Consider the following 72,089-nt stretch of genomic DNA (forward strand, 5'->3'; position numbering starts at 1 on the left):
AATTTTAAATTGGAGTGTGTCCTTTTCCTTCCCTCCTCCCCCACCCATCCCGGGCTACCTTTCCAATTATCCCCCTAGTTGTGTGCTGAATTAATAAAGAATGCATGAATGTGAAGCAACAATGACTTTATTGCCTCTGCAAGTGGTGCTCGAAGGGGGGAGGGTAGTAGGGGAGGGTGGGGTGGTTGGTTTGCAGGGAAGTAGAGTTAACAGGGTGGTGGGGGAGGGGCAGAGGGTTCATCAAGGAGCAACAAACAGAAGTTTCACTCCGTAGCCTGGCCAGTCACAAAACTGGTTTTCAACGCTTCTCTGATGCGCACCGCGCCCTGCTGTGCTCCTCTAACCGCCCTGGTGTCTGGCTGCGCGTAATCAGCGGCCAGGCGATTTGCCTCAACCTCCCACCCCGCCATAAATGTCTCCCCCTTACTTTCACAGATATTGTGGAGTGCACAGCAAGCAGCAATAACAATGGGGATATTCTTTTCGCTAAGGTCTGAGCGAGTCAGTAAGCTGCGCCAGTGCGCTTTTAAACGCCCAAATGCACATTCTACCACCATTCGGCACTTGCTCAGCCTGTAGTTGAACAGGTCCTGACTCCTGTCCAGGCTGCCTGTGTACGGCTTCATGAGCCATGGCATTAAGGGGTAGGCTGGGTCCCCAAGGATCACGATAGGCATTTCAACATCCCCAATGGTTATTTTCTGGTCCGGGAAGAAAGTCCCTTCCTCCAGCTTTCGAAACAGAAGAGAGTGCCTGAAGACGCGAGCATCATGTACCCTTCCCGGCCAGCCCACGTTGATGTCGGTGAAACGTCCCTTGTGATCCACCAGGGCTTGCAGCAGCATTGAAAAGTACCCCTTGCGGTTTATGTAGTCGGTGGCTTGGTGCGCCGGTGCCAAGATAGGGATATGGGTTCCGTCTATCGCCCCACCACAGTTTGGGAATCCCATTGCAGCAAAGCCATCCACTATGTCCTGCACGTTTCCCAGAGTCACTACCCTTGATATCACCAGGTCTCTCATTGCCCTGGCAACTTGGATCACAGCAGCCCCCACAGTAGATTTGCCCACTCCAAATTGATTCCTGACTGACCGGTAGCTGTCTGGCGTTGCAAGCTTCCACAGGGCTATCGCCACTCGCTTCTCAACTGTGAGGGCTGCTCTCATCCTGGTATTCTGGCGCTTCAGGGCAGGGGAAAGCAAGTCACAAAGTTCCATGAAAGTGCCCTTACGCATGCAAAAGTTTCGCAGCCACTGGGCATCGTCCCAGACCTGCAACACGATGCGGTCCCACAAGTCTGTGCTTGTTTCCCGGGCCCAGAATCGGCGGTCCACGGCATGAACCTGCCCCAGTAACACCATGATTTCCACATTGCTGGGGCCTGTGCCTTGTGAGAGGTCCATGTCAATTTCCTCATCACTATCGTCGCCGCGCTGCAATCGCCTCCTCCTCAGCTGGTCCTGGTTTTGCTTTGGCATGTCCAGGAGGCTCTGCATATACTCCAGGACAATGCGCGTGGTGTTCATAGTGCTCATAATTGCCGCGGTGATCTGAGCGGGATCCATGATCCCAGTGATAGCTATGGCGTCTGGTCTGAAAAAAGGCGCGAAACTAGTATCTAAAGACCAGGGGAAGAAGGGAGGGAGGGAGGGGCTTGTGACGACATGGCGTACAGGTACAGGGAATTAAAATCAAGAAAGGTGGCTGTGCATCAGGGAGAAATACAAACAACTGTCACACAGAATGCCCCCCCCCCAGAGATTGAACTCCTAAGCCTGGGTTTAGCGGGCCGTTGATTTGACGGAGGGAGGGGGGAAGGAAATGAATACAGAACAAATCTATTTTTTACATCTTAAGACGACAGTGCAGCATGACTGATAGCCCTCGGCATTGTCTGGGTGCTTGGTAGCAATGTAACCCTACGTGTGCCAGCCACATGTCTGCCAGCACTCAGATCGCCCTCGGCCTTTTCTGGGTGCTTAGCAGACAATACTTGGCAGAAAATAGTATACTACGACTGGTAGCCATCATCGTCCAACGAGGACGGTTAAAGGCAAGGGGTTGCTGCTGTGTAGCAATATATGCTGTACAGTAGCCAGAAGGATCGGTAAAGGCGCTCAGGCTACAATAATCTATGAGCATTTCAGGCAACATGTAAATTTGTCCGACGAGGACGGTTACCAGTCGTAATAAACCATCTACTGCCAAAAGGCAAGGGGCTGGTGCAATGCAGCCCTACGGCTGCCAGCCCCACAGCTACCAGCATCCCGATCGCCGATGAAGGCTACCAGTCATGCTGCACCGTCTACCGCCAAAAGGCAGTAAGCTGCTGCTGCTGTTTAGCAATGCAGTCCCACGTTTGCCGGCACCCGGAAGAGATATGGTGACGGTGAGCTGAGCTGAGCGGGCTCAATGCTTGGCGTGGTATGTTGTCTGCACAGGTAACCCAGGTAAAAAGGCGCGAATCTATTGTCTGCCGTTGCTGTGACGGCGGGGGAGGGGCCTGACGCAATGTACCCAGAACCCCTCGCGGCACTGCTTTGCATCATCCGGGCATTGCGATCTCAACCCATAATTCCAATGGGCGCCGGAGACTCCGGGAACTGTGGGATAGGTACCATAGTGCAATGCGCCGGAAGTCGAAGCTAGCCTCGGTACTGTGGACGCGGTCCGCCGACTTCATGCACTTAGAGCATTTTAGGTGGGGACACACACAATCGGCTGCATACAACCGGTTTCTATAAAACCGGCTTCTATAAATCCGACCTAATTTTGTAGTGTAGACATAGCCTATGAAGGACTTCAATATCCAGTGGAGTGAGAAAAACTGCTTCATCTAGTTGCTGCCCATTCTAATAGGGTTGAGAGTTTAGACTGCGTGCTTATATTTTATTTCTTTTGGTAACTAACTCTGACTTTTTGCCTATCACTTAATATCACTTAAAATCTACCTTTTATAATTAATATATTTGTTTAATTGTTTATCTTTACCAGTGAGTTTGTCTGAAGTGTGGGGCAAATCTGCTCAGGTTTGACAAAGGCTGGGTGTATGTCCACTTTCCATTGATGAAGTGGTGAACCTATTAATACATTTGCATTGCCCATCTGGAGCAATGCAAGACGATATATTCCTGGGGTACAGTGCTGGGAGCTGGGGGGATTTGGCTCTGATGCCTTTCTCTGTGTGATTCATGAGTGGCTCTGGGAGCATTCCTGCAGTCCAGCTGTGTGTGGGGGCTCCATATGCAGTTGTGCTGAGTGATCACAGCACCTGGAGGGGCTTGCTGCTGGCAAGGCATTGTGAGAGACAGCCCAGACTGGAGACAGTTAAGGGGGCACAGCAGTCCCACAGTCTCAGGCTGCACCCTGGGGATCCCATTACACACAGGCCATAGAATTTCACCCAGTTACTCCTGTATTGAGCCCAATATCTTGTGTTTGACTAAAGCATCTTCCAGAAAGGCATTCAGTCTTGATCTGAAGACATCAAGAGATGGATTATCCCCAACCGAATACCCATTGCTTAATCCAGGCACGTTAGGTCCCACATGTTATGTTCAAGGCATACACACAGTTAGATAAAACATCAAATACTCTTGTTGGAAGGTTACATCACACTACTTTATTTCTTAGAATCCAGAACTTTAACACACAAGAAATCAAAAACAGAGAGAGACAAAGCAGAGTGCTCCCTAAAACAGGAAAGGCACAACTCACCCAACCTATCTCTAAGCTAGCTGGCTGCTGATTCATCCTGCTAGGCTCAATTCATAGGCTTCCCTACAAAACCCCACTAGCCTGCAAGCAGGAACAGGAAAACACCTTGAGCTTTTAAAATGACCGCCTAAAATTTCAATACAGTTTTCAATACACCACACCACTTCTGTGTAGGATTGTTCCCTATAGTCCATTCTCCAAGGCTTAGTCTAGTGTGGTTTGAAATGTCTCAAGCAATTGAGTCTCCACCTCTGTCCTTGAGGGTCATTTTCCTAATAGTCACCCTTCCTAGATTCATAGATACTTAAGGTGAGAAATGACCTTTATGATCATTTAAGCTGACCTCCTGCATAACCTAGGCTATAGAATTTTGGCTAGCTACTCTTGTATTGATCCCAGTAACTTGTGTTTAACTAAAACATAGCCTTGATCTCTACAGGCTTCCAGGGGTAATTTAAGGTGCTGGTTTCTAACCTACATGCCCTAAATGTTTGGGGTCCCTTCATGTGATGATACGCCAGCTGGTGATATCTCCATAGATAGGAGGTGCTTAGACCAACACATCCTAAGCCCTGGTTTTGGAATGAATGGGGAACAGAGACTGGCTTACCCTCTTGTGCCTAAAAGGATTCCTGTACATCAGGGCAAGAAATACATTAGCTGAGGAGGGCAGTGTGCATCTGGGGACACTTGCTTCGCTGCTACCTTTGCTATACCTTTTCTGAGGTTAACAGAGACCTGCGGTGCCCAGGCAATCTGGGAGCTTTTGCCAGCATGCAGTTCATTATAAGAAATTTCTTTTTAAAGGAAGCATCACTTAATTACCTAAATGAAAAATGTGCATCTTATTTCCAGTCTGAATTTGCCTAGCTTCAGTTTCCAGCCATTGGATCTGGTTCTACCTTTGCCTGCCTGATTAAACAGCTTCCTGCTATCAGATCTCTCTTCCCTAGGTAGGTACTTACTGGCCACAAAAGCTCGATATAGACTGAGAAACTCTCATAAAAACAGATATTTGTCTTTGCAATTAGATTGTGGCTGGGATGGAGAGAGAGAAACATATTTGGTTCTCTTGATTTGCCTTCTGGCTTTTGTACCTTTAGCGGGCGCGTTTTCCTGGTTTTTTTTATTTTTATTTTTTTCCTGCAACCAGTAAGGCTAGAAACTTTTTTTTTTTCCCGAATCAAAGCTGAGATTCTCATGGAATCAGCTGATTCCAGGAGCTGGGGCTTTAAGAAAAACACCAAATAACACCAAACACATGCTGAAATCACAAGAGCTGGCAACCCTGTACAGAATTGTGGTTCTTAGCAAGCATCAATCAGGGATTGGGACAATGGGAGTGTCTGTGTCCCAAAGAGCTTCTGATCTTGCTTTCCCTCATCTACAGACAGCTCTAAGTCTTCCAGATTCCAGGTCTCCCTCTCCCCCCTCAGCCTCTGCCAGTGAACCAAATCTATTCAAATGCAACATGAGGAGGAAGAAAAGGGAAGGAGCAAAATGCAGGCAGGAGCGCTGAGGGGATGGATGATCCTAGTCAGCTTGACATTGTGCTGAACACATGAAGGTTTGTTCATGATTTGGTCAAGGCATCAATTGTGTGTGAGTCACAGGCCTAGATTCTCATCTCTGCCCACTTTACCCTTTGTATAGCTGAGGAGAGCAGGGGACGGGGAGGTGAAGAAAAATGATTCTAAACCACCTTTCCACTCCCCCAATCTGGGTGAGCCAGAGGCCATTTTGTCCAATTGTGTAACTTAGAGCAGCCTCAAGGCTGCTTTAAATGACGTCGGCTGCCATGGGCCAACTGTGCCAGCCAAAGATCAGGCACAACACTGGGCACTCTGGGCCCCATCCGAGCATGCCCCCTATGTGGCAGAGAGCTGGCTTAGAGCTTTGCACTGCACCGAGATTCCCCTCTGTCAGGAGCAGCCCTCAGCCACCACTCTATGCTGGCCTTTTAACTGCTGCCACGTCACAAAGCAGCCTGAACCAGGGCTAAGGATGCGGCTCAGACTTTTTCCGTCTGCCTCCAGCTGGCTTTTCCAGTTGAGTCCAGGAAGGGATGGACACTGCGGCACTTATGCTCACTTGCACCTTACGCCGTCAAGCTCTTCTCAGGGTGAGTAAGGGGGGCAGAATCTGGCTCTAAACTACACAGAATGGGCAGGAGAGACTGAGAACGGGAAGGAAAATATGAACTGGAAACATGGGTTTACGGCCCCTTTGCACCATTGAAATCCTGCTGCAAACACCTGGCAAACTTTTGCCCCCTTGAGGAGAGCGCCCAGCTGGTGCATCTTGGCCCCGTGCATGCTCAACTCCCATTGTCATCAATAAGAAAGGAAATGCTGCCTAGTGATTAAGGCACTAATTTCAGACTGTGTTCAATTCCCTCCTCTGCAGCAGTTGGGCAAGGGACTTAAGGCCAGATTTTCCAAGTATGTTAGGTGCCTAACTCCCATTGAAATCCGTGGGATTTAGGTGCCTAACTCTGGTGCTTTTGAAAATCCCACTAGGCGCCTATCTGCATCGTTAGGAGCCCCAATACCTTTGATATCTGGCCCTTAGTCTCTCAGGCCAGATCCTCCAAGATATTTAGGTTCCTAACTCCCATTGCTTTCAATGGGAGTTAAGCACCTAAATACCTTGGACTCCGCTCTGGGCCTTGGTGCCTCACTCTCTTATTTAACTTGACACAATCCACCCACTCCCAGGCATGGGGACAGATTCAACGGTACTCTCCTCCTGTGATGCAAGGCTCCTGCAAACCTGCCGTAGCCAGTTAAACCAGCTTTGCAGCTGCTTTGCATCACCCAAGCTTGGCAACCAATCTCACCCATCAAGCTCAGGTGGTACATAGCTCCCTGGTTTAATATGGGACAGATTGCATCTCTTGGCATAGCTCTAAGGAACGGTGTGACATGTCGGTGCACCGTCCTTGCGGGAGCACCATAAGGCCTGCACCGTAGACATCCATCTGTGGCACATGGTTCCCAGTGCTCTCTTTGTTGTGCTGGGGGGGTTGGTTGCTACAGCCCCTACAGGGGTGTAGCATGCTTACTTACATGCATCAGGGAAACAGAGATCTGGCTCCATCCCTCCCCACCCACGGAGCCTCTGAGCACAGACTGCATTCTACCCACTGCACCCAAATCCACGATCCAGGCAACACTAATGCACGGGGTGGTGGTATATGCTGGGAGACTCATCCTCCCTTCTTCTCCCCTGTATGGACATGTTAGACAGGGTCCCAATCAAAGCCTTTCCTGACATGCATGTGCATGTATGTATATATGTGTGTGTGCAGGGTGGGGCAGGGAAACTGCAGTTTCTTTTGGCCCAGATCCTCAAAGGCATTTAAGTGCCTAACTCCCCTTGGAACCAGTGTGAGTTAGGTGCCTAACTACCTTGGAGAATCTACCTTTGTCCTTACGGGGTGGTTCACAGTAAAATTTTGGTGCTGTTTTTAAATGACAGTTGGCTCATAGTTTCTTTTCCTAAAATAAAGTTTCCAGGAAGAAACAAAAACTAGAGTCAGAGATGTTTAAGGCCAGAAGGGACTGTTAATGTCATCTAGTCTGACCTGCATAACACGGGCCATAAAACCTCCCCCCCTGCCCCAGTGATTCCTGAAGCAAGCCCGCTAACCTCTGGCTGAGCTAGAGCATATCTTTCACGAAAGACCCTCCCTGTCTTGATTTAAAGACTGCAAGAGAAGGCGAATCCACCACATCCCTCGGCAGGGTGTTTCAATAGTTAATTGCTTAGTTAAAAATGCGCCACTTGTTTCCAGTCTGAATTTGTCTAGCTTCAGCTTCCAGCCATTGCATCTGGTTCTGCCTCTGTCTTCCTGATTAAAGAGCTCTCTGCTATCAGATCGCTTCTCGCCATGTAGCCACAAAAGCTAACTATAGACCGACGAACTCTCATAAACCCAGATATTTGTCTCTGCAATTAGATTAGACGGAAAGAAGCGCTTTAATGTATAGGGCTGTGTCACTCATCTGAGCCCTGGAGCCAAACAGCAGAACGTTCGTTCCATTCCTGTCTAACGTCTATAAGGCACCACAAAAAGTCATATGTATTTAAAACGTGGCTCTGTAAAGGAGTGCGGATTAATTGCACAGATGAAAAGGGAAGGGTAGCTACAAGGATTATTAACAACGAGGGTTAGATTAAAGGGTAAACTGTACGAAAAACCCATTTAAAAATCGCCCCATGGACCATTCAAAACTGATTCTTATTGGGCAGGAGTTTTTATCCAAGTCACACAGGTGTGATTCCATCCGAAATACGTCGCTGTCCCGCAGAACTGTAGTATCTGAGCACCTCATGTGTAGGCCTCACCCTCCCCACCCCCCATGGGGAAGTATGGAAGTGCTGTTATTCCCATTTTACCGATGAGGATCTTAGGCACAGAGAGACATGGGGCTATATCCACAAAGAGGGTGTAGGCATAGGCGCCGACTTCCCCTCTTTCCCGTGGGTGCTCGACCCTCTCTCTGCCCCCGGCCCTGCCCCACCCCTTCCATGAGGTCCCGCCCCTGCCCCACCTCTTCCCACCCCTGCCCTGCCCCCATTCCAACCCCTTCCCCAAAGTCCCCGCCCCAACTCCGCCCCCTCCCTGCCCCTATTCCAACTCCTTCAACAAATCCCCGGCCCAGCCCCGCCTCTTCCCCGCCTCCTCCCCTGAGCGCTCCACGTTCCCGCTCCTCCCCCATCCCTCCCAGAGCGTGCTGACTCTGCCAAACAGCTGTTTGGCGGCAGCCGGGCAGGAAATGCTTGGGAGGTAGGTGGAGGAGCGGGGACACGGCGCACTCAGGGGAGGGGGAGGAGGAGGTGGGGTGGGGAGAGAGGGGAGCTTTGCTGCTGGTGGGTGCAGAGCACCCACAGAGTCAGCGCCTATGGATGTAGGCTCAGTGTTGTAACACTGAACTTTAGGCGCATACTGGAATCCACAGCCCCAAGTTAGGCTCCCGATACAATACTTACATAATCATTGGGCCGGAGAAAGACCCTACTGCCTAGTGGTTAGCGCACTTACCTAGGCGACGCAGGCTCCAGTCCTTGCGCCAATGACTATTTATATCATACAAAATGGAACATCTTCAACGGGGGAGACTAAGGGCATGCTAGCCCAGAATACCCAATGGCCCCCCAGTTAGGAGATGGGAGAACTGTGTTTCAGTTCCTGCTCTCGGTTAGGAAGAGTAGGGATCGGAACGTGGCTCTTCCAAATGACTGGGTATAAAGTGGGTGCCCTCCTCAGCTGTGTTTTGTGCAGGTTAGGCGTGCTCTGAGAACACCTACCTGGTCTGAGAATCCCGCTCAGCAGCAGCATGATCTAGGTGGCTGCCCACATGCCCAGTGGCAGGAGTTTAGGAGCCCTGGGGACTTTAGGTGCCTACGGGCAGAGGGAGCAGCTTAGCAGGGATTTTGAGGATCTATATTTTGGATTTAGGCACCTAAATTCTTTTGTGGCTCTCGCCCCAAGTGATCTACCCAAGGTCCCACAGTGAATCTGTGGCACAGCAGGGAAGGCAGGCTAGGTCTCCCCCGTCCCATGCCAGTACTCTAACCACTGGGCCATCCTTCCTCTGGAAGCACTGTTTACTGGCACAGGGAAGCATAGGCCCAGCTCCTATTGGCTGCCTTATTCCAACTCTTTGCATCGCATAATAGGTACCTCTCACCCACGTCTCAGCTGCGTGCTCCGGTGATGGGGCAGTTTGCCCATGCACTGGGCCAAATGCTCAGCAGTGTAAATGGGTGTCGCTCCACCCAAGTCTAATAAGCTACATCCATTTTCAACAACTGAGGCCTCTGGCCCATTTGGCCTTTCAGGAGCCATAAGTGAGAGAGGCTGTGGGTAAACTTCACCTTTTCTTTATTATCTCCCCATCTGCCCTCCATGAAATCTCACGAGCTGGGCTCATTCTGGACATTCCCACAGACTGGAGGGGCTAACAGGGAACAGGTTCTACTGTGAAGCTATTTGGAGAGTCATTTTCCCCCTCCCCCATCATCCCCCTTTGTTGTTCTGGCCCACACAGATTTCTCTGCAATAGTCTATGACAGGTATGATGGGCACATGGAAGATCCAAAGACAGTGGTTTCAACTTCATCAGTGTTGTATGTACCTTTATGGGATAAGGACTGTATTCTGGCTCCATGGGGCAATTATAAGATTCCTGCAGGAGCTAGAATCAGTCATGCAGGAGACAAGTCTGGGGAAGTCAATGTGCAGCAGCAGTTAAAAAAGCTAACAGAGTTTTAGGAACCTCCAGAAAAGGGATAGATAATACGACAGAAAATATCATAATGCCACTACAGATGCTCCCCGGGTTACGCAAGACCCGACTTACGCAAATTCGCACTTACGGAAAAACTTCCATAAGCCAGAAATAGGATTTTCGAGTTGTGGAAATTTTTGCATCACGTATGGGTAAACGTTTCCGACTAACGCAAAATTCGAGTTACGCAAGGCTTTGCGGAACTGAACGATTGCGTAAGTCGGGGGGCGTCTGTATATAAATGCATGGTATGTCCACTCCTTGAATTAATGCACAAATACAGAAAGGGGGAAAACTGCTCAGAAGGATCTGGGAGTTGTGGTGAATCACAACCTCAGCATGAGCCAGCAATGCGATGCTGTTGCAAAAAAAAGCAAATGCAATTTTCGGTTGCATTAAGAGAGAGGCATAGAATGCATGTCACGGGAGGTGCTAATACTGCTCTACTCGGCGCTGTTTAGGCCTTAGCTGGAGTACTGTGTCCAATTTTGGTCACCAATGTATAGACAGGATGTAGAGAAACTGGAAAGGATCCAGAGACGAGCAACAAAGATGATCAAAGGGATGGAAAGCAAGCCATATGAGCAGAGGCGGAAGGAACTGGGTATGTTTAGTTTGCAAAAGAGGAGATTAAGGAGGGACATGATAGTGGTCTTCAGATACTTGAAAGGCTGCCATCAAAAAGATGGAGAAAAGTTGTTCTCTTTTGCCACAGACGGCAATACAAGAGGCAGTGGGTTCAAACTACAGCAAAGCAGATGTAGGTTAAATCTCAGGAAAAACTGTAAGAACAGTAGGACAGCGGTTCTCAATCTTTCCAGACGACTGTACCCCTTTCAGGAGTCCGATTTGTCTTGCATACTCCAAGTTTCACCTCGCTTAAAAAACACTTGCTTACAAAATCAGACATAAAAATACAAAAGTGTCCCAGCCACCCTAGTACTGAAAAATTGCTTCCTTTCTCATTTTTACCATATAATTATAAAATAAATCAATTGGAATATAAATATTGTACATCCATTTCAGTGCATAATATATAGAGCAGTATAAACAAGTCATTGTCTGTATTAAATTTTAGTTTGTACTGATTTCGCTAGTGCTTTTTATGTAGCCTGTTGTAAAACTAGGCAAATATCTAGATGAGTTGACGGAAGACCTCCGCGTACCCCCGGAAGTACGCGTACCCCCAGTTGAGAATCACTGCAGTAGGACAATGGAATAGACTGCCTCAGGAGTCTTTAAAATGTGGTTGTGATTCTCCATTACAGGCAAGGTTTAAATCAAGGTGGATTTGTTTGGTCCAGAAGATCTGCTTTAGTTCAAGCAGGAACTAATTTGGGGAAGTTCTATTGCCTGTGTTATACCAAAGACTAGATGGTCCCTTCTGACCTTGGAATCTATGGGACTGTGATCAGAGAGTCAGGCCCTATGAGACTATTGCCAGAGTCACCATGTGGAAGATGGGTGATACATGGGAACCTAGGTATACATCTGAGCTCTTTCTTGGTTCAAGATCTGCTTTCTCTAGAATGCTTTTGTTCTGAATAAATAGTACTTTGCTTTAGGAAGGCTGGCTGCTCACTGGTTAGCCCTGTCATTGCCCCTGAGAGAACAGACAAGCAGTTGCTGAATAAAGTCAGACCCGCTGAGATGATCAGTGAATTGCAGCCTAAATCTCCAGGCTAGAGGGAGCATTGCCTGACTCTGCCCTGAGAAAGGTGAGACCTGAGTAGGGTGACCAGACGAGAGGAAGAAAATATCGGGACACATGGGGGGGGGGGGGGCGCCAGCGGAGAAAAAAAAAAGCGCCGAGGGCTGCAAAAAAAAAAAAAAAGGAGTACCGCGAAATATCGGGACAAACGCCTAAATATCGGGACGGTCCTGATTTTAGCGGGACATCTGGTCACCCTAGACCTGAGACCTAAATAAGGGGCTCTGAAGAAGGCCACAGAGGGGACAGAGATTCAGTTTACTTTGGGAACTGTGACACAGCCCACCGTCCTTCTCAATACTATTACCGTATAGTGTCCAGCCAGATCTCTTTACAGGCACGGGGTGTCATGGGTGGTACCTTATAGAATTATAGAAATGTAGGCCTGGTAGGGACCTTGAGAAGTCATCTAGTCCAGTCCCCTGCACTAAGGCAGCACTAAGTATTATCTAGACCATCCCTGACAGGTGTTTGTCTAACCTGCTCTTAAAAACCTCCAATGATGGACATTCCACAACCTCCCTAGGCAATTTATTCCAGTGTTTAACCACCCTGACAGTTAGGAAGTTTTTCCTAATGTCTAACTTAGACCTCCCTTGCTGCAATTTAAGCCCATTGCTTCTTGTCCTATCCTCAGCGGTTAAGGAGAACAATTTATAACCCTCCTCTTATTAACAACCTTTTACATACCTGAAGATTGTTATCATGTCCCTCCTCGGTATTCTCTTCTCCACATTAAATCAGCCCTGTTTTTTCAATCTTTCCCCATGGGTCATGCTTTCTAGACCTTTAATCATTTTTTGTTGCTCTCCTCTGGACTTTCTCCAATTTGTCCACATCTTCCCCAAAGTGTGGTGCCCGGCACTGGACACAATACTCCAGCTGAGGCCTTATCAGTGCTGAGTAGAGTGAAAGAATGACTCCTTGTGTCTTGCTTACAATACTCCTACTAATACATAGCAGAATGATGTTTGCTTTTCTTGCAAGTGTTACATTGTTGATTCATATTTAGTTTGCGATCCACTATCACCCCCAGATCCTTTTCTGCAATATTCCTTCCTAAGCAGTCATTTCTCATTTTGCATTTGTGCAATTCATTATTGCTTCCTTAGTGTAGTCATTTGTATTTGTCCTTACTGAATTTCATCCTATTTATTACAGACCATTGTTTCAGCTTGTGAAGATCATTTTGAATTCTAATCCGGTCCTACAAAGTGCTTGCAACTCCTCCCAGCTTGGTATCATCCACCAACTTTATAAGTGCACTCTCTCTGCCATTAGCCTAATCATTTATGAAGATATTAAATAGAACCGCACCCAGGATGGATCTCTACAGGACCCCATGCAAAATGTCCTTCCAACTTGATTGTGAGCCATTGATAACTACTCTCTGAGTATGCTTTCCCAATCAGTTGTGCACCCACCTTGTAGTAGTTGATCTAGGCTATATTTCTCTAGTTTGTTTATGAGAAGTGTGATTGGGTTTCCACCCGACACAAGGCTTGAAGGAGTTAAGGTGGCCAGGTTGGTCAATTAACTCCCCAGGCTACATCTGGTGGAGGATCCAGGGAGCAGTACGTAATTAGATGAGGCTCATTTGGATAGGAACAAAAGGGGCCTGTATAAAGCCAGGAGCTGAGAGCAGAAAGGGGCTGCAAGGGAAGTAGTCTGCAGTCACTCCCTGGGAGAAGGGAGGTGTGTTTGGGGCTAGAGATAGTCTTCAGTTGCTCCCTATCTGGGAGGAGGGAGCTTGGGCTGGCAAACCCAGAGGAGGAGAGACAAAAAGGTAGGGAAGGTTTAGGAGAAAAGCAACACGGTGAGGGTAGGGCAGATCTTGGCTGCTGATCAAAGTGACCCCGAGCTGGACCCTGGAGTAGGGGGCAGGCCCCGATTCCCCTCCCAGCCGCTAGGGAAGTGGAGCAGATCAGATGGCAGAGAGCAGACTGCCTAGGACAGTTTGCCTTAGAAGACACAGTGAGCTGTCCGGAGGCCCCAGTCACAAAGAGGAAGCTGCAGCTGCTGGAGCAAGAGGGGCCACAGGGCAAGAGAGGACACATGAAAAGGCCACTAGAGGAGGGTGCAGCACCTGGAAGGAGCTAATCCCAGAGTCGCCAGGAGGAGATGCCCTTGCGGTGAGTGGACCCCATGACAAGCAGGTGATGTGAGACAGTATCAAAAGTAGGGCTGTCAAATGATTAAAAAATAATCGCCATTAATCACGACATTACAAAAATAGTTGCAATTACTCCGTTTTAATCACACCATTAACCAATAATAGAATACCAATTTAAATTCATCAGAAATATTTTGGATGTTTTTCTACCTTTTCAAATATATTGATTTCGATTACAACACAGAATACAAAAAAGTGCACAGTGCTGACTTTATATTATTATTATTGATTACAAATGTTTGCACGGTAAAAAAGATAAAAGAAATAGTATTTTTTCAGTTCACCTCATACAAGTACTGTAGTGCAATCTCTTTAGCATGAAAATGCAAGATATATCCCATCTGCTGCTTTCCCCCTATCCACAAGTCTTCCTGCCCTGTCAAAGAAAGACATTAGGTTGATTTGACAGGATTTGTTCTTGACAAATCCATGTTGACTGTTAACTTATCACCTCATTTTCTTCTGGGTGCTTACAGATTGATTGTCTGATTATTTCCTCTGTAATTCCCTGGGTTGTCCTTATTCCCCTTTTTATAGAGAGATACCACAGTAGAACCTCTGAGTTACGAACACCAGAGTTACGAACTGACCAGTCAACCACACACCTCCTTTGGAATAGGAATTACACACTCAGGCAGCAGCAGAGACCAAAAAACCCCCACAAATACAGTACTGTGTTAAATGTAAACTACTAAAAAAAATAAAGGGAAAGCAGCATTTTTCTTCTGCATAGTAAAGTTTCAAAGCTGCATTAAGTCAATGTTCAGTTGTAAACTTTTGAAAGAACAACCATAATGTTTTGTTCAGCATTAGGAACATTTCAGAGTTATGAACAACCTGCATTCCCCCTGCTTGTAACTCTGAAGTTCTAGTGTATATTTGCCCTTTTCAGTCCTCCCATCCTCCATGAGTTCTCAAAGATAATTGCTAATGACTCAGATCACTTCACCCAGTTCCTTAAGTTTCCTATTTCACCAGGCCTTGCCAACTTGAAGACATCTAACTTGTCTAAGTAATTCTTAACGTCCTATTTTAGCCTCAGATGCTACCCCATTGACATGGATTTTCACTATGCTAGTCGGCTGATCACGGCTAAATTTTTTGGTGAAAATGGAAACAAAAAAGGCATTTAACACTTCGGCCATTGCTACAGTTTTCTGTTATTGCTTTCCCCCCTCGTTGAGTAATGGGCCTACCCTGTCCTTGGTCTCTCCTCTCTACTCCCTGTGGCTCACCTCAGTTTAGCATCCTGAGGATAAAATGCTGGAGTCTCCCTGAAGTCTCTGGGCTCAATAGTGGGGTATCTGAGTGAAATATAATGGCCTGTGCTAGACAGGAGGTCAAACTAGATGAGACCCTTCTGGCTTTGAAACTAAGCAGACTGAATTTTAGCCCTCTTCATGGTGTTTGCCTGATTTATTCTTTCTCCGTGGGACTCAATCATACGCGCAGACTTTTAGTTTTCCCTGGAGAGGCTCCACCCCCAATCCGCCCTGAGGCCCCGCCCTTGCTCCACCCCTTCCTCTGAGGCCCTGTCCTTGCTGAGCCTTTTCCAGCCGCCGCTCCATCCCCTCCTCGAGGCCCCCGCCCATACGTTGCTCTCCGCCCTCCCTCAAGCCTCTTCCCGAGCTGCCAAACAGCTGTACCTCATTGGCTGAGCACCCACTTTTTTTTTTCCATGGGTTCTCCAGCCCCAGAACACCCACGTAGTCGGCACCTATGGACTCAGCGGCCAGAGTGGAAGACTGATTTAGTGATTATGACCCTTTTCTGGGTTTTGGGAGGCCTGGGTTAAAGTTTTCCCTCTACCACAGACCCAAGATCACACAATGAGAAAGTCACTTAGTCTCCTTTGAAAATCTAGGCCTTCATTATTGTCACTTTGTTCTGTGTTTACACTGCACCTATCATGATGGGGCAATGATCCACCCCAGGGGCCCTTAGTCACCCCTGCCATACAAATAAATAATTATTGAATATTTTCAGAGGATGAAATTCTCAAGAGCCACATCAAGCTGTTACGTCACGCAGTGACGAGGCTTTTCTGAGGACCCACCCAGTCACCAGGTGTTGGAATCCTGCAAACACCTGATGCCGTTTTGCTGACTCATCGGAGCAGGTCTGGCTCATTGACTCCACCCTGGGTGTGGGAAAGGCGGGCATGGCTCTCTAGGGACAGAAGGGCCTGGACAGTAGCCCTAAGAATAAGCAAACTCAGGCTGTGATTTATGTTGTTGGTTTTTGAATTATCAATAAAGCCAAAACTCAGGAAAGAGGTCTGGGTAAAGAATAATGGCTCTTATGTAGTGCTTTTCATCAGTAGATCACGAAGCCCTTTATAAAGTAGGTCAGTGTCATTATCCCCTTTTTACAGATGAGGAGACTGAGGCACAGGTGAAGCACCAGTCACCCAACAGGCCAGTATCCTGTCTTCCAACAGTGGCCAATGCCAAATGCTTCAGAGGGAAAGAACAGACTGGGGAAATTATCAAATGATCCATCCCCAGTCGCTCAGTCACAGCTTCTGTCAGAGGTTTAGGGACAATCAGAGCATGGGGCTGCATCCCTGACCATCCTGGCTAATAGCCATTGATGGACCTATCCTCTGTGAACTTATCTTCTTTTTTGAACAATTCAGCATGTTCCTTATTGAAATAGTCTTGCTTGAAATTAGAGCTGGTTGAAATATGTGGGGGGGGGGGTAGGTTTTGTTTCCCCCCCTCCCCCCTGCAGAACTATAATTTTTTTTAAATCCAGAGTTTGTTTGCTTGCTTGTTTGGCAAACAAAAACTGCATTTTCGGTTTGTTTCTGGATGAAATTTGTCAGTTTCCAGAATTCCAACAAAAATTGAAAAATTTTGAGCTAAGCAGACACTTCCTGCAAACAAATCCATTTGCTCAGAGACCAAGTTTTCCAGGCATAAAGAGTTCACCAGAAATTTTTTAGCCAGACCTAATTAAAACACACTATCTCTGCAAACAATCCTGTCTGTAACTGAATTTGCTAACATATTCCCTGAGGGCAAAGTTCATGTCTTTGTCGAGAAGCAGCACAAGTTCCAGGCAAGTACTGCCAATTCTCATGATCCCTTGTATTTTTCTTAAAGCCCTGGCTTCTGGAGTCATGTGCTTATGTGAAAATTTTCAGCTTTCCTTTTTTCCTTAAAAATGAAAAGGTTAATATACCTCATGCTTGCCAAGAAAAGCATGAAAACATGACGACCAAGCCCAAAAAACAAGTAAAAAGAATCCAAAATGCATTTTGGGGGCAAAAATCACACAACTTTGTTAGCCATTTGCATGATTTTTGAATGCTTGGGGTTGGTAAGACTTTGCCTGTGAGCACTGCTTATTGCACTTATAATTTCATGCTCTCCCAGCTGGTATATTCACCTATTGTCTCTTGCCATATGATTGTAACCTCTTTGAGGCATGGGCCATCTTTGCCTTAGGTGTGTATGCAGTAGCTTACACAATGGTCCCTGAGCTGGATTTCTGTCACTAGAACACCTCTACCTCGATATAACGCTGTCCTCGGGAGCCAAAAAATCTTACCGCGTTATAGGTGAAACCGCGTTATATCGAACTTGCTTTGATCCACCGGAGTGCGCAGCCCCGCCCCCCCCGGAGCGCTGCTTTACCGCGTTATATCCGAATTCGTGTTATATCGGGTCGCATTATATCGGGGTAGAGGTGTACCTGTCTGCCCTAAAATAAGGCAGAAGTAGGGCCTGAGTGATGCAGAGATACTGTGCTGGTCCTGTGCAAAGTGGTGACTTTCACCCCCTAAAACAGAGCAAAAGGAAGCATGGTCCAGTGATTAGGGCACTAGTCTATGAACTGAAAGACCCACATTAAATGGCCTGCTCTACCACAGAGTTTACATGTGACCTTGGACAAGTCATTTAATCTCACCGTGCCTCAGTTTCCCCACCTTTGGGGGCAGGGGAAGTTATGAGGCTCAATAGATTGAAGATTATGAAGCTCTTTAAAATGTACTGATGAAAATGTGCTGTTTAAGACCTAGGGGCACAAAATACCAAGCAAATCCCGTCATTTATTTGCACAAATATCAAGGGAATCATTTTTGAGGCATGCTCTGCAGCGCTCCAGTCTCCTTTGAAGTTGTGTCAAATCCAGCCCCTTCCTGAGCTTTGTCCCATACAAGAATTCCCCGCTCCTCTCCTCCTGTGTGCATCGTACCATTATAAACGCTTTTAATTAAAAAAGCACATAAGCTGTTCCTATTATTAAGGCGAGGTGGATTCAAACCACCTCGATTGCAGAAGCCAAAAGAGTTGCTCAAACCACTTAGCAAAGTTTGGAAGGAGACCATCAAAATAGGAGTCATGAGCTCATTCTCGGCAGAGCTGAATTTCGCTATGTTAGGGGCGGGATATGTGCTGAAATTTGAGCCTGCAGTTGAGATTAGAGAGGTGCAGCAGGATCGGAACCCTGCACTATGCAGCCCTCCTTGCTCCCCCAGAGACATGGGGTGACATGGTTCTTATACATTACATCTAAGAACTGTGCCCTTCATTACACAAATGAGCTGCCGGAGGCACCAATAGCTCAGTGGTGCTTTTTTATTTGCATACCAATGGGATGCCTTACATTATGGATCAGAGTTAACTGAAAAATGTACAGTAAAGATCTGTTTACTCATTTCAAAAGGCACCTCGGGAAAGGAAACTATAAATTGTAGGGGTTGTTTATACTTTGCAGTTCATTTTTCTGTTGCAACCCAGTGTGACCCACAGGGGATCAGTGTAAGAACTAGAACTGGCTGGCAGTTTTCAGTTAAATAGTAAACTTGCTGAAAAATTCAGCTTGGGACAACCAAAACTACTTGCGAATTTGGGTCTAATTCAGCAAATAGTTTCAGCTGAATGAAAAAATGAAGAAAAAAAATCAAAAGTACATGATTTTTGGTGTGCCATTTTCTAAATGAAATATTTCAACTCTTTGTTTTGAAATGTTTTCTTTTGAAATGTAGTTAGATCTGTTTTTGTTTTTTTGTTTTTTTAATAATATGCAGTAAAAAACTCAGACAGAACAAAATAAAAAACTGAAAAAATTCATTTCAGGTCAAATAAAATATTTTGTTCAACCCAAAACAAGGACATTGTTTTTACCAAAATGAAAAAAACAGCCCTTCCTTCCCCCACCAAAACAAATAAAGAAAAATCAGTTTGGGTTTGAAATTAACCGATTTTTTTTTTCATGGATTTTTTTTTTTTTTTGGTTCAGCCACAGAACCAAAAAAATCAATTATTTGCTCAGCTCTACTAAAAAGTGCCTACCTCAATGCAATGAATCCACACTATGGGCTGGTCTACACTGGGGAGGGATCGATCCAAGATACGCAACTTCAGCTACGTGAATAGCGTAGCTGAAGTCGAAGTATCTTGGATCGAATTACCTGGGGTCCACACGGCGCGGGATCGACGGCCGCAGCTCCCCCGTCGACCGTGCTACCGCCGCTCGCTCTGGTGGAGTTCCGGAGTCGACAGTGAGCGCGTTCGGGGATCGATATATCGCGTCTTAACGAGACGCGATATATCGATCCCGGATAAATCGATTGCTACCTGCCGATACGTACCCTAGGAGTTACCATAAGAACGCTATACTGGAGCAAACCATTGGTCCATCTAGCCCAGTATGCTGTCTCTGACAGTAGCCAATGCCAGTTGCTTCAGCAGGAAGGAACAGAACAGGGTAATAGCAAGTGAGCTATCCAAATTCCAGCAGTGAGAGATTTAGGAACACCCGGAGCATGGGGTTGCATCCCTGACCATCTTGGCTAATAGCCAACAATGGACCTTTCCTCCAGGAACTTATCTAGTTCTTTTTTGAACCCAGTTATACTTTTCACCTTCATAACATTCCCTGGCAATGAGTTCCACAAGTTGATACTGCATTGTGTGAAGTAGTACTTCCTTTTGTTTGTTTTAAACCTGCTGCCTATTAAGTTCATCAGGTGACCCCTGGTTCTTGCATTATGGGAAGGGGTAAATAACATTCCTTATTCACTTTCTCCACACCAGTCATGATTTTATGGAGCCCCATCACATCCCTCCCTTACTTGTCTCTTTTCCAAGCTGAACTGTCCCGGTCTTTTTAATCTCTCCTCGTTCCATACCCCTGATCATTTTTGTTGTCCTTCTCTGTATCTTTTCCAATTCTAATATATCTTTTTGAGATGGGGTGCCCAGAACTGCCCGCAGTATTCAATGTGTGGGCATACCATGGATTTATATAGGGCATTATGATATTTGTTGTTTATTATCTATCCCTTTCCTAATGCTTCCTAACATCCTGTTAGCTTTTGTGACTGCCTCTGCACACTGAGCAGATGTTTTCAGAGAAGTATCCATAATGACTCCAAGATCTCTTTCTTCAGTGGTAACAGCTAATTTAGTATGTATAGTTTGGGATTATTTTTGCCAGTGTGCATTACTTTGCACGTACCAACACTGAATTTCATCTGTCATTTTGTTGCCCCGTCACCCAGTTCTGTGAGATTCCTTCGTAACTCTTCACAGTCAGCTTTGGACTTGAGTATCTATCTTGAGTAATTTCGTATCGCCTGCAAATGTTGCCACCTCACTGTTCACCCCCTTTTCCAGATCATTTATGAATATGTTGAACAGCAGTGGTCCCAGTGTAGATCCTTGGGGGACTCTCCTATTTACCTCTCTCAATTGTGAAAACTGATTTCAGAGTAGCAGCCGTGTTAGTCTGTATCCGCAAAAAGAACAGGAGTACTTGTGGCACCTTAGAGACTAACAAATTTATTTGAGCATAAGCTTTCGTGGGCTACAGCCCACTTCTTCGGATGCATAGAATGGAACATATATTGAGGAGATATATATACACATACAGAGAGCATGAAAAGGTGGGAGTTGTATTACCTACTCTGAGAGGTCAATTAAGTAAGAGGAAAAAAAACTTTTGAAGTGATAATCAAGATAACCCAGTACAGACAGTTTGATAAGAAGTGTGAGAATACTTACATGGGGAGATAGATTCAATGTTTGTGATGGCTCAGCCATTCCTCCCCATTGTTTCCTATCTTTTAACTATTTCTGATCCATGAAAGGACCTTCCCTCTTTGGTCTGGGATCCTGTCAAAGGCTTTCTGAAAGTCCAAGTACACTATGTCCACTGGATCCCCCTTGTCCACATGCTTGTTGACACCCTCTAAGAATTCCAATAGATCGGTGAGGCATGATTTCCCTTTGAAAAAGCCATGTTGATTCTCCCTCAACATATTGTGTTTGCGTCTGATAAATCTGTTCTTTGCTAAAGTTTCAACCAGTTTGCCTGGTATTGAAGTCAGGCTTACTGGCCTGTAATTGCCGGGATCACCTCTGGAGCCTTTTTAAAAAATCGGTGTTAAGTTAGTTGCCCTCCACTCCATCTGGTACGGAGGCTGATTTAAGCAATAGGTTACATAACACAATAGTTCTGCAATTTCATATTTGAGTTCCTTCAGAACTCTTGGGTGAATCCCATCTGGTCCTGGTGACTTATTACTGGTACTGTCCAGTACGCCGTACCTGTAAGATACTCATAGCTGGTACCACGTACCGGAAAGTCACAGGAGGAACCTGCCCCCAGCCCTTCCATGCAGCTGCGTCTCCTGACTCCTCCTGCCTGGGGTCTGTGCAGAAGCCCCGGTGGAGGACAGGGCTGGGAGTGGGGTTGGAAGCGGTCCCATGTTCTGCTCCTTTCACCGCTGCAGTTCCTGGGCAGCAGGAGAAGGACAGAGCCCCCTGCCCCAGGTAACGTGGGATGGATATGGATCATGGGATGGGGATGGGGAGAGCACGGGGGGCCCAGGCTGGGGAGGAGTCACGTGGGGAGCTCACGTGCCCCCCTCTTTGTGTCCCTCCCATAAGTGCAGCGTACTGGCAAGAAATAATTTCGACTTGCTTATTACTGCTTATTTCTATTGCTTATTACTGTTTAATTAGTCAGTTTATTCCAAAACCTCCTCTACTGACACCTCAGTCTGGGACAGCTCCTCAGACCTGTCACCTGAAAAAAAATCTCCAGTGTGAGGATTCCCCCCACATCCTCTACAGTGAAGATCGATGCCAAGAATTCATTTCGCTTCTCCACAAGGGCCTTGTTTTCCTTGAGTGCTCCTTTAGCACTAGTGTAACCATACCAATGTCCAAAAATCACCCTAATGTAGATGACCCCTTGCACTACACATGAGTCCAGTTTTGTAACCGGTAAATGGGATTCAGTTAGGTCTCCTCTATACTACAACTTTTAACGGTCTTGTAACCAAGTCAGGGGACAACAGGGATGTAAACAGTTCCGTGGACTCAGTCATAGTGTGAATGGGTCCCATGGCTGTCGCAAATTTCAAGGCTCCATCAGCAATGTCCTGGCAACTGTACGATTTAAATCCAGCTTAAATTGACTGCAATGGGCAGTTTTGCTTCAAAACTGATGACTACAGCTTGCTTGGGAATTTCCAATAAAATAGTGTTTCATGGGATAATGCCGAGGTGTCCAAACCAAAATTTTTATGCATGAAAGAGTTGGTTTTGACTAAACTTTTGTCGGTCCAGGATTGCATTTCTGATCAAAACCTGAGCAAGGGAGACCCTCCCCACCATAGGTTGGTGCAGGGGGTGAAAAACCCAGTTCAGGGCTCTGCTCTTCCTGGTTTAGAACTGGGACTTCTTGCTTGAGTGCCTTCATCATCATGCTATTCCAGAGGTTCTCTAAGGAGATTTTTTTTCTTTTGTCCCAAAGCAGAATGGGACATTTTTTTGAAATCTTGAACATTTTCACAAGACTTGAAAACCATTTCCAGCTCAGCTCTATAGAAGACAGTGTGACGCATTAATTGGTCCCACCCTCGTTAGAACTGAGACCCTCGTCAGAACTCCTCATCACTAAAAATTCCATGACCCCGTGCAGAAAAGTTGAGTATTAAGCTGCCCAGATCCCAATCTGGGATTCCTAACTTCCTATTCTGTTCTGTTCTATTCTCTTTCAGCCTGTCTAAGTTTTTATAGGCATCTCTATGGTGCTCATTACAGTGATATCTGTTCTTTTGGAGAATTTAAACTTTTTTATTATTTTATTTTATTATTCGTTCCCAGGTAACACCAAAAATCACATCCCACAATCATTTTGCCTGGAGGGATATAATATAAAATACAGAACAATTTTATCGTTTACAGCATGAAATAAAAATGAGATATTAAAGGGACACTGCCAATTTAACCCCCCTCCACTCCTGTCTGGAAATTTTTCACCTACTAGTGTTACAGAAAACACCTAAGATGACTATTAGAGAACGAGATTAGGGAAAAGATTCTTTTTTCTCTTTTTTTTTTCTTTCGTTCAGTTTGTTTACGTTGTGAATTTGACGGCATTTTGACAGGGATGTTTAAAAGTGAGGGATGCAAGTCCCGCCGACTTTCAAACAGATTTGTGCTCCTACAATATTCCCACACTTTTGAGAATCTTACTCTGTATATAGTCAGTTTCACTGTTCCCTCTTCTATAGAGAGCCAAGGTGGGTGTTTCCCCCTCAGTTGGGGTCTGCCTCACTGCAGTTAGCCTGGGCTCTCACCCAGGAGTATTACCCCAACCCCACACCCATCCGTACACAAAAACGTCTCACCTGGGTTCAGTACTAGGCAGCCCGGTGAGGGACGTGGGTTAAACCACAGATGCCATTTTCACCTAAGCTGGTAACCCACCCACTATATAGCCTAAATCATTCAAAGGCTGCTAATCCTCCAGCGCCTTCTCACAATTCTCCTATTGTGATACTCTGTACCTCAAAGCAGCACCCTGGAACCCCCATATTCATCACGGTCAGATAATTATGATATGTTTTGTACAAAGTCTGCCTTGTGAGGTATTGTGAGGGGTGGACTAGGCCCAGAAGTCCCCTGCTGGAGGACTCAGGGTTCTGCCACACTCATCCCAGGTAAGGAGCAGCAGAGAAGTCCTCCAAGTAGGCTAGAGTGGCAGCCAATAAAAAGGAGCTACAGAGTCAGAGGCTATGTCTACACTACAAAATTAGGTCGGATTTATAGAAGCCGGTTTTATAGAAACCGGTTGTATGCAGCCGATTGTGTGTGTCCCCACATAAAATGCTCTAAGTGCATGAAGTCGGCGGACCGCGTCCACAGTACCGAGGCTAGCGTCGACTTCCGGCGCATTGCACTATGGGTACCTATCCCACAGTTCCCGGAGTCTCCGGCGCCCATTGGAATTATGGGTTGAGATCCCAATGCCCGAATGATGCAAAGCAGTGCCGCGGGGGGTTCTGGGTACATTGCGTCAGGCCCCTCCCCCGCCGTCACAGCAACGGCAGACAATAGATTCGCGCCTTTTTACCTGGGTTACCTGTGCAGACAACATACCACGGCAAGCATGGAGCCCGCTCAGCTCAGCTCACCGTCACCATATGTCTTCCGGGTGCCGGCAAACGTGGGACTGCATTGCTAAACAGCAGCAGCAGCTTACTGCCTTTTGGCGGTAGACGGTGCAGCATGACTGGTAGCCTTCATCGGCGATCGGGATGCTGGTAGCTGTGGGGCTGGCAGCCGTAGGGCTGCATTGCACCAGCCCCTTGCCTTTTGGCAGTAGATGGTTTATTACGACTGGTAACCGTCCTCGTCGGACAAATTTACATGTTGCCTGAAATGCTCATAGATTATTGTAGCCTGAGCGCCTTTACCGATCCTTCTGGCTACTGTACAGCATATATTGCTACACAGCAGCAACCCCTTGCCTTTAACCGTCCTCGTTGGACGATGATGGCTACCAGTCGTAGTATACTATTTTCTGCCAAGTATTGTCTGCTAAGCACCCAGAAAAGGCCGAGGGCGATCTGAGTGCTGGCAGACATGTGGCTGGCACACGTAGGGTTACATTGCTACCAAGCACCCAGACAATGCCGAGGGCTATCAGTCATGCTGCACTGTCGTCTTAAGATGTAAAAAATAGATTTGTTCTGTATTCATTTCCTTCCCCCCTCCCTCCGTCAAATCAACGGCCCGCTAAACCCAGGCTTAGGAGTTCAATCTCTGGGGGGGGGGCATTCTGTGTGACAGTTGTTTGTATTTCTCCCTGATGCACAGCCACCTTTCTTGATTTTAATTCCCTGTACCTGTACGCCATGTCGTCACAAGCCCCTCCCTCCCTCCCTTCTTCCCCTGGTCTTTAGATACTAGTTTCGCGCCTTTTTTCAGACCAGACGCCATAGCTATCACTGGGATCATGGATCCCGCTCAGATCACCGCGGCAATTATGAGCACTATGAACACCACGCGCATTGTCCTGGAGTATATGCAGAGCCTCCTGGACATGCCAAAGCAAAACCAGGACCAGCTGAGGAGGAGGCGATTGCAGCGCGGCGACGATAGTGATGAGGAAATTGACATGGACCTCTCACAAGGCACAGGCCCCAGCAATGTGGAAATCATGGTGTTACTGGGGCAGGTTCATGCCGTGGACCGCCGATTCTGGGCCCGGGAAACAAGCACAGACTTGTGGGACCGCATCGTGTTGCAGGTCTGGGACGATGCCCAGTGGCTGCGAAACTTTTGCATGCGTAAGGGCACTTTCATGGAACTTTGTGACTTGCTTTCCCCTGCCCTGAAGCGCCAGAATACCAGGATGAGAGCAGCCCTCACAGTTGAGAAGCGAGTGGCGATAGCCCTGTGGAAGCTTGCAACGCCAGACAGCTACCGGTCAGTCAGGAATCAATTTGGAGTGGGCAAATCTACTGTGGGGGCTGCTGTGATCCAAGTTGCCAGGGCAATGAGAGACCTGGTGATATCAAGGGTAGTGACTCTGGGAAACGTGCAGGACATAGTGGATGGCTTTGCTGCAATGGGATTCCCAAACTGTGGTGGGGCGATAGACGGAACCCATATCCCTATCTTGGCACCGGCGCACCAAGCCACCGACTACATAAACCGCAAGGGGTACTTTTCAATGCTGCTGCAAGCCCTGGTGGATCACAAGGGACGTTTCACCGACATCAACGTGGGCTGGCCGGGAAGGGTACATGATGCTCGCGTCTTCAGGCACTCTCTTCTGTTTCGAAAGCTGGAGGAAGGGACTTTCTTCCCGGACCAGAAAATAACCATTGGGGATGTTGAAATGCCTATCGTTATCCTTGGGGACCCAGCCTACCCCTTAATGCCATGGCTCATGAAGCCGTACACAGGCAGCCTGGACAGGAGTCAGGACCTGTTCAACTACAGGCTGAGCAAGTGCCGAATGGTGGTAGAATGTGCATTTGGGCGTTTAAAAGCGCACTGGCGCAGCTTACTGACTCGCTCAGACCTTAGCGAAAAGAATATCCCCATTGTTATTGCTGCTTGCTGTGCACTCCACAATATCTGTGAAAGTAAGGGGGAGACATTTATGGCGGGGTGGGAGGTTGAGGCAAATCGCCTGGCCGCTGATTACGCGCAGCCAGACACCAGGGCGGTTAGAGGAGCACAGCAGGGCGCGGTGCGCATCAGAGAAGCGTTGAAAACCAGTTTTGTGACTGGCCAGGCTACGGAGTGAAACTTCTGTTTGTTTCTCCTTGATGAACCCTCCGCCCCTACACCCCCCCCACCTGGTTAACTCTATACTTCCCTGTAAACCAACAACCCCACCCTCCCCTACTACCCTCCCCCCTTCGAGCACCACTTGCAGAGGCAATAAAGTCATTGTTACTTCACATTCATGCATTCTTTATTAATTCAGCACACAACTAGGGGGATAATTGCAAAGGTAGGCCTGGATGGGTGGGGGAGGAGGGAAGGAAAAGGACACAGTGCACTTTAAAACTTTAAAACTTATTGCACTGGAAATCATCTAGGCTGGAGTGATTGGGTGGCCAGAGGCCCCCCCACCGTGTTCTTGGGCGTCTGGGTGAGGAGGCAATGGGACTTGGGGAGGAGGGCTGTTGGTTACAGAGGGGCTGTAGCGGCGGTCTCTGCTCCTGCTGCCTTTCCTGCAGCTCAACCATACGCAGGAGCATATCACTTTGATGCTCCAGCAGCTGGAGCATCGACTCTTGCTTTCTGAGTACAAGTTGACGCCACTTCTCCTCTTCAGCCCGCGTTTCAGCACGCAACTTCTCCTCTTCAGCCCGCGATTCAGCACGCCACCTCTCCTCTCGCTCATATTGGGCTTTTTTAAAATCAGTCATTGACTGCCTCCACGCATTCTGCTCTGTCAGCGTGGGAGGCAGTCTGTAGTTCAGTGAACATTTCATCACGCGTCCTTCGCTTCCTTCTTCGAATATTCACTAGCCTCTGTGAAGGTGCAACATTTGCAGCTGGTGGAGGAGAAGGGAGAGTTGTTTAAAAAAAATACATTTTAGAGAACAATGGGTACACTCTTTCACGTTAGATTTTGCTGTTCACATCACACAGCACATGTGCTTTTGTTACAAGGTCGCATTTTTCCTCTTATATTGAGGGCCTGCCGGTTTGGTGTGAGAGATCACTCACGCAGTGCCAGGCCGCAGATTTCAGCTTGCAGGCAGCCATGGTAAGACACAGTCTTTTGGCTTTTTTAACCTTGTTAACAAGTGGGGATGCTTTAAAACAGTACTGCTCTCATTAACCATACCAAGCACCCGTTGGGTTGGCCATTTAAAATGGGTTTGCAATGTAAAAGGAGGGGCTGCGGTTTCAGGTTTAACATGCAGCACAAACCCAACTAACTCCCCTCCCCCACACACCCAATTCTCTGGGATGGTCACTTCACCCCTCCCCCCCACCGCGTGGTTAACAGCGGGGAATATTTCTGTTCAGCAGAGCAGGAAGGGGCACCTCTGAATGTCCCCTTAATAAAATTGCGCCATTTCAACCAGGTGACCGTGAATGATATCACTCTCCTGAGGATAACAAAGAGCGATAAGGAATGGATGTTGTCTGCATGCCAGCAAACACCGGGACCATACACTGCCATGCTTTGTTATGCAGTGATTCCAGACTACATGCTACTGGCCTGGCGTGGTAAAGTGTCCTACCATGGCGGACGGGATAAGGCAGCCCTCCCCAGAAACCTTTTGCAAAGGCTTTGGGAGTACATGAAGGAGAGCTTTCTGGAGATGTCCCTGGAGGATTTCCGCTCCATCCCCATACACGTTAACAGACTTTTCCAGTAGCTGTACTGGCCGCGATTGCCAGGGCAAATTAATCATTAATCATTAAACACGCTTGTTTTTAAACCATGTGTAATATTTACAAAGGTACACTCACCAGAGGTCCCCTGTGTGCCCCCAGGGTCTTGGGTGAGTTCGGGGGTTACTGGTTCCAGGTGCAGGGTGACAAACATATCCTGGCTGTTGGGGTAACTGGTTTCTCCGCTTCCTTGCTGCTGTGAGCTATCTATGTTCTCTCCATCCTCATCTTCCTCGTCCGCCGAACCCGCTTCCCTGTTTCCAGCGAGGGACTCATAGCACACGCTTGGGCTAGTGGTGGCTGCACCCCCTAGAATGGCATGCAGCTCCGCGTAGTAGCGGCATGTTTGCGGCTCAGCCCCGGACCTTCCGTTTGCGTCTCTGGCTTTGTGGTAGGCTTGCCTTAGCTCCTTAATTTTCACGCGGCACTGCTGTGCGTCCCTGTTATGGCCTCTGTTCTTCATGGCCTTGGAGATCTTTTCTAATGTTTTGCCATTTCTTTTACTGCTTCGGAGTTCGGCGAGCACTGATTCATCTCCCCAGATGGCGATCAGATCCCGTACCTCCCGTTCGGTCCAGGCTGGAGCTCTTCTGCGATCCTGGGACTGGGACTGGGACTCCATCACGGTTACCTGTGCTGATGAGCTCTGCATGGTCACCTGTGCTCTCCACGCTGAGCAAACAGGAAATGAAATTCAAACGTTCGCGGGGCTTTTCCTGTCTACCTGGCCAGTGCATCTGAGATGAGAGTGCTGTCCAGAGCGGTCACAATGAAGCACTGTGGGATAGCTCCCGGAGGTCAATAATGTCGAATTCCGTCCACACTAACCCAATTCCGACCCCCTAAGGCCGATTTTATCGCTAATCCCCTCGTCGAGGTGGTGTAAAGAAACCGGTTTAAAGGGCCCTTTAAGTCGAAAGAAAGGGCTTCGTAGTGTAAACGTGTCCAGGCTTAAGTCGATTTAATGCGGCTAAAGTCGACCTAACCTCGTAGTGTAGACCAGGCCAGAGAGAGTTCAGTTCCTCTCTAGAGCTGGAGGAGCGTAGATGGTGCGGTTGGCTGAGGGAACTGCAGCACAATGGACAGCCCAGTGCTAGTAGGGATCGGGGGGGCAAGGAAGATCTCCTGGCTGGCTACTGGGCTTGAGCTTGGAAGAGCCCTGAGCTAAGGGTAAGGCATCGGTGAAGGCGGGGCCACGGGGAAGTGGCCCAGGGAACTGAAGATAGGTTTACTAAAGGTACATGGCAGTTTGCGGCTGCTATTCTTAGGGTTCCTGGGCTGGGACCCGGAGTAGTGGGTGGCCCTGGGCCCCAATTGTAGGCCCTTCCCCCCATAGGCCACTGGGGAAGGGCCTACAATTGAACATCAGTAAACCCCCAGAAGTGGACTGAACTGTGAGGAGGCCCAGTTGAAGACTGGGGTCAAAACAGACGAAGAGGGCAAAACCATTGCCTCAAAGGAGGAAGCCCTGGGAATACAGCCCGATGGCAAGTCTGGGACTGGTTTAAAGACTGCGGACACACCAACCAGAGGAGATGCTCATGAGAGGTGGGTGCCAACCCTGTTACAGTTATCATTTTAAAAGTCTTGATCTGTTGAATATTAATAGTCTGTTGGATTGTATGTGCTAGCATTGTATGGGAAGTTATGAATTTTTGCTATGTGTGCGTTACTGAAATACGTTGTGAGGTTTGGAACACCCACAACCAGCCTTTCAGGTACAACAGCCAGACGTCCTGATGGCCCATTAAAGGGAATCCACTTTCCCAATGGCCGTCCCAGAAGACTTCTCAGAGAGGGCATGTAGACAATGGAGACTGCTTGACCAATGGATGTGGATCCCTACGTCACAGCAAAAAGATCTTTCCAGCAAGCTGGGAAAAGCTATAAAAGAGGGGAAATGACATCATCACTTGGCTTCACTGCCCCCACAACTCAACACCTGGAAGAAATGTCTAGAGGACAAAGACTTTGAACTGGGGAGGGTGGTCCCAGCCTGTGTATTGAGGAACTATACCATCTGTCAGGGTGTGACACACTGCTTGATTCAAATCCTGTTCAGTTTAGAGAACTTGGATTGCAAATTTATTCTTGTTTCTTAGGTAACCAACTTTGATCTCTACATTTGCTACTTATAATCACTTCAAATCTGTCTTTCTGGAGTTAATAAACCGGTTTTATATTTTACCTAAAACAGTGTGCTTTGGCTGAAGTGCTTGGGAAAGCTCAGCTCAGTTTACAAAGGCTAGTGTGCGTCCTCTCCACATCGAGGGAAGGGCGGACTGGGCAATGAACTTACCCTGGTCAGGCTTCTGACCAGGGCAAGACAGTACAGTTCTGGGGTGTGTAGCGGGGTGAACACCCGCTCCAGCCCTGAAAGGGTTGGAAAAGCCCCGCAGAGGGCTGGGGCTGCGAAAGAGAGCAAAACCCTGGCTGATTGGGGGAAGTGGCTGCAGCAGGGGCCACGCCCCAAACTAAGGAACTGGGCCTTATAAGAAGGCCTGGGAAGCTAGAAGAAGCAGTAGTCTCCCTCTGACTGGAGAGAGAGACAGGCCTGGCTGCAGGGAGCGCACCTGGGGACCTAGCGTGAGGCAGGGCTGGGGAAAGGCTTTAGGGGCAGGGAAGCTCTAGGCCAGCAACTCTCCAGGCTGCAGGGCCTGGGCCTAGGCCCACATAGGTATTGGGGTTTCAGAGGGACAGCCTGAGGGTGGGTAAAGGCAGCCAGTCCAAACCCCTTGTTGCCTGTGATGATTGGCTGATAGACTGCAGTCTGCCCCAGGGCACGGGGGCTAGATGGTGACTGGCAGTAGCCATGACTGAGGTGAGGTGGGGATAGGGGGTGGGGGTTCCCCTGGGTGGGGAGACCCAGAGAGAGAGTGGGGTACTGCTGGGGGGCGCAGCACCCAAGCCAAGAGCACCAGAGTCCGGGAGGGACACGGGGGCCAACGACTGGCGGGACACCTGGCCTGCAGAAGGTGCTCCGATGACTGGTGAGTTAATTCCTGAGACGACCAGCAGGAGGTGCCGCAGGGGTGAGTCTGCCCTGTTACAGGTGTAAGACTGGGGAGGAACCTGGGGGAAATTGGATGGAGCCTCTCTATTGTTGGTTCATGAGTGGCTGGGAGAAGCATTCATGTAACTCAGTTAGGCACGTCCCTGCCTGTGGATGTCTGTGTAAGAGCAGGACCTGCCAGAGGTTTGCAGCTTGCCAAAAGCATCACAGTGTGAGAGGCAGCCCAGGTTGGTGGACAAGGGGGGCTCGGCAGTCCCACAGTCTAGGTTGCACCCTGGGTACCCCATCAAATCCATGTCCCCAAAAGGACAGGCAAGTTCCCCCACACTTCACTGGGAAAGAATGATAGAATGGCTCAGCTTAGAGCAGCACAAAGACGCATGAGAGATGCCCACAAACATCCTAGCAACACACCCAGGGATAGGGGAGGGGTGCACACTAGTGAGGGACCAGTAACTCGAGTTTGCAATGTGGCTCCTCATACGTGAACTAGGCTAACCTGGCTGTTCAGACCTCAGTGCAGATCACGTGACCCAGGCTAACTCTGCATTGAAGACATAGCCTTAGTATGTTTGTGTGGGTCTTTCACACAGCAACAAGAGAGACAAAATGTTTTAAAGTAGAAAGCCGTGGTTATGAAACCACAAAAACTGACAGGCTCACAGGGGCTAATGTAGACCATGTGATGAGCTGGTCAGAATCTATTTCCCCCCCCACACACACACATATTCATAAACAACATATTGACCAAAATATCTTTTTCATGTACATCACAACGTTCAACAGAAAATTTTGACTTTTCGTCAAAAAATGAAAAAGTGAAACTTGAGAGGTGAGGACTTTGTTTTTGGCAACGAAAAACCTCAGAAAATTTTGGCTGGGCACTTTTTGGGCTTTGGCCAAAAATGATCAGTTTTCAGGTTGGGGGAGTTTGAATGAAAACTGGACTTTTTTTTTTTTTTTTTTATAGGAAAGCAGAGATTTTCAGTGAAAATTTTCCTTTTCCCCCAAAACCCAATTTTCTTCTAAAACAGATTTCAATGGGAAAATGTTGACCCACCCTCCTTTGATCTCTGTACTATTATAATTATTTTTTTGAATTAACTAGAGCTGTAGCTGACCACATGTCTTTGAAGGTAAAAATACAATCAAATGTTCACACGCAGAAACTGCAAAAGAAATGACATCAGGGAGCCATTTTACAACAGCGGTGCGTCAAGCAGAGTAACTAAGGCAAGGGATTATAGGATGTTTTTCATCTTCTTGTCGTCTCTATCTCTGAAGCGGCGTGGCAGAGCCCTGGGAAGTTCGCCATGTTTTGTCAGATGGGGACCTCTTGTTTGTAGAAGCTAGATGTCATTTCTTGCTGCCTACTGTCAACTGAAATAAATCATCCCAGTTAGAGAGGGCAGGTGGATTTACTCCCACTGGAGAAAGGTGCATCTTCTGGTTAAGGCTAAACATGCGGAAAGAGCCACTGTTGTTAACCGCTGGATTTGTTGGGTCTTTCGCAACAGGCATGTAAGGTTTGATCTAGACACCATGCAAAGCACATTATGCCAAATCTCCCACGGGTCACAGCTTGGAGACAGCCCCTCTCGATTCCCAGGCACAACTTTGGAACAGCCAAAGAATCTGCCCTAAGGAAATCCAGCCTGAGCCCGCTGGTAAGGAACTTGGAGAGTTCAGCTATAGCTTGTGAATGCCCGTGCAGTGCAGATAGGAGGAGATGAAGTCATAAGGGCATATGTGGCCCACAATGTGTTACCTGGGCCGCAGGTTGAGAACCACAGCCCCCCCCGAATCCTCTCCACAGACCCCTATGCCCAGCGTTTCCCTCCCAGAGACCCCTCCACAGATTGGGGCCAGGAGCGGTGCCCTGGGCGGGGGGTTGGGCAGCCCTGGACCCCCACCGTGCGGGGCTGGATGGCGGTCCCGGACCCCTGCCACACAGCCGACTGGGGGTTCACGGCCCTGCTGGACGGCCCAGAGGCCTTTAGCACACAACTGGGCCACAGCTGTGTGCTAATTGGGCCGTGGGTTGAGAACAGTGCTCTAGCACTAACATCATAAGCTGCTACCGCTTGATCTAAAGAGCCTCACCTTTTTAACTGGGGCTATAACTGATTCTTATCCACCATTGATCAGGCACAGAAGAGGACCTGTAACACACACTCACCAGTAGGTTACACAGACATGAGGCAATGTTTTCAAAGTGCCTAAGTGATTTAGGAACCTAGATCCCATTTTCCAAAGAGACTTAGACAGTGTGGTGCATAAAACATATGTTCTAGCTCCAACAGATGTTATGGCTTCCTGCAGAAATTACTGGGTGAGGTTCCATGCCCTGGGTTATGCAGGTGGTCAGACAAGATAATCATAATGGTCCCTTCTGGTCTTAATATCTATAAATCTGAGTCACTTAGGCACTTCGGAAAATTTCACCCATGAGCAATAAAGCTCGGCAGCATCTATGCACCTCACTGCTGCAGCTCTGTTTTAAGGACTTTTTGGGACAGACAAGCAAACTTCCTGCAGTAACGCCGGGCTGGGGTTAGTAAGCCTCATCATGTTAGTGGGTAATGGAGACAACACTCCATTGAGTTCACACCTCTTGGAGCTGTTGTTTCAGGTTGTCTGCAGACTCAGGCAGGCAGTGGTTACACTTGGTTCATGTTCTCAAGCTTCTCTTTGCAGTCGTGAGGGTTAGAAATTTATTTTTTCTCCCCAGCTGAGATTCTGATGTAATCAGGAATCGACCTTCAGTCTAGCCCTAAACCTTGACCATCCCTTCTGCATGTGGCCTCACGAAGTCGTCTTACCTCTGAATTTGGCAGAGGCTTGACCCCTGCTGGGGTACTCTGTGTCCAGTTCTGGTGTTCACAATTCAAGAAGGATATTGATAAATCGGAGCGGGTTCAGAGAAAAACCACGGGAATGATTAAAGGATTAAAAAACATGCCTTATAGTGATGGACTCAAAGAGCTCAATCCATTTAGCTCAACAAAGAGAAGGTTGGGGGGTACAAAGCTGTATAATAATGTTGCCACCACCATAGCCCTGGCTCTGGCTAGCCAGATGCATGTAGACTGTACTAAAAATACTACAAATTAATTGCTTCCAGGTCAAACTGAATCTGCTTCAGTGATTGGGTTAGAGCGGTTCTCAAACTGTGGATCCAGACTCCATAGTGGGTTAATAGGGTCGCCAGGGCTGGCTTACCCTGGCTCTGGGGCTAGGGTGACCAGATCACCCAGGTCAAATATCGGGCCACGGGGGGGCGGAGCAAAAAAAACACGGCGGCAGAGTAGGGGGGCGGCCCGCGGGGCCAGGCAGCGGCTGTTCTTCCCACCTGGGCAGCAGGACTCGGGAGCAGCCGCTGCTGCAGCTCCCACTGCCGCGGGGGGAGGAAGCGGCTATGGCGCTCGGCGGCTGCGGCTCTGGCGCCCGGGCCCGAACCCCCCAAACCCAGGCCTATTGCGGGGACCCAGCAGCGCGCATGCTGCGCCCAGCCCCTGGCCAGTCGCTTCTGGGCTGGCTGCCCAGCTGGTGCAATCCCGCGGGTGGCCCCGGAGTGGGGGCAGCAGGCCCCAGCCCCCCCACCCTGCTCGGGTCCCACAGGAGGGAGGGATAGCTCAGTGGTTTGAGCATTGGCCTGCTAAACCCAGGGTTGTAAGTTCAGTCCTTGAGGGGGCCACTTAGGGATCTGGGGCAAAAATCAGTACTTAGTCCTGCTAGTGAAGGCAGGGGGCTGGACTCAATGACCTTTCAAGGTCCCTTCCAGTTCTAGGAGATAGGATATCTCCATTTATTTAGCGGCTGCTCCCGAGTCCCGCTGCCCAGGGGGGAGAACAGCGGCCGCCTGGCCCCGCGGGCCGCCCCCATACTCTCCCTCCAGGTACCGCCCGACTGAGTCCTGCCTGCACTCGGGGCCAGGCCGGACTCTCACTCACCCCGGCCCTGCGCTCCCCCTGCGTCTCCGGGGCCTCCCTCCAGCGCTTGTGGAGGGAGGAGGAATGGCATGCTTGGGGAAGAGGTGGGGATTTGGGGAGGGAGCCAATGGGGGAAGGAGGGGGCGGAGTCGGGGCCAGGGTGGGGGCGCGAGCCCTTCCGGGCTCCAGAGCCTTTGCTTGTTTGTCCAGTGTCTCGACCTAACATTGGTCGGGACGCGGGACAAACAAGCAAATATCGGGACCTCTGGTCACCCTATCTGGGGCTGAAACCGAAGCCTGAGCCCTGCCGCCTGGGGCCAAAGTCCAAGGACTGCAGCCCTGGGTGGCAGGGCTCAGGTTACAAGCCCCCTGCCTGGGACTGAAGCCCTTGGGCTTCAGCTTTGCCCCACCCAGGGCAGCAGGGCTCAGGCAGGCTCAGGCTTCAGCCCCCCTTCTTGGGGTCATGTAGTAATTTTTATTGTCAGAAGAGGGTCACGGTGTGACGAAGTTTGAGAACCTCTGGGAGAAGAGAGGAGATGGCTAGATCTTCACCTCAGGGAGTCTCGGGGAAACCAAGACTCCTGGAAAATCGTGTAGCCAAAGATGCATCTGTAAAGCACATAGCTGTGAAAGAAACGTATCTGTCACTGCATCCTGGAAAAAGCCGGGCATCATATGACTAGCCAATGAAGATCGCTCAGATGGATAGTTAAAAATAGACTCTGTCTATATTCTATTGTCCGTGGTACCCACACTAGCTGGCTGTCTAACTATCCCCACACCTGTCTGTCCTTGCTTGCTCATGACTGTGATGACTGATGGCCTAGTACTGAATGAGACGTGCTGTCACATGAGCAAACTCTGAAAAAAAATCCATAGATAGGGGCCACTCCAAAAAAAGAGAAGAGAGAGAGAGAGAAAAAAAATCTCGAATGAAATACAGGGAAGAGCGAGAAGGACAAAGAAACTGCAGCACATGCTTTAAAACAAAGACATGACAAGAGACAGATGTCTCTAGAGCGAGCGGCAGTTAGCAAATCACAGCACTGCATCTCTTCTCCCTGGAGTAGCTGAAACAGGACTGGCAGGTGTAGCCCAAGTGGAGAGACTGTCTTGGAATGCGCCTGGCTCATTACAGATGACCTAATTTAAATTTATCCCTCTAGCACAAGGACCTCCAGTGTCTGGCTGTTGGCAGGTAGAGCTGGATTCAGCGGAGAAATCAGAAAGCTATCCAAGGCTGCCACCTTCTCGCAGGCTGTTTATTGTAACCGCTGATCTGATGTGCTTCTTCCTTTGTGGCTTTTGAAATTTTTCCTTCCCTTCCTCCAGCTCTGTTCCGGCATGTTGTTTTCCCCGGGTAGGTGTCACCCAACTTTATAGAGCCAGAAAAGGAAAAACAAGGTGTGCGAGGGTGGAAATTGACAACTCCAAAACCCACTAGTGAGCTTAGGTTACATTTATTATGAATTTGTATTATTTAAATGTATTGATTTGATATTTCTCTACCAACCTCACTTGGCATGGTGCTTTGCCCCAGTTTGTTTCTTTACAGCTGGTTTAAAGCACCACGTCAATGTAGAGCAGTACAGAAACATTAAATCAATGCCTTTAAATAATAAACAGACATGGGGCCAGAGCCGATGTAAATCAGTGTAGCTCCATTGATGTCAATGGGGCCAGATCTTCAACTGGTGTAAATCAACTGTAGTTCCCTTGGCATCAGATTGCCAACTGGTGTGTCACAGAATATCAGGGCTCTCAGTAGTCATCTAGTCCAGCCCTCTGCTCAAAGCAGGGCTGATCCCTAACTAAATCCCCAAATGGCCCCCTTGAGGATTGAACTCACACCCCTGGCTTTAATAGGCCAATGCTCCACTAAGCTATCCCTCCCCTCTTTCCTGCCTTCCTTCCTTCTTTCTTCCACCCACCCACTGGGGACTCTAGGTAGCCAGCTATCCATCTGACATAACCCACAGGTTTCATTTCTTGAGCCCCACCCCTTTTCCCTTCATGTTTTCTCCTGTTATCTCCGTCCTCCCTCTTCCAGCAAAGCCTCTTGTGACACTTCATAAGGAGGACACTAAAAAAGCAACATTGGATTGTTCTCCCACTTCCCAGATCATCAAGCCCGAGGCTGTGCTTCTGACTTGGGATTTTTATTTTGTGCTTGAATTTCAAAGCTGCTGCTGCTCTCCCGCCCCGTGCATACAAATTGCAGCCTTTACATTGACACTAAGGAAATGCAGATTTCTGCTGTTGCCATAGGAACCTGCATTTGCTGCTTTCCAACTTTCAGCCTAATAACCCGCCCAGTGGGGAGAGAACACTCTGGATCCGTTATTGATCTGTAAAATGTGATTTCTTACGAGAACTCAGAGGGGCTAGGATTTTCAGTAGCTTCTAAAGAGAGTAGGAAGTCTTGGGTAATTAAGGTGCAGGACTGAAGATATGTCTATGCTGCAATCAGTGGTGTGACTGCCCTGGTGCAGACATACCCAGGCCTGTGCTGCCACAGCTTCTCTGCTGTTGTTGTTCGAGCTAGCTAGATCAAAGCCAGTATGGGTATGGCTTCATGGGCTGCAGTCACACCTCTGGTTGCAGTGTAGACACACCCTGCAAGTCAGGACTCCTGAATTCTAGTCTCAGCACTTCCGAGGACTTGCTGGGTAATCTTGAGCAAGTCACTTCCCCTCTCCAGGCCTCAGTTTTCCCCATCAGTGAAATGAAAATAATGTTAATCATAACTCACCGCTTGTGGTGCTCGTTTAAATCACCACGTAAATTCAGGAGGCTGAATTCATTGTCTGTGAAGGAACCCAGGAACTGCCAGACTGGATCAGACCCACGCTCCGGCTACTCCAGTCTCCTTTCTCTGACGGCAGCTAGAACCAGCTTCTTTATTGCACGGTGTATGAATCTTGCAGGGGCAGATGTGGGAGAATTTGCCCCCATCTTAGGTCTCATTCTGGTCTCTAATGGTTATTAAACTTTGAACACCGCAATCAAAGAGGACAGTCATGCGCAAATGTGAAGGTTGGTCTAGTGTCTATGACTCTGGTTTAGAACTCAAGGGGTTAAATACCTAGCTCTGCCACAGATTTCCTCTATGACTCTGGGCAAGTCATTTAATCCCCCTTTTGCTTCAGTTCCGCATCTAAAAGATAATGTTCCCTTATATCACAGGCATTTGATGAGGATAAAATCTATTCGGGCTTGGGAGGGCCTTAGATACTGCCGCATTGGGAGCTAGTTCAGAACCTAGATTGAAGTATCCGGCCAAGTCTACACCAGGAAGGCTTTGCCAGTACAGTAACTCCTCACTTACAGTTGTCCCGGTTAACGTTGTTACGTTGTTACGTTGCTGATCAATTAGGGAACATGCTCGTTTGAAGTTGTGCAATGCTCCCTTATAACGTCGTTTGGCAGTTGCCTGCTTTGTCCACTGCTTGCAGGAAGAGCAGCCTGTTGCAGATAGCTGGTGGGGGCTTGGAACCAGGGTGGACCGGCAGCCCCCCATCTAAGTTCCCTGTGCAGCAGCTGCCCAGCAGGCTATCAATTGCCGGCAGTTCAGCTGTCCCTCCCCCCACTGCCATGTGCTGCTCCTGCCCTCTGCCTTGGAGCTGCTCCCGGGAGCCTCCTGCTTGCTGTGCAAGGGGGGGAGAGAGAGGGGGCTAATGTCAGGGTGTCCCCCTTCCCCCTGCTCCTGCACCTCATTTACCCCATCTCCATGGGGGGGGGGATGACAGGACAGGGCTCAGGATGGAGGGAGCTTCCTGGGAGCAGCTGCTGTCTCAACTTGCTGATCTACTTAACAAGGCAGTTTACTTAGAGTTGGGTCAGCGTACTTAAAGGGGCAATGCATGTCTCTCTCTCTCACACACGGTGTGTGTCTCTGTCTTTGTCTGCCATGCTGTCTCCCCTCCCTCCATTCGTGTTGCCTTGTAGAGTGTGAGGCTACATTAACAAGAATGGGTTAACCCTTGAGAGCTCAGCCAAAAGCTAGATCATCATTTAGCAGTAAGGCATTCCCTGGGAAATATCCCATCCTCTGACTTCACAACCTCAACCAAGCTTCACAATCATCATCGCTGTGAACAGTATTAAATTGTTTGTTTAAAACTTATACTGTGTTTTATTATTTTTTATTTATATATATATATATATATATATGTCTAGTGAAAAAAATTTCTCTGGAACCTAACCCCCCTATTTACATTAATTCTTATGGGGAAAGTGGATTCGCTTAACATCGTTTTGCTTAAAGTCACATTTTTCAGGAACATGACTACAACGTTAAATGAGGAGTTACTGTATAGGAATACTGCTATACTACATGAGCAAAGCACTCTTAGTATGGATGCAGCTTATGCCAGCAGTTCTGGGCTTTTGCTGGTATAGCTTATTCCAGCCTCACCCGAGAGAGACATGCTATGTCAAGTGCATTACACTCAGGCTTTTGCTGGTAGGGTTACGTCAGTCAGGGATCACACCTCTTCACACCCCTGACTGACACACCTATACCGGCAGACGTCTGTTGTGTAGACACGGCATCAGTGTTATTGTCACCAAACACGGACTGGGAAGCAAAACATCCCTAGTTACAAGGATTGGGGATTGGTCCTGCTTTGAGCAGGGGGTTGGACTAGATGACCTCCTGAGGTCCCTTCCAACCCTGACCTTCTATGAGTCTATGATTGACTTTCTCTAGAGCATCCATTTAGGTTCTAAGGAAACGTATTGCCTTCCTCCATCAAACAAATCTGCATCGTTTTCCAAGGCCTGCTCTACACACGGATTTTGTACCTGTTGGTGTTGAGTGTAATTTTTTTACTCACTGGTATAACCCTTACAGTGGATGGAGTGATATTGGACTAAAGATGGCTTATACCAGTATAATTTATATGAGAATACACTAGGAGAGTAGACTCGAGCTCGGAGACTCGCTGCTGTGGGGTTTTTTTGGTAGACAAACTGTCATTCATTTAAAGCCAAATCTATACTACAAACTTTTGCTGATAAGTAATGTTGGTTAGGGATGTGATTTCTTTTACAACATTTCTATACCAGCAAAGTCTTAGGCTACGTCCTCACTACCGGGGGGGGCGTCGATTTAAGATACGCAAATTCAGCTATGCAAATAGCGTAGCTGAATTCGACGTATCAGAGCCGACTTATCCCGCTGTGAGGATGGCGGCAAATCAACCTCCGCGGCTCCCCCGTCGACGGCACTTACTCCTACCTGCCCTGGTGGAGTACAAGCGCCGATTCGGGGATCGAATGTCGCGTCCTGTCGAGACGCGATAATTCAATCCCCGAGAGATCGATTTCTACCCGCCGGTTCAGGCGGGTAGTGTAGACGTAGCCTCAGTGTACACACCACGAAAAAATGCTTTTGCTACTATCTTATTTTGTTTGGGGAATCAGTAGAATCAATAGCAGCAAAAGAACTCTTGGAGGATTTGCTGGTATATCTATACTGACAAAACTTCTCTACCAAAAAAAAAAAAATCTTGAGTATAGCTAAATATTGTAAAATTCTGTGTTAGCCATTTTTCACTGGCAAAGCCAGTTGAAATACAGAAAAACATTTCCTGAAAAATTTTTAGTGGGATTTGAGATGGACTCGTTTTACATGAAAATTTTTGTGATTTTTTTTTTAACTCCACTTAGTATTAAAATCTTTCTTTACTTTTTTATTTATGATAAACTATGTTGTCTTACTGAAAATGGCGTATTTTGGTAAGTGAGAATTGTTGATGATTTTGATAAAAAATGTTACAAACTTTTGTGAAAAAACCCAGCCCATTTCTATAATGTCAACCGTTTTTCAGGAAAAGTTTCACGTGAAAAATGCTGACTGAGTCTATTGATTGGAAATCTGAACAGCTTTTCATTTGGATCATATTCATGTCCCTTGTAATTCACTGTTCACAGAGACTCGCACAGATAGAATTTTGTTTCCATTAATATTTAGGGAGTGGCTGTTCTTACAAGTACCCATTCTCTTATGAACAAAGGAATTCATCATTTCTTCCCCATTATTCACTATCTGTCAGCTGTTATTTGAGATTTCCCTGTTTAAAACATTTCGATCACCCAATCAGGGAGCAGAAACAATATCACGTGATTTAGGTGATCAATCACACCCCACAGAGCGAATAGCTGAAGTCGGCAGTTCTCAAAGAATTCAGGATAAAATGTGATTACATAAAAATGGTGGTTCATCATTCCAAAGACTGCTTTGTCATATATAATATTAATAGCCCCATATGCTTATGTAGCACATTACAAAGCAGGTTATCATTTTACAAACACAGGCAGAGGGAAGGGCCATGACTTGCCACACCTCAGCCAATTGAACCAGGACTAGAAGCCACGTTTCCCAAGTCCCAGGCCTGCTTGTGATCTACTAGGCCGCACTATCATGCCATATAGGGACTCTGCCTTTCTTCTGCTAAATCACATTAACAGGCGCTTAGACTCCATTGGTACTTTCCGAATGGTACTTTTCCATGCAAGTCACTGCTATGGTTGGCACAGGGAAGTCACACTAGTGTGAATGGTGATCAGCAGGCATGTGACTGTTAGGCAAGGGGTCCACAAGACAATCCCTCTGCTTGGGTGTCGTCCAAAGTATAAAGAAGTTTGAACACCCTGGTATATACTGTTCTGCTAGCACTTGCAAATAGCCAATGCCTACGTAGAAATCAGGATCGGTTCATAGAGAATGGGTTAAATTTGGTGCCAACTGGCCCCAGCCAAGCATATCACTGTGCTAGGTGCTGTACAAATGCATAATAAAAGGCAGTCCATGCCTCAAAGAGCTTCTAATCTAAATCGACAGAGGGCAGGAGGGGAAGAGAGAGGCAAAGTGATCTGCATGTGAACCCAGAAAGAGAAAGCAACACACGACCTCCATATATACTGTTCTCATCCATCAAGTGCTGCCTGAAAGTAAAATTCTGGAAGCTCCTATACATAATCATTCTAGAGTGCACCCTATTTGGGAAATTATTTTATCAGAACACCAAGGACATGCCAAAGCTCACATAGCAAATTGGTGGCAGAGCCAAGCGTTTCCCAGCATTCCTGAATTTCTGTGCAGCATTGGCTCACGCAGCCTCTAGCTGGGTCACGTCTTCAAAATGCATAATTCGACCATCTCTAAGGAGCACTAGCTCTCCAATCAAAACCCAAGAAAGCAAGACAGCATTGATGCAGCAGGACTCGGCATTTTCCTCTGCACACCAGCCCGGCTTTCTCAATCACTACTCATTTTCTGCAAAGATCGGCTAATGTGCACTTTGTGGTGTTATGTTTTTATCAGGAACATTCATTCTGGAGCATGCTTAAACCCCTGGATAACCTGCTGCTGATTTAATGGCCCATAATGGAAATAAAAACCAAACTATTGGAATGTGTTTCCACCTCTTTTAAATATCCATTTTGAAGCGAACTTGGCACACCTTTTTTACTTCTTCATTGTTTTGGCTTGGCAGGGCCGTTCTCATTTCTTAACGAACTTTGAGCTGACAGCACTGGGAAAACTCTCCTGGCAAAGATCGCAGCCTTTAGAAGTCAACAAGGCCACCCAGAGGTGAAATGCCCCAAAGCAGTCCCTGTGACTAAGCAATGCCACAAAGGGCTGCCCGGGGGGGGGGGGCAAGTGGGGCAATTTGCCCCAGGCCCCACAGGGACCCCCACAAGAATATAGTATTCTATAGTATTGCAACTTTTTTTTTATGGAAGGGGCCCCCGAAATTGCTTTGCCCCAGGCCCCCTGAATCCTCTGGGCGGCCCTGATGCCGCAGGCACTATAGCAGGTTTGTTGATAGCTTCAGCAGCTCGTGGGCTGCCAAAATGACATCAGGGAGTTTGTAGGGTGACCCAGATCCACTCTCAGTCGATGCCCCAGTGTCTGAAGCAGGGACTGCCACAGCTAACAGGACAAGCTGTAACAGATTGAGCGAACATTCCCTGGCAGCAGCTGCACCAACTCATGTCCTCTGTAGATTGTCCCAGAAGGGGCTCTGCAACATACCACGAGTAGGTTATATTAGCATATGCTGCTAGCAGACGGATGCTCAAGGCATTGCATTATGGGTATTGCCAAGTAGAATTTGGCTCATTGTGCAATTGCAGTACCAAATCCAAAGGCCATTACTCAGAGGCAGCTTTTATGCAGAGGGAAGAGAGTCCAACGGTTTGGACTCTGACCTGGTACTTAGGTTCAAGTCTCTGCTCTAACACTGACTTCCAGGATGACTTTGGAAAAGTCACATGTCTTTCCCGTGCCTGAGATCCCCATGTGTAAATAGCAATAATAGCCTGTGAGGATAAGTGCATTAAAAAGAGTATGAGGTGGCATCTAGACAGATAGTGAAGACAATGAGATCTTCCTTCAGTGAGTGCAATGCTTTCACCATTGCATCTGTGGCAGTTTTCTTATCAAGGAAAATTTTGAGCTGAGCCTTCACATTACTGTTTCGGGTTAGCAGAGTCCAACAGGCGTTTCCTGAAGTACTATGATTAGCACGACCAGCTGAAGTCAACGGAACTCCCAGGGGAAAAGAATTTGACCCTATGTGCGCAGGTTAGGGCATTACCACCCTGCCTTAGAGAGATGGATAGACCAGTTAGCTAGTGCTTCAGTATCATTCCTAGAACCACCACACAAGAAAACTAAGTTTCTAGTGCCCTTGGTGCATTGAAAAACATTCTTATTAGAATGAGACTGGTCAGAATTTTTCTTCTCATGGAAAATTTTGACTTTTTGTTGAAAAACCCAAAACCCGAAAAGCAAAACTTTTCAGCTGAAACCTACTCCACACCCCCAAATTTTTTGGTCCCAAACTGACAGACTCTGTGGGGGGAAATCAATTTGCTTTATACCACCAAAAATTATCAATGAAATCAGATGCTTTCCACACACACACAACTTTCATTTCATCGAAATTCCAATTTTCCACTGAAACAAAATTGTGATGGAAAATTTGTGACCAGCCTTAGTTATTAAGATTTCACATCATCTCTGATTTCAGTGTTAGGTTCAAGCCCAAAACACCTCCCTTGCTGTGTCATGCAGTAAGTCATTTTCAAGCCAGCAAATATGCAAATAACTTCCCCAAACTGCAAATCTTCTAAAGGCTTGAAAGAGGAGTAGTTTATACCACTCTAAGACCTGGTCTACACTACACCATTAGGTCAACATAAGCTGCCTTGACCTGTCTTCAGCTAGGTCAACACAAAACAGCGTATGTTGACCTAATGGTGTAGTGTAGACCAGTGTAAGTGTAGACTTAAATTTGGCTCCCACCGAGGTAAGTGCCTCTCTATACAGTCTTAATACCACCTCCCCGACCGGCATAGAGTCACAGTCAATATAATTAGGTCAACACAGTGTCAGAGTAGACACTGCCTTGCTAACATTGACTGTTACTGGCTTTCAGGAGCTGTCCCACAATGCCCTGCACTGACAATGCAATCGATACAAGCACTGCTAGTGAGGACACACTCCCTCGACACACATAGGCACCGATTTCTGCTCATGCCAGTGGGTGCTCGACCCCCATCTGCCCCTGGCCCCGCCCTGACTCCACCCTGGCCCCAGCCACATTCCAACCCCTTCCCCAAAGTCCCCGCCGCAACTCTGCCCCCTCCCTGCTCCTATTCCGACTCCTTCCCCAAATCCCCGCCCCGGCCCCGCCTCCTCCCCTGAGCGCGCCACATTCCCACTCCTCCCCCGTCCCTCCCGGAGCGTGCTATGCTGCCAAACAGCTGTTTGGTGGTGGCAAGCGCTGGGAGGTAGGCGGAGGAGCGGGGACATGGCGCGCTCAGGGGAGGATGCGGAGGCAGAGGAGGAGGTGAGGTGGGGGGATGAGGAGGGGAGGTTGGCTGCTGGTGGGTGCAAAGCACCCACTAATTTTTCCCCATGGGTGCTCCAGCCCCAGAGCACCCACAGAGTCGGCGCCTATGCCGACACAAGGAGCCAAGTGTGCACATATACATGATTTAATAACTGCAGTGGCTCTATGCCGACATATGTTAATATAATTTTGTAGTGTAGACCCGGCCTTTCTCGATACCTGCAAATCTCACTGAGGGAGTCTATAGCTCTCTGCTGCAGAAAGTCATGAAGAAGGGTGCACTGCAAAATAATAGACACCCAGGGCCTGATTTGTGCCAGGGCTGAGCCCTGGTACCTCTGGGCTTGCCACATCAGTTATGAATGTAAAAAAGTTGCGTGAGCCCTGGCACCTAATTGCTTGAGTCCCGGCACCTCTTTCCTTACAGATTAAGCACTGCAGACACCCCATTTGTTCTTTGCTAAATAGCATGAATTATTTGGCATTCTACTGCACCCCAAGAGGATCCCCCAATAACAGATGACCAGGTGCTGGAGCAGAAACGATAGCTTGACACTGTTTCCTGTAAGAACTGAGGTTAGAACGTAGCAGCCTTGAGCCCTACGTCCATTCTTTAAACTCTAATCCACATCTCACGATGCTCTTGCACAAACTCTAGAGACAAACAAAGGGGTCCCAACCCTGATTGTGCAGCCAGCAGGTGCACTAAGAGATTTAATTGGCTGTAGGATGAAACAGTAGCTCAGAGCTATGCTCTTCTTTTCTGCCCCGGGTGCCGTCAGCGCGGACTTCAAAGCTGCGGCTATCTATGGGAGAATGGTTTAAAAAAAGCAGAGGCGAGGTTCGAAATGACTCATAAAGAAACCCATCATCTTTCATCACGGGGGCGAGAGATTTCCAAGGCTGCTTTTAAAATCAATCCCAAATGGGCAAGTCTCACTGCCATCGAGCAAGACTTGGCATGTCCAAAGAGAAGTGTCTCTCTATTCCACTTTCAGGGGAGGACTGGCAAATACTCATCTTTAAGAACTGGGTTAAATTTTCCAAGGGAAAAAAATTGACACCCCGTCCCCACAAAAGGCCTTTTTTTAAATGTTCTTTCATGTGGAATTTTCTGGGTTTTTAAGGGGGGAAGGAAGGAACACATTTCAAAAACAAACAAACAAAATTCCATTTCAAATACTCACATTTTGGGGGGTGTTGATGGGGAAAACAATAATTTCCATGAACATTTTTTGGGGAGAAAGGCTTTGTTTTTAATATTTCCCAGAAAATAATTACCATTTTCTGATCAGCTCTACTTTTGTTAAAATATATATATATATATATTGGTAGGGGGTGAAATTTACAACCAAAAGGCCAATGCACCATTTAGGAATTCAGTGGTGTCATGAGCCAAATTCTCCTCGGAGATACCCACAATGCAACAGTCTCAAAGTCAGGTCAGCTGGTAGTGGCATTATTTCAGCAACCCATGAAACACTGATGTCATCAACAATCCAGCAATCCTGGCCATATATCCAGGAGTCAATATCACTCAGTATGGCTTGTTTAGCCTAAGCAAAAGAAGGCTGAGGGGAGATCTGATTGCTCTTTATAAATATATCAGAGGGATAAATACCAGGGAGGGAGAGGAATTATTTAAGCTCAGTACCAATGTGGACACAAGAACAAATGGATATAAACTGGCCATCAGGAAGTTTAGACTTGAAATTAGACAAAGGCCTGGTCTACACTATGACTTTAATTCGGATTTAGCTGCGTTAATCCGAATTAATCCTTAACCCGTCCACACAACGGAGCCAGTTACTTCGAATTAAAGGGCACTTAAAATCGATTTCTGTACTCCACCCCGACGAGCGAAGTAGCACCAAAATCGATTTTATTAATTCGAATTAGGGGTAGTGTGGCCGCACACCACCGAATTAATGTGGTTAAAATTAATGGGGTAGTGTGGCCGCACACCACCGAATTAATGTGGTTAAAAACCGAATTAATGTGCTTAGTGTGGCCGCGCACAATCGAATTTATACAATCTGTTTCCCAAATTCGAATTATCTAAATTCGAATTAATCTTGTAGTGTAGACGTACCCAAAGGTTTCTAACCATCAGAGGAGGGAAGTTCTGGAACAGCCTTCCAAGGGGAGCAATGGGGGCAAAAGACATATCTGGCTTCAAGACTAAGCTTGATAAATTTATGGAGGGGATGGTATGATGGGATAGCCTAATTTTGGCAATTAATTGGTCTTTGACTATTAGCAGTAAATATGCCCAATGGTCTGTGATGGGATGTTAGATGGGGTGGGATCTGAGTTACTACAGAGAATTCTTTCCTGGGTGTCTGGCTAGTGAGTCTTGCCCACATGCTCAGGGTTTAGCTGATCGCCATATTTGGGCTCGGGAAGGAATTTTCCTCCAGGGCAAATTGGCAGAGGTCCTGGGGGGGTTTTGCCTTCCTCTGCAGCGTGGGACACGGGTCACTTGCTGAAAGATTCTCCGCACCTGGAAGTCTTTAAACCATGATTTGAGGACTTCAATGGCTCAGACATAGGTTTGATACAGGAGTGGGTGGGTGAGATTCTGTGGCCTGCATTGTGCAGGAGGTCAGACTAGATGATCACAATGGTCCCTTCTGACCTTAAAGTCTATGATTCTATGATCTCTATTTGCAATGGGGGGGATCAAACCCCAGTCCAAGTACATCAACCCTACCTCCCCCATCAAGCAGAAACCTCAAAGAAGAATCAACTCATAGCATTCATGGTCTCTAGAGGCTTGTTGACATGGGAACGTTTTTCCATATAGTGGGATTTTTGGTGTGTTGGTTGGTTTCCTATAATTCTACAGGAATAGTGCATCACACCGCTATGCCTAAACCAGCTCCTGCCACTTCCCTTGTGAATCAGAGTCTACAGAATTTTAGAAATAAGCTCACAGCATTCTGGATCAGCACCCCAGGGTGCAAGGTTCTGCTGCCAGGCACTAGGCACTGTGGGATTTTTCCTCCCAGTGCATTGCGGAATACCCACCGGAATTCTGGGATTTGGCACGAAGCTTGCAAGCTCCCACAGTTCCTTTCCCCATATCCCATATTTCACAAAGAAGGCGTTATAGCCGCCGATCCCTTGCTAAATTCCAGTCCGGTTAATTAATTCTGCTAATCCACATCCCTGCTTCTCTGATTTATGGACCAGACTTACACGCAGTGACCTCAAGGTCAGGGGAGTGCAAAGGCAAGCTTCATGCCACTTTGAACATACACGCAGTGCCTGTGTGGCCCTCAGCTGTAGCTGAGAATCTGTCCCTTAATGTCCTAGTGTGAAGCCCCCAGCTTGTCCCCTGTGAGCATGGCACCTTTAGCAAAATGACCGTAAACTGTTCTGGCCCTGATGTAAATTTGAACAGCTGCTCTGACTGATGCCAGCTGGCTATGATCTTTATGGGATCGTGCACCAGTTGAGAATTGGTAGATGATATTCCACCCCCTCCCTCACATGCTCTGACCCCAGGGGGAGATGCATAAAAGCAGGTTGTGCCACTTCTTGACAGCTGAGAGATTCCCTGTGCTTGGGGAATTCTCAGCTGGACGGTTCAGACCAGATTCAACCACTTTACACTGCCTGAGCAACACCAAATGATGTGTATGGCAGCGAGGGAGGGAGAATCTAGGCCATTCCGTTCAGGTAAAGTAAGAGTGGGACACGGTCACCAGGACCCCGCCGACTTGCCTCATCATGAGGCTGCAGACATTTGATGGCGGAGAGGAATTAATCAGATAAAACCATGGGTGAGCCATTCAGAGAGGAGCTAATAAGATAAAACCACAGGAGAGCCACGTGGAGAGGGGCTAATCAGATAAAACCATGGGAGATCCACGGTAAAACATCAGACAAATAAATTAAATTACAGGGCATCATTATTATTACTAGCAGTAGTGCAGTAACACCTAGCAGCCCAGTCATGGCTGAGGATCTCAGTGTGTTAGGCGCTGTACATTATTTATTAGGTGTATTATGGTAGCGCCTCGGAGCCCCAGTCATGGTCCAGGACCCCACTGTACTAGGCTCTCTACATTATTAGGTGTATTACAGTAGCATCTAGGAGCCCCCACCATGGTCCAGGACCCCATTGTGCTAGGTGCTGTACAAATACAGAACAAAAAGATGGTCCCTGCTTCAAAGAATTGACGCTCTAAATAGACTAAATGGCCAGCCACTGATCTCTTAAATGCTCTCTGTCCATGGTTACTGCTCTGGGGGTATCAGCAAATCTCGGTACCAAGGTGAGAGCTGGTTGAAAATTTTAAAAGAAAAACATAGATTGTAAATTTTGGGGGCCAGGAACCATCTTTTAGTTCTGTGTTTGTACAGCGCCTTGAACTATGGGTCTTGTGCCTTGCACCGGCTACATGACTGAGGTTCCTAGACATTACCACAACAGAAATAAGAAATAATATAAACATGTACTTTATTACCCACAAAAATATTGGGAAGAAAACAAAACAAAAAATTTCATCCAGGGTTTTCTTGTGGATTTTTTCAGAAGTTTTCGTCTAAAAAAAATCTTTTTTTTTTTCGGTTGTCAGAAACCAAATGAATATTCTGGGTGTTTATGAATTTTTCAACAACCGCCCCAAAATGTTGATGGGAACAGAAATCCTGGTTTCGTCAAATACCTGTTTCATGGCAAAAAGTGTTGAGCTGAAATATATCTGAGTAGCTGAAACCACAAATCCCGGTACTTTCCCAGGGTCAGCAGGGGACCTCTGAGCCAGAGAAAGCCCCAAGACTCATAAGATTTGAAGCAAATGTCTGGCCCAGCAAAGCAAGAGAGCCAGGGCTGTCATGGCTGTGACAATTTAAATGAGCAAGATCTTGAAAAATTATGAGTGTAAGCAGAGTCAGGATGAGCTCTACCCTGACATCTGGTGGTGAATTATGGCGAGTGTGGAAAAGAACTCCAGGGGCTGATCTTGTTTGCATAGGCACACCCACTCGCCTGGCATGGAACACAGCAACTGAAAATGGTTACTTTGGCTGGTGTGGGATCCCCAGTTTCTCTATTATTGGGGCAGGAAGAATAAAGTTTTGTTACCCTGATTCTGTGAATCAAGGCCAGTGGAACTGTTGTATGACAGAAGGACTGAGTCAGTCCTTCACCATTACCTAAGTAGCACTTGCTTGACAAGGGGCATGGGTTACAAAACCCAGTGAATTGAGAGAGGATGGGGACAGGTATTTGTACCTGATGGTATGGGCCCCCTCTGAGGGTTTGAAACACCAATTGCACCGCCTCCTCTCTCCACTGTTGAATGTCAGAGCTAACTTTGATTCCCTTAGGAGTCTAGCTACAGGCTGCTGAGCTGAATTCACTTTGGGCCAATGGTGCACCAGCACTCGGGCTCCCCTACTATACTATGAGCTGAAATTGCTAAGAGCTGAAATCACGAAAGAGCTGATGTTATTAAGAGCTGAGATCACTGAGTGCTGTGTTAACTAGTGGGGGAGCCTGAAGCTATATTGCTCAGCAGCTGGCGGAGCAATTTGTGGGGACGACTGGAGGAGCAGTGAGCGGCGTGGAGCCTTGCGGGGCCGGTTGGAGTGGCCCAAGGAACGGCGAGCGGAGCTGTTTGCGGGGACGGCTGAAACGGCTCACAGGTCGGTGAGCGGAGCAGCTTGTAGAGCGGAGCAGTTCGTGGGATGGCAGGAAAGTGGACTGGCTCGTGGTAAAGGCTGCGGCAGAACCCCCACGGAGAAACAGACGGCTGGCCAGTCTCGGATCACGTAAGGTGCCCCTTAACACCCTGCGTGCCCCCCCCCCCCTTTTACTCTGGGGCTGCACTGACCAGGGACAGAGACTTTGGGGGTTGTTGGACTTTTGGGACTTTGGGTGGTTGCTGGACCCAAGAGACTTTGGGGGTGTTGGACTTTGGGGACTCTGGGTGATTTTTGGGTTGCTGGATTCAAGAACCAAAGGGAGAGGACACAGTCCAATTTGCTGGGGTGGGTTTTGCTCATGGTTTGTGTTATGAATCCTGTTTGTGGTGTTTTTCCAATTTTATGCTGATGTCGTTTACCTCATGTTATTAAACATTTTCTGCTACACTCAGACTCCGTGCTTGCGAGAGGGGAAGTATTGCCTCTTAGAGGTACCCAGGGGGGTGGTATGTAATTGTCCCAGGTCACTGGGTGGGGGCTCGAGCCGGTTTTGCATTGTGTTATTGAAACGGAACCCCTAGATACAGAACCCGGCCCTTGTTGCTGCCAACTAGATGGGCAGAAGGGTTACATGAGCAAGATTTTAAATTCCTCACTGAAACAGGCCACAAAATCCTCCCATCTCAGCAGCCCGAGAGCATAAAAACTGCCTTAAAATGAATCCCAAATGAAACGAGGCATCACGATCGTATTTCACACACTTCGTTCCACAGCATGTTGCAAATCACTGGCTGACCGCTGCTGAAATGCAGCCACCTCTGGAGTAGATGGGGCAAGCTGTCACCCAACACAACAGTGGAAGGAAAAAGGAATTCTGGGCAAGTGTGGCAGGGCACGTGCCAGATCTTCCAGGAAGTGCTGCGGGATATTTAATGACCAAGAAGTCCAGACAGTGAGTTCTGTGGGTGGAGAGGGAGCTGGCCAGGAGGCATTAAAGGTTTGGGTATGAGGGCACTGGGGAGGTTGGGGGGTTGTTGTAAGTCTGCAGGTCAGGGAGCTGGGGTGGTTGGATACTCAAGGGTGAAAGAGATGGGGGTCAGAGAAAGATGCAATGGGGCTATGGCGACAAGAAGCATTTGGTTGGGATGAGGTTTGGAGAAGTTCTCACAAACCTGCAAAGTTAGAGGGTGCTGGGCAGCTTATCTGAACTGAGCCCCGAGACCCACAAGGCTTACCCATCACTGTTGTTATGGAAAACACTGCCACAAATGTGCCTTACCTGGAGAGCGACACGTCACAGCACTTGCTAGGATCCCCTGCGAAAACAAAGTCTCACTCCACCAACTGCGGCTCAGTCCTCAAACCCAGCTCCCCCCGGCAGGAGCGCTGCTCACCCCCACTGCACCGGTGAGATGGGCTCACACTAGGACGGCATCTGAGACCCTCAAGCCCTGCCAAGATTCCTGTCCTGCATTGGGAATCTCCCCTGCTTCGCTTTGGACCTCTATCTCCACTATTCCATTCCGCTCCCTCCCTGGCTTGGCGGCCAGGCTGGGGAACCTCAGATCCGATGAGCACAGCTCTGCAATCTGCGATCGCGGCCACTGCTCAGCGGCCCTGTGCTGGGGGATGGACTGACTGGTATAAACGCTCTCCTCAAAGAGAACAGAGATACATTGACCTCCTCCTAAGGATAAGGTCAGGATGACAGGGTGATGGATAGAGTTGTTTTGATCCAACCAACATGTACAAGGCAAAGGGTGGTAACTAACCATGTCAGCGGGGCAACATGTAACTTGTTTGTATATGTGCATTAAAGAAAGGTCACAGGATGTGTGTCTTTGGCCAGCCGAGGGGGGGAATGGAAAGTCCCACCATTCACTGACCTGAGTCTGTTGCAATGGGCATACACATGTTAGTGTATTGTAACTATAGGCGCTGAGTTTTATTTTTCCCCTGGGGTGCTCACCCCCACTCTGCCCCAAGGCCCTGTCCCCTGAGGCCCTGCCCTCTCTCCGTCTCTTCCTGCCCCCACTCCAAGCCCTCTCCCGAGGCCTCCACCACTCACTGCTCTCTCCCCTCCCCCAAGCTCCTCCACCAGCCTCCAAACAGCTGATCAGTGGCACCGCCGATCTGCTGTGGATGGTGGGTGCTGAGCACCCACTATTTTTCCCATGGGTGTTCCAGCCCCAGAGCACCCATGGAGTCGGCACCTATGTCTGTAACCATTGAGCCAGGGCATTAGGACCTCTGCGTCATCGACAATAAACCTGGCCGGGTGCCTTCGTTGCTGAAACAGGTCTGTGGTCTTATGGGCAGTTCGATCGAGGTCTGCTGCGTCGGCTCTCTGCAGAGATCCAAGACAGCACACAGAAAGAACATGCGCACACGCAGCCAACGACCAACAACAGCTGTGACCACAAGCACCCCTGCGTTCACACCCTACGCACGATTGTAATCATCTTTGTACAAAACACAAAATATGCCTGGTGCGATATCACGTGAAAACTAATAACTCGCTGGTCAATAATCGGATGGTGGAATGTACGTAGCAATAGTATATGCAACGTTATGAATTCCCCCTGTGTGATGTTATATTCAAAAGCAGACAGCCCTGCCTAGGCAAAAGCTGCCGAACAGGCCTATCCTAAACAAAGACATGTGTGTTTATCTCAGTTTACACATAAGTAAAAACAAGGGTCCTTGAGACAGCAGGCAGAGGAGATGGCAAGAAACAGAATGATTTGTGTTTTAGCGAACACAAATGGGGGAAGAAAGAACAGGGAGCTTCCTTCACCTCCAGGCTCCATGTTGCCTTCCTCGCTGTTCAGATAAACTTTGCTTTTGGGGGTAACCCTCAGAAGAATCCACTTCAAAGGTTCACTGGGCTATCAAAGAACGGGGCAGAGAACCCCACGTTATCTCTCGCTCTTTCACCTCAGAAGACAAAGGCACCAGTACCTTTGGGCCTCTAAGAGAGCTCCTGACCAAGGAAAGGGGCAGTCACCATCTTGCTGGAAGCCTGTGGGTGAAAAAGGCCTTCGTAAACAAAGCCTTGAACCAAAACTTGATGGATTAAGTCTTAGACGTTTCAGATGGTTTTTTTATTTGTTTTGTTTTATTTACTTGTTTATTTATTTCAGACTTTTTATTTGCTCATAACCACTTCTAACTTTCTCTCTTATACGTTAATTCAGTTGAAATCCTATCTTCTCTTGTTACTAAACTTATTTTAGTTTTAATCTAAACCCATCCAGGGCTGTATTTAAACTGAAGTTAAAGTAACAAACTGTTGAATATTGACTCTTTACGGGGGCATTGAACCTCACTAAGTGAACTGCTCAGAAGGGGGCTGGACAGTGCACATTTCTGAGAAAACTGGGGACTGGGAGTGTGTTAGGGTCACCCTGCAAGTAGTAACCCAGGCCGGTGGAAGTCAGAGCGTGGCTGGGGTGTTGCTGGCAAGCTGCTGAGGGTCAGAGCTGCTGGACCAGGCTGCAGCTATCCTGAGACACTTAGGATGGGACCAGCATGCTGGTAGGTTGGTTGTGAGAGGCCCAGGTGGGGAGCAGCAACAGCAAAGCATCGTGAGGCAGAAGATCAAAGGATGGTGGTGTCATGATCCCCATGATTAGACAGGTAGGTAGACGGAGGGGCTGTGAATGGCAAGAAGCAGAGAAGTAGAGAACTGGTGGGAGTTCTCCACGCAGAATGAAAACAGCAGAGGTCTGCAGTGCGGATCAGCGTGGGGAACTATGCCCACAGGTAGCACGTGCTCAGCCTGCAGGTGCTTGTAAGTGCAAGAAAGAAGCGAGTACCCAGGGGCTGGCAGGTGCTACAGCCTTCCAGCTGCTGCCCATAAACTTCAGGCACGTCTGCAGGCGAACGCATTTTGAGCAGGCAGAGACATTTGATGGGAGTGGGGGGTGTCGTAGCACCAGCCACCAGAGCTCCTCCTGGGGGACAGATTGCCCTGAACTGGGATTACCCAGCACAGGAGTGTACGACCTTTCCCTAGTCCCTTATTTTTCTTTTTTATGGTCTCACCTTCTGCACTGCCTTTATATTATTCCAGGCAGCACCGTGGTGCAGTGCGGAAGGCAGACGAGGAAGAAAGAACCATCCTCTCGCCCTCCCAGCCCCCCCACCGCTGAATTTCCAAACCCTGGTCCAGCTGCTGAGAAGCAGGGTGGCGACAACAAGCAACAACAACGACGGTTCCCAAAGTCTGCTGGGCAAACCGCTTCTGTATTCAGCGCCACCGCTTCCAAACCAGCCAATTACGAGAAATAGCTCACCTCGTAAATATCATAGAATATCAGGGTTGGAAGGGACCTCAGGAGGTCATCTAGTCCAATCCCCTGCTCAAAGCAGGACCAATATCAGGTTGAGAGGTAGAAATTGCGGGGGTGGGGGGTGGAGAATGAGGGGTGGGTTAGAAGTTCCACCGGAGCATAAGTCTGGCTGCTTCTCGGAAATGGCTCTTTGGCCATGGCAAAAAAAAAAAGAAAAAAAAAGTGGGGGGGCTGCCCAGAATTGAAGTCTGCTCCTCAGCAGGGTCTGTGCAGTTTATGAACTTATCCCCCATCTAGTTATTTCCTGAATGGAGAACCAATGGTAGTCAATTTTTACAGCTCCCCCACCCCCCAACCACACACACACACACACACACACACCCCTAATGCCATGGCAGTCATTTCAGGCTGAGAGGGCAGTGGGGAGCTGTCAATTCAGACAGTGGAATACATCAGGATCCGAAGAAAGATTCAGCTTGGCCTGGAAGCAGATCGTGGTGCAATTAGCACGGTGCCGGTTTGTTAATACGTCTGGGCTTTGCTGGGCAAATAAACACCCTCTTTCAAGGTGGATGAGTCACCTGGTTTTTATGACGCATTGATTTCTCTATCAATCTTCTTTAAGGCCTCCTAGATTCTTCTCTGCTGCTGCTTTTCCAAATTGTCATTCACTGCCAGCTCTGCTTACTCCCGTGCAGAAGATGGAGGGGGGGGCACGGTTGCCTTGGCAACCGTAGCTATGGAGTCCATTCCCAGAAGCATCCATACCAAATTCTCTGCTTCTCTATCTCCTCTCTCTTCTTCCCACTGCCCCCCCACACACACACCAACTCCCCAAATGACAGCCTGGTTTACTGCCCAAGATATATAAAGTGATTCAATGCCTGAAATTTCCAGCCCAGCGATATTATCGAGGCGCATGAAATTCACAAGTTGATTCCTTTATGGATGTGTAAACTTGAGTTACATCCCGTTCTGCTTCGTTCCCGTTACAAGGGCTCACAAAATTCAGTGCTGGCAATACGACCTGACACGGTGCTCAGTGTCACAGGGTGAACGGGTGCTTTTGCAGAGGGCGCCAGCCAGGTTATTGGCAGGGAATGAACCTGGGAACCGGGTGGCCCATTAGCCAAGAGGAAGTAGCTGACTCAAAAAGCTATTTCATGGTCCTACCCCTGGGTGGGGACAAAGAGCCAGACTCCATCAGCATGGGTTGCAAGCCATTTATGCTCTGAGTTCTGTAGGTTGTTCATTCCTTGGCCCCTATCCCCCAGCCCATCAGCAGATCACATGAGATTTCCACCATCTTGAAACTTATGACCTCCCCATCATGATAGAGATCTCCTGGGAGTGACCCTACTAGCAAAACTTCCAGCAGCTTGGGAGATCTCCACCACCTACATACAAACTAGCACAGGAACATGGCTCTTTTTGGATCACATCCAGAAACAAAAACATCGAGGTGGGTTTGGATTCGAGGCTTCCAATCTGACGCATGGAACCTGAAGAGGTCCAGATTCAACATAGGTTCCGTTTTTAGCCAGCTTCTAGGCACAGATAGCATTGGTTGGCAAAGCAATGTCATGGTCATATTTGCTTTGCCACAGGCTTTCAAATGGAGACCTTGGCTTTTGGGAGATTTCTCAGATTTGGGAGCTTTCTTCAGGAATGAAATTTTCTACTTTTAGCCAAGTCACGGTGCTATTGTTATTATTGTCTTGCAAATCTAATTTGCAGGAAACAGGACTGTCAAACTTGGGACTGGCATGAAACCCAATCAGGGCAGCTCACAAGCAGAGCTGGTCAAAAATATTCTATTGAAACGTTCTTCGGCTGGAAATTGGCTATTTCAATGAAACAGACATTTTTGCGAAATGTCCATTTTTCATCCAAAATTTTCAGGTTCTTATCAGAAGCCCCCCAGCTGACATTTGTTGGTCTTCAGCTGTTGAAAATTTGAAGAAAAAAAATCAGTTTTGGTGTTTGCGACGAAACTCCCCAAAAAGGTGAAGAAAAATGTCTATAAAAACCATTTTTTTGTTGTTGTTTTAATCATTTTTTTTTTACATGGAATAAAATCATAGCAGTCTGGGTAACCAGCATGTCACTCCTACGCGAGGTAGGTTGCTACACTGGAAGAGTGTCTTTCTCTATGCCAGTTTAATCCTGACAGCCTGCTGACTCGAAGCTGGTTTTCCACCTGCCAAAACAGTCCACTACCCCCAAACTATGAATAAACTAGGGCCCAGGTCATTAGAGGTAATCAATGGGAATGGGATACTTAAATATCTTTGAGGATCTGGGCTGTCGTTTCAACTGGAACGACAGCCAGCCTTGATTGAAAGACTCCAAGTGAAGGGGAGTTGTCCTAACAGTTAATAATCCTCCCTGTTAAGCATTTGCACCTTATATGATCTTTCAGCCACAATGAATTTTTCTAGCTTCAGTTTACATCCCCTGGCTCTTGGAGGTTTGTCTACACTGGCGCTGGGGATGTAACTCCCAGCTCAGATAGATATACCCATGCGCGTTTGTAGCAGGGTGCTGGTGCAGAGGCACCTAATTAGCCCCTGCTCAGCCAGCCCCAATCAGGGGGAATAGATTGGGGCTGGGGAGAAGTCTGGTGCCTGGCCTTTAGAACTGGCTGCACCTGTGGGCCTGAGGGCTATAAAGGCTGGCTGGCAGCCAGAAGGAAGGAAGGAAGGAAGGAAGGTCGGTCGGTCGGTCGGTCGGTCGATCGATCGAAGTGGAGATTGTAAGGCCTGCAAACTGTAGATAGTATCTCACTGGTGGTGGGAGAGGTCTGTAAATAAAGCCACGGGTGCTGCAGAAGGAAAAGCCTCTCTGTGCTTTATTGGGGCAGCCAGTGGGCCCCAGGAAGAAGGCCGGGCAGAGGACTTGTTACAGCGTTAAAAATAGGAGTGTAGCCTCAGCAGCAGGAGGGGTTTGCTACCCCAAGTATCCTCCCATCCGAACCCCTAAGCACGAGCTCAGCACCCGGTCCCTGGTGCTACCAGGGCTACAGTGCTATTCTGAGCACCCCAGCTTGATCAGAGCTAGAGCTGGTGTGTCTATCCAAACTGGAAATGACATCTTCAGCTCCAGCGTAGACACACGCTTGTTCTGCCTTTGTCCGCTAGATGAGAGAGACTTCTAGCATCAAGTATCTCGCCGTGCAGGAACTTCTAGCATAGGCACAGGCTCTGTGGGTTCTCAGGGGGCTCAAGCACCCATGGAGAAAAAATACAGGGAGCTCATATAACCCCGACAGACCCTGGGCGTCGGCGGGTGGGATTGAACCTGGGGCCTCTGGAGCTTAGTGCATGAACCTCTACCGCATCAGCTAAAAGCCTGTTCGCTACTAGCTAAGGCTGTAGACCAGACCCATGTAACTCTGTCTCTGTAAGGGGGCTTGTTGCCACTAGATGGGACAGAGCACCACCCCCAGAAGGTGTGTGGGTTACACTCAGCACCCTGGGGCTGACCCTAATCTCCCAGCAGCTCTCCCCAGCAGCTCTTTAGTGGGGTTGCACCAATCAGCTGTTAAGTGGGGCTGCCCTGACACTCACTCCCTTCTGCCCCCTCCCTCCCCACTGCCCTTAAGGCAGGAGGGGGCAGAAAGGAGGGAGTGGGGGCCAGGAGGAACTCGGGGGAGGGGGCTTCGGGGAGGAGGCGGAGCCGGGGTGGGAAGAGATGGAGTGGCGGCGGGCCCCAGGGTCGGAGTGGGGCAAGGCCTCGGGGGAGGGGGGCAGAGCCAGTGGGGGGCACCCACAGGCAAAATATGAAAGTCAGTGCCTATGACTTCTAGGCCATGATTAAATTACTTCTTAAGCTTCTCTTCTGCACATTGTTCGCATTCCGCTGCTGACCGCCTGCGAGTAAAGGAGCAGAGACGGGGCAGAGAGAAAAATCAGACTAAATTGTCAACATACTGCATGCGGCGTATGCACTTGGCTCTGCTGAGGTGTCCCAGGACAGGCCTTCCCACTACCTCGTGCAAGCGTCTCTTAGCCAGAAAGCCATGGCTTGTTTTTCAAACTGAATCACCCTTGGAAATTGAAAAGCATCTAAATTACAGGGCAGGCGGCGGAGGAAAGAGTCCTGACCTCAAATAAGCGTCCATAGCATTAAAATTAGCACCGCGTCTGGCCAGCTCAGCAGAAGAGCTGTGGACTGAGTGGGCCTTTAACTCTATCTCGCCTATTGAGACTTTAAACTCTCCGAGGCAGGGGCTGCCTCTCACTAGGTGTTTGCACCGCACCTAGTGCCAGGGGCCCCCCGATCTCGGTTGGCGCAGCCTCTGGGCACCGCTATAACCCACGGAACAATGAGAAAGATGAGCCGGGCTTTGGGAACCGCGCTCGATGGGTTTCACCCATCCTGAGCAACCCGCAGAGAACGCTAGCGCACACACATAGATCCGTGGGCCTGGCCAGGAATGAATGTGGGCCGCCGGTCCCGAGCAGCGTCGGATCTTCCCTTCATTCACGATCTCATCGCCCGTGCCGCCCTTCCCCACATCAATCAGAAGGCGACACACCTCTCCTAATAGGTCTCCTGACGGGATGTGTTAATTAAGGTATAATATATTCAGGGAAAGGTGACAGTACAATCGTGCCTTTTATTTATTTATTTATTTATGTTAATGGCCGCTTTTAACAGCCTGCGTGGAGCCCCCAGTGACTTGGCCAAGGGAGATGGGGGCGGGTTGTACTTTCTAAATAAAAGTTATTCTTAATTATTCTGACCTTTTCCTTGTTCTGTAACAGAGCTGGCTTGGCCATTCCTAATGTTCCCGGCTTGCGGCAGCATCCTCCTCCAACGGCCGGGGAGGAACTTCCACATGGGCATGTCATGCCGTAATTGTCCACGAAAAGCTTTGTGACCTTTATCTCTGATGCACCTGGCGCGGGCCACTGTTCGAGGAGCTAATGGACTAGATGGACCGTTGAGCTGATTTGCTGTGTTGATCCCGATTTCCAACCGAGCAGCAGCAATAAGCAGTGAACCCAGAAAATATTGGCAAGGTTAAACTCTACCAGGCAACAGCTTGGATAGGATGTGGAGCCGTCACGATGTATTGTGGTTGTACCTAGGGGCTTCAGTCATTGTGCGAGGCGCTGTGCAATATTTATTAGGTGTATTACGGTAGTGCCTATGAACTCCAGTCATGGACCAGCACCCCTTTGTGCTAGGTGCTGTACACACATAGGACAAACAGCTAGTCCCTGCCACAAGGAGCTTACAGTCAAGTATAAGGTCTTATCTACGTGGGGAAATTGACTAGAAGAGCTCAAGTCTTTACAGGCAGGTACTTTGTGTCAATGATCTGAGTTCATCTGAGGCAGCAATAGTGACTGGAAAGTGTCACCATCTGAAGTGTGTTCGGTAGCCACCACGTAATGAGTTCGGCCCAGATCCTCAAAGATATTTAGGTGCCTCACTCCCATTGATTGGAATGAGCTGGGCCTTTGAGGTTCTGGACCTTAGCTCTTAGTGGCTTAGTGTTGTCCATAGTTACCACTGCTGGAAGCAGAGCTGGTTGACAATTTCTTTAAAAAGAGAGACAAGGTGGGTGAGGTAATATCTTTTATTGGACCAGCTTCCGTTGGTGAGAGAGACAAGCTTTAAAGCTTACCCAGAGCTCTTCTTCAGGGCTGGGAAACTCACTCAGGCCATGTCTACACTACAAAATTATGTCGACCTAATTTACACCAGCATACAGCCACCCCAGTTCTCAGCTGAGACCGGCTGGACTAGATAATCAGACTGGTCCCTTCTAGCCTTTAAAATCTAGGACTACGAGTCCAAGGACACAGTGAGCTCCTAAGTCACTTGGGCACTTTTGAAAATGTTGCCCATTTCCCTTAGTCTGTTGAACCCGCTCGCTCATTTCTAGCCCGGAGCCTACGGTGGGTCTGTATCCCGGAAAGAGGGAGCGTTAATTATAGCCTTCAATGGGAATGAATTTTCTGGTAATTATTTCGCTAACATTTTTGTCGATGTCATAATGATTCTTCCCCATTCGATGTTTATCAGTACAAAAATGAACATTGATTGGCCAGTGGCAATCGATATGTGCTCTAAACACCTCTTGATTCATCCCTAATATAAAACCGCCACCCCCCTCGGTTAAATCCACAATTCCTGGCAACCCAGTGGAGACAGACTGGGGACACGCCTGAAGCTGCAGTGTAGCCTGGCAGACAGAGATGCTGCTGGTCGACTCTGTGCCAGCGAGTGAAGGGGAAGGGGGATTTTGTTTATTCCATGAGGATCTTTGTGCTGACAAGGACAATGGTGAAGGAAGAAAGAGCATGAGTCAAGGTCTTTTCCTGGCAGCGCCTGGGGTGGGGGTGGGTGACTCAAGCCCTTTATTCTCTTACTGACAGTGCGGGGGTGAGGGTCTGTGTAATGTGAACTCCTTCCTGGGCACATCTCTGAGCTCACTGCTGAGAAGTAGGAGCTGTTCTCGCCATGGGTTTCGTTTCCCATTCCCCTTCCCAGAGTCCCTCCTAAGACCAGGTCTCCAACCTGGAGGGTGGTGACATCTGGCTCCACTAAGAACTGAGCCTTGAGTTCCAGTTAGCGGTATGGACGGGGAGCGCCCATTAAGGCCAAAGTCTTCAGTGATCACGCTAGGATCTTCTTTTTCCACCCACCCTTCCACTAAACAGAACCTGGACGGCTCTTCATACTGGGGCCCCTTCTTCTGACATTAGCAGAGTTCTGGAACCTTTCATACATTCCAAGATTCCAAGGCCAGCAGGGACCATCAAGACCACCTAGTCCGACATCCTGCATGACACAGACTACAGGATTTCCCTGAATTAATTCCGGTTTGAATAGGAGCTTTAAAAAAAAAACACAGCCAATCTTGATTTAGAATTGCCTGTGATGGAGAATCCACCCAGCCCTAAGGAAGTTGTTCCAATGGTTAATTGCCCTCATGCAGAGGCACGGACTCCCTGGGTGCTCCAGAGCTGTTCAGCTGTGTGCAGAAGGCATTGGAAGGGAGGGGGAGGAGCAAGGATGCGGTGTGCTTGGGGGAAGGGGCGGAAAGAGGCATGGAGAGGCAGGGCGCAGCAGGGGGGGGAAGAGGCGAGGCGGGGGTGGGGCCTTGGTGGAAGGGGTGGAGTAGGGGCGGGAAGAGGTGGGGTGGGACTTGGGGGAAGGGGGCAGGTGGGGGCAGGGCCTAGGGTGGAGCAGGAATTGAGCACCCCCAGGAAAAATTAGAAGCCGCTGCCTGTGCCCTCACGGCTAAAAATTTTGCGGCTTATTTCCAGTCTGAATTTTTCCAGCTTCGACTTCCAGCCATTGGATCTCATTAGACCTTTGTCTGCTCGAGCGAAGAGCCCATTATTAAATATTTGTTCCCCATGTTGGTACTTATAGACTGTGATCAAGTCACCGCTTAGCCTTCTCTTTGTATAAGAACCCGTATAGAATAGATAGAATCGAATGTGTTAAGCTCAATAGATTGAGCTCCTTGAGTCTATTGCTATAAGGAAAGTTTTCCAAGCCTTTAAATCTTTCCCAGTGGAGCCTTGCCATATTCTAAGTGGAAATTGCTCTATTTACACACATGCACCAATCTTGTTATGAGATGGACCACGTCCACGTTCGTGCGGCACAAAATTCTTGGTTGCTTGGCTCCTGGCCTTCCATTCCTGTCCCCTTAGGATGGCCTAAGGGCCACAGAGCTGCCTGGAATCCCCACTCTGCTGAGTCCTGCTTCCCTGCCCTAGTATCCTTTCCCCCAGTACACTCCTACTCTGGGACCTGTGAGGGGGACCTCAGAAGGCAGTCTGCTGCCATGCCTGAACCATGAGCAATCCTCCCCCATCAGCATAGGGGGCTTTTATCATTAATAATTAGTACTATTGTTACTATTGCTCCTAGGAGGCCCAGTCATGGAATAGGACTCCAATGTTCTAGGTGCTGTACATTATTTATTCGGTATGTTACGGTAGCACCTAGAAGCCCTTGCCATGTACCTGGACCCCACTGCTCTAGGCATTGTACTTTATGTATTAGGTGTATTACGGTAGCACCTAGCGTGATGGGTTCCTGGCCCATCAACATAAGAATGGCCACACTGGGTCAGACCAAAGGTCCATCTAGCCCAGTATCCTGTCTTCCAACAATGGCCAATGCCAGGTGCCCCAGAGGGAATGAACAGAACAGGTGATCATCAAGTGATCCATCCCCTGTCGCCCATTCCCAGCTTCTGGCAAACAGAGGCTAGGGACACCATCCCTGCCCATTGATGAACCTATCCTCCATGAATTTATCTAGTTCTTTCTTCAACCCTGTTATAATCTTGGCCTTCACAACATCACTGGAGTGCCTAGGAGCTAACGTAATACACTTAATAAATAATGTACAGCGCCAAGCACAGTGGTCCGTGTCTGGGGCTCCTAGGAACTACTGTAACACTTAATAAATGACATAATAATGAAACAGGAACATTTTTATGGTACCAGATTAATTTTTTTGCTGAGAAGGGCTGGATTTTGCTCACAAAGTATAGCTCTCTGTCTCCCTCTTGTGGCCACACCAGGTATAACACCCTCTGAGTCGAATACTGCCTCCTCCTTAACGGAGCGGTTCTGTTAGTTTAAGCACTAGAAGTTTGCACTTGTAGTGCCAACGGCCCCAGGTTCAATTCCTATGGGAGGGGCCTCATTAAGCTTGTGGTTTCCTAATTACAGCAGCAATTTCTTTCATCTTCAGCAGAATATGGAGATTAAAATTCATCATTTTCTTAAAACCCAGCCAGGATTGAAAAGGCAAACCACATTCCTCACCCACCGTGTGTGATTTGCTGGGGGGGGCGTGGGGTAAAACAACAAGGATACCCAAAGCCATCTGAGGTTACCGAAGAGCTGGCCTGTAACCCTGCATCAGCAGCTTTAAGGGGAAAAGCTTTGACTAAATTACAGACGTTCACACTGCCTGAAAATGGTTTCAGGCTACCGAGGGAAGATTCCGCCAGGTTCCAAGGCTGACATATCTCTGCATGCACAGACTCCAACAGGAGGTTTTCCAACTGGGCTTATTTAATTTTTTTACCATGAGTATCGGAGCAGGGTGCATGATAAAAACAAAACACCACAACGCCCAGGATCCGGACAACCCTAACCTGCCAGAGGTCGCTGCGCACTATGTGGCTTCGGCACAATCCGAGCAAACAACCCTGCTGTGGCTGAAACGCATATTGACCCTCTCGGAATGTGGCAGGGAGCAACTGGAGAATGGGCTGGAGGAGGTAACATAACGCTGTCCTCTTCTGGATGGAATCAGAACTGCTCGACTGTGGGTCATAACTCCTATACTGCTAACGGGATTAACCCACATCTGCCTTCTGCAGGGTTCTTACACCTTCCTCTGAAGCATCTGGTGCTCACCACTGTCAGAAACGGGATATTGGACTAGATGGATCTTGGATCTGGTCCACTCTGGCAACTCCTCTGTTTGCATCTCTCTTTGGCTCAAGTACCAAAGAGCTGTGCTTTAGCAGCCTGAGGCTTTATCTGCAGGAAGGTCCATGTGACCCCAGAGCTTTGTGCAGTGACACCTGTGACGTTCAGAAATGGCTCCAATCCTAACAGACACTTGTCGCTCCGGATCTTTTTTTGGTTTTTGGCAACAGAGTTTCATTTTCCTTTCTGCTGCAGCGAGGAGACCAGGACTCCGGCAAAACACAACCCTGCCCTCCCCTGCCTCTGCTCCCAACACCCTGTCTCTGCCTTGCGGTGAATGCCAAGCCCAAAACGTCTGCTCAGCTCAGCAAGTTCCTTCTTGTCGTCCTCGTAGGTCTCCTGAGAGCGAGCGGGAGAGAGCGCGTCAACCAGAAACCTCATGGAGTTTGCAGCCAGAAACTGACCAGGATGGCTCTGGGTTCATGGTGCAGCAGAACTGGGGTTCACCAGTTATCTGTGCTCACGCCACCACTCAAAGATGGGGGCAGCAGAGTTGGGGTATCACCTGGGCACTGAGACTGGGGGCAATTGCGGCACAGGGAGCCAAACTCCTGCACCAAAACACAGGCTCCCCTGATCCTCAACTCGCAGGTTCCCCCTCTGTTCCCTCCGACCCCCATTGCAGCCTGGCCCAGCTGTCTCTGTCTAATCCCAGCCTGAGCTGTGCTGTGTGAACCTGTCAAGCCCTGACCCTGCTGTTGAGGGCTAGTAGCACTCAGGGACTACTTGTAAAGTGCTTCAGAGACTCATTTGCAAAATGACAGCAGCTCAGTGTGACTGCTACAGGCTCAGTCATGGGGAGAGGATTCTTTGGGGCTCTGTGGGCTGCCAGCGAGGAACGAAGATCCCCTGGCTTCAATCTCAGGCATGGCCACACGCAGGACACAGCCACCCCTCCATGGCACTGGCAGGACGAGTCCTCTCTGCAGGTCATCACATGGAGCTTGCTGCTTCTTTCCCCTCCCCAAAATCATAATCCTCCACACCATCAGAGAAACGAGCCAGGACCTCTGTGACGGGTTCGGTCACAGAAACCCTCTTGGGACTGTCACCCGACATGCTGGAATTACCTCTGAGCCCATTTTCCCTGCCAGCTTGGGACTCCAGAACCCTGCCTTGTTGAGCCAGACACGCTAGCCTGCTGCAACACAGATCCAGGGTCCAGGCTATGCCCCCAAAGCTGCAGGCTTTAAGTGAAAACAGCTCTGCGGGTTTCCTGCCTCCAGCACCCAGACACCCAGTTCCCAATGGGATCCAAACCCCAAATAAATCCGTTTTACTCTGTATAAAGTTTATACAGGGTAAACTCATAAATTGTCTGCCCTCTATAACACTGATAGAGAGATATGCACAGCTGTTTGCTCCCCCAGAGATTAATCATTTACTCTGGGTTTATTAATAAACAGAAATGATTTTATTAAGTATAAAAGTAGGATTTAAGTGGTTTCAAGTAATAACAGACGGAACAAAGTAAGTCACCAAGCAAAATAAAGCAAAAACATGCAAGTCTAAGCCTAATACATTAAGAAACTGATTACAGGTAATATCTCACCCTCAGAGATGTTCCAATAAGCTTCTTTCACAGACTAGACTCCTTCCTAGTCTGGGCCCAACCCTTTCCCCGGTACAGTCCTTGTTAGTTCCAGCAGCATCTCAGGTGGTAAGCAGGGGGCATTCTCATGACTGGCAGCCTCCTTTGTCCTGCTCCACCCCCTTTTATAGCTTTGGCATAAGGCGGGAATCTTTTGTCTCTCTGGGTCCCCGCCCCTCCTTCTAAATGGAAAAATACCAGATTTAAGATGGATTCCAGTATCATGTGACATGGTCACATGTCCTGTGAGACCTCATTCTTCATTACCCACTGGCAGGCCCACATGTACACAGGAAGGTTTGCAGGTAAATAAACGATCTACAACCAATTGTCCTAGTCAATGGGAGCCATCAGGATTCTAAACCACCATTAATGGCCCTCACTTTGCATAATTACAGTAGGACCTCAGAGTTATATTTCATAGTTCTAGCTTTAGATACAAGAATGATACATGCATTCAAAGAGGATGAACACACTCAGTAGATTATAAACTTTGTAATGATACCTTACAAGAGACCGTTTGCATAAAGCATATTCCAGTTACATCATATTCACATTCATAAGCATATTTTCATAAAGCATATGGAGTGCAAGGTCACAACCTCCATTAATGAAGCAGCACAACACCCCAATGTCTGGCAGGGGCAGGTTTGTTACCTTCATTTTACAGAGCCAAAATCACTCCCCCCAAGTTCACACACAGCAGTGCCGGGACTAGACCCCACCCGCTCCAACTCCCACTTATCTGCCCTGAGTTACCGAGCTACGCTCCCTCTCATGGCCAGGCCTAGAGCCCACAAGTCCTAACTCGACCTCCTGCTCTACTGCCTAGTAGCACTATTATTTAGCCAACACGCTCTCCTAGCCCCAGGAGTCCTCATTCCCAGCTACTGCTCCAGCTACTAGACTACATTCCCATCTAAGAACTGGGACTAGAACCCAGGAGTTCTTATTCTCCATTACCTACGCTAGGCGGCCCAGTGCATTCTACCATCTGCCTTGCTGGCCCCACTTGCCCTCATCTTTGTCATCCATCTCTTCACAGAGACCCCTTCCTTCCTTTCTTCCTCCCCACGGCTCCATCTCTTTTTTTCTCTGCACCAGGGATTCCTCAACATTGGAGGATTTTATTAGCAAGCGCGGCCATTTCCCAATAACGCTAACCGTACGAATTGCCGTGAGAGGTTCCTAGCTCTGAACAAACTCTGTCTTTCTGGGGCTGACTCTCCAGTACCTCTGTCAATGTCGCATTCGCTTGTGACACCATTTAACCTTTGCTGGATGACTTACGGTTTACCATTAACAAAGCAGGAACCATCAGGTCCTGATCCAAGGAGAGACACCATGAGTACACAAGCCTACAAGAATTAGTTCTTGGAACACAATTAAGAAGCGCTAGATGCATAAATCTAGACTGTTGCTTCAAAAAAAAAAAAAAAGACAGTTGGCCTGCCGCCATAGTCCCTCTAACTGTGATCTTAGTAATTATCACAAGCTAAGCAACAGCAGGTCAGGTCAGTAATAATCCAGAGGTTATATAGTTGTTGGCGGTTCAGTTGGCGGCACTCCTTGTTCAAAGCCGGCACTTATCCTAGAGGGCGCTGTGCTGCCGGAAAACATACACTCTGGATCAGGCTTTAAATTGTCAGGCCAGATTCTCCTGTATACTAAGATTTCTTTACATCACACTGGCAATGTAAAGGACCCTAAAAGTGGACGTAAAGACCTCCTTTACACGGCCAGAGCTGTGCAAATGAGACTCTGGCATTTACTCTTTAAAGATCCCCTGATGCCCTGGTCCACTGTCAATGTGGGTATCTGCTAGAGGTAGTTGGGGAAACCGCTATTTTCCCCCACGAAAAATGTCTTGGGAAAAATCCCCTTTTGAAGCTTTTCTGCCCCAAAATAACAAATTAAAAGGGGCATGAACGTAAGTGCTTGGGCACATGGCGAAGGGTGGAATGGAAAATTCAAAGAAAGAAAGAAAAAACGAAAGAACGAAAGAGCAGGGTTAAATCAAATAATTGCTCCGAATTTAAACGTGTGTGTATGTTTCACACATACATTGATCAATTGATTCTGCAAGCCTGCAGCTGCAGGGACGTCTGAGACTTCTCAGTCGGTTTCATACTGTCCCTTGAGGTAGAGGAGAGAAAGGACTGGCTGGGATGACTATAAAGGGGATTCTTTATCGAGGCTCTGGACACAGACAGATCCGGTGGCTCTCTGTGGCACTCTAATGTTGCTGCCTGATGTCACCACAAGGGGTCTCCTGAAAAGCCCCCCGCTCACGGGAGGGCCTGCTGACTGTTTTACCCAGGGACGGTGAATGCTCAATGGGCCTCTGGCGCATCGGAAGGAAAGGAACAGGCAGCGCCAGCCCAGGCATGAAATTGCCTTTCATGCTCTCTTCCTTTTCTCTTGTCGCTCTGGCGTCTTGAAACAAAGTCTGGGCCTTCCAGGGCTCCCGGCCCCTGTGAAATGTGCCTCCCTCCTTTGTTCACACAGCAAGGCAGCTCCTTGCCAGACAGGGGCTGTCTGTCTCTCTCCCTTCCCGGCTGGAGGGAGGGAGCGTCGCCTCGGCCCCGCAAGCCATGCCTCTTGAACCTTTTCCAAGTCCTGGAGGATCAAAGCCGTGCAACACCTGTTTCCCTGCAATTCCAGAGGGCTTGAGCCTTGCTCTGTGTCTTGGCAGCGGATCCTTCCATCCGGTGCATTGGGCCCGGGGGAGGGAGGATGCCCTGGGGACCTCTGACATTACAGGGTTGTGTAAATGGGAGGAGAGGGAGCACGGCCCAATGGTTAGAGCAAGGCCTGGCTGTCAGGACTCCTGGGTTCTGTGCCGGCTCTCACTCACTCTGCAACCCTTGGGTCAAGTCACTGCTTCTGGAGGCCCGATTCTGGCTGCCCCCTTTGGTCCCTAGACACCGTGTAGCTGCCACAACAGACCTCGGGAGAATATGGTGTACACAGCCCTCCGCTTCCCTTCCCTTAGCCCCAGGGGCGTGCCGGGGTGGGGCCAGGAGTGGGACAGCTGGGGTCATATTGCACAACCATGCCCAGTCCATTTGGGGCTGTGGAATCACAGTGACTACTCCAGCTCCGGCTGGGGGTGGGATCCAGGCAGCACAAAGGTATGTTACAGCCACCCTCTGCTGCCCTCTTCCTGGCTTCTACCTTCTGTGCAGCACCTGTGAGAAGACACAGCACAGAAACTCCCCTCCTCCACCCGGCCATCTATGCAAAAGATGGGGAATGCTATTGACCTACCTCCCCCCCGGGAGAGGGTGGGGTGAGTAGACGCAGACCCTACTGGCAGAGTTCCCAGGGCAGGAGGGGTCTGATCTGCTCTTCCCGGCCCTGCCCGTCTCTAATCGTGAAGCTTCGTTAATTAACATCCCTCAAAGCTTTTAATTAAAAGGAGAGAGCAAGAGAATTTCAAGGATGCGATGCATAAAAGCAACAATCTGCTAGAAAGCAGGTTCAATGAATAATTCATGGCAGAGAAGGTGTTGGGGAAATGTACGCCTCTCTTCCCACATCAGTCACTGCACAGCCTGCAATTAAAGAGCTGGCACATCGAGTTCGCCAACAGCCAAGCTGGCTAGCAGTGCGCGTAAGACATGGAGCCAGCCCCACAGTTCAAATGTGTCTCTGCCCATTCTTAGTGGGGTCAGGATGGGGGAGAGGTGGGTGGAGCTCGGGCTGTATGGGCTGTTTATCCTTGGATGTCTGTCTAAGGTCAGTGCAAGGTCTGTCTGTCTTTCCCCAGCTTCTTCCCTCCTCTGCCACACTGGATAAAGGGGAAAGAAAGAAAGCCAAGGAGTTTAGGGCCCATATTTATGATTTGGGGTGGTTTTATAAAGCCTAATATGAACAGACAGACAGCTCAATAGATAGACGAATAGATAGATGGCATATATATTCTAAGAGGTAACCCTATAGTTAAGGTTGCCTGACACATCCCATTATAAGACCCTGTTTCCAGTTGCCTGTTATAACTTCACCATACTTTAAGCATTCAGGCTAATTTTTTCCATGCCAGCTGTCTGCCTTGAGCTGAACAGGTTTGGAAAGTTTCAGCAAAAATGGTTCAGCTGTTTCCGAGAAGGAGATTAAGGGGAAATACGTTGTTCTGGCCATGTTAAAAAAAAAAGCATATGACCTGTTTTGTTCAGGATGCCCGTGCTTTGGAGCAGGGCCTCGAAAGTCAGCGGACGGAGAGTGGGGGATGTCGCCCTGCGGTCAGGGATGTGCCTTTTGCCGTCCCTGTAAAAAATCGCCCACGAGTGGCTGCGTTATACGGGTTTGAAAACTCTCAGTTCGCACATGCTCAAGAGAGGCTTGTTAAAAGTTTGGCAGCTTGAGTCTCCAAAGAGTCCATCTGCCCAGAGCATCTCAGCTCCACATTGGGATGTCATCCACTCAGCACAAAGCCTGGAACTGTGTGACCAGCGCTGGGCCTGAGTAGATATAGCCGAGCACCTGCCCAGAAGGGACAGTTCAAGCGTTCACATTAGGAACAGAGCAGCTGGGTGCGGTTTCAGAGCCAAGGGGGAAACACAGGGGAGAGTGAAGGAGAGAGAGAGAAAAAACAGACAAAAAGAAATTCCAGAGCAACATGGGAAGAAAAGGAGAAGGGTACAGAAGAGTTTCTTAGGGGGTGTAATTGCCTTAGGATTCTCAGAGAAGTTGGTCGTATGCACAAGAATAGGAGAACTTGACGAGACAATGCCTAGATTGGCGAGGCTACGGAGATATGACCCATTGCTGAGTGCCAGGGATCTGGTGAGGGGGCTGATACAGGGATAGGGTAGGGCAGACCCAGGGATAAGACCAATTCTGCAGCTCTCTCAGAACTGAACTCAGAACTCTAGTCAAAGCCCTCTAAAATCTCAGCTCTCAAAGGGCAATACACTAGGGTGAGAACATCACGGACAAGTCGCTAACCAGAACCTCCCCACTAGCAGATTCTCCTCACAGTGAGCTCTGTAGAATTAAGCAAAGCCATGGAATAGAGAGAATCAGGGACCACAGCCCAGAAGAAGAAAACAGGAGACACAAAACTGAGCAGAAACCTGGAGGTGAGAGGGGTGAGATGGGAAACACAGGGACATTTTCTGCTGTCCTGCTCAAGCCAGCAGGGTCTGCATACACGACTGCCTGGCTCAATCCGTTAGTAAAAGACTTTCCGTCAAAAAGTGAGGGAGGCAAATACTGCCTGACTCTGGGAGAAAAGAAAGAGACAGCGAAGGGAGCGTCTCAGCTCTGCATGTGATAAGCTCCCACTGGGATCTCAGCGTGGAGGTCGCAGAGCACCTGGCTGGGGGTTGGAGGGTGTCAGGAGCCAGGGTCTGGGGCAGAGCCAGTTGCAGCTGGCTTGTGGGAGGCTGCTGAATTGGCTACCCTGGCTGGTTGGCTGGAAGGGTCGGCAGTCCGGCTCTGAAGGCCAGCAGCAGCAGTTCAGCCGCTGCTCAACGTTTGTGCCCGTGGCTGTGAGAAAGTCTGCTCCTGCCCTGGCCTCAGTCTTGCCTCTCTCCAGGAAACTCAATCCTGACCCTTGGATCCCATTCCTGACATCAGAGGTCAGCTCTGACCCTTGGCTCTGGCACCTGGCCTCTGACTCTTCCGCTGATCCTAGGCTCCGATCCCTGGCTACTGATGCCTACTCCAACCACTAGGCTCCACGACCGCCCATGTCCCGGTCACTGACAAAAGACTAAGGCGGAGGGGCTGGGTGCACAGTCTTATGGCCATACAGACACCCAGGGAAAGTCAGGGACAGAGGGGAAAGAGAAACTGAATCTTTTAATAAAGAAATGTAACAGGCAACGTCGTGGGAAAAGAAGAGGAATCCAAAGACGACCTCGGGAAGAGGTAAGTTCGTTGTTTGAAAAGCAGTACAGTGTGTGTGTGTGTGTGTGTGCAAACAGGGGACCGTGCTCAAGGAAATTCCTAAATCAGTGGGAATATGGGTAGCTGTCCCATTGCTGAGAGCTTAGAAGATGGGGCTGCAAGATCCATGAATCCTGGGGCTTTTCTGCTGCCAGACTACATCTCCCATGATGCATCACTTTCTCCCCTCAAGGGGAGACGAGTGCATCATAGGAGTCCCTAGCTGTGGTGCATCACTGGAGATATAGTCAAGGCAGAGAGCCCAGCCTAGAGA

The sequence above is a fragment of the Terrapene carolina genome, unplaced genomic scaffold (assembly GCF_002925995.2).
Source record: "Terrapene carolina triunguis isolate 2854851 unplaced genomic scaffold, T_m_triunguis-2.0 Scaffold836, whole genome shotgun sequence".
Classification (NCBI taxonomy): Eukaryota; Metazoa; Chordata; order Testudines; family Emydidae; genus Terrapene; species Terrapene triunguis.